Source organism: Balaenoptera ricei, chromosome 11 (genome assembly GCF_028023285.1).
Source record: "Balaenoptera ricei isolate mBalRic1 chromosome 11, mBalRic1.hap2, whole genome shotgun sequence".
Taxonomy (NCBI): domain Eukaryota; kingdom Metazoa; phylum Chordata; class Mammalia; order Artiodactyla; family Balaenopteridae; genus Balaenoptera; species Balaenoptera ricei.
Window position 1 is genome coordinate 5,270,212 of NC_082649.1, and position 60,948 is coordinate 5,331,159.

A 60,948-nucleotide genomic window follows, 5' to 3' on the forward strand; every position below is an offset into this window, starting at 1 on the left:
TGGCCTGGTCCCAAGAGAACAAGCGGCAACCCCATGACTTAATCGCACAACAGGTGAGCCGGGCCGTGCCAGCATTGACACCAACTTGCCTCTGACCTGCCGGAGTTATTTGCCTGCTAGAGTTTCCTGACCACAATCCCGACTGCCTGGGTTACTGTGCGGAATATCCAGACGTTTGCAGCATCTGTGGCCCCACAGCAGTGGGAAGCGTTCAGCGGCAAGGGCAGAGCTGCGTGTAGGAACAGGGGTTGGGGGTAAAATGTGTTCAAGTGAACATTCTTCATATCAAACCACTTAGCACTCCAGCAATGCGATTAATGGTTGCCATGGCAACTGATAAATAAGCCCAGGAGCCTCGGGAAGACTGCAGCCTTCTCGAAACTCCTCAGAACAAGGGGACCCTCTAAAATGCCATGATCTGCCACAGGCCAAAGTTCTCCCTTCAGCTTTGGCCAAAAATAAACTTTCTCTTGCACATTTTATGATTTTTGGTAAAACCTTCTCTCCTGAGGAAAATCCACTTTTTTCTCTTGGTGTTTTTCTGATTCTACACTATTCTCCTGTTCCTAAAGATAGGAAGTTCCTACAACATTTCTGGCATTTTTCTGTCAAATGTTGCAGTCTGGGGGGGGTATGGCTCTGTTTCATTTATTTCTGTTCCTTCGGTCTTTCTCTCCTTCTTGGCCCTCGCTCTCCTCCAGCCCTCACTCTCTTCCAGATAACACACTAGGCATCACATGGTTTGCAGATTTGAATGCATCCTTCTGGGAGCACCTCCAAATGAAAGCGACGCACTCTGGCAAGCATTCAGCCCTAACCAATGGCAGGTCCTTTTCCCCTGTGGACAACACGCAGCTCTGAGAACCACGGGTCACGAGACCAGGTGACCCCACGGCATGTCTCTCCCCACAGCCTGTTCTTCACGAGGCCCCTCTTTGAAATAAAGGCTGGTCGTCTACACGAGAAAGGGTACAGACGTGTTCTTTGTGCTCATTAGCTTCTTTTGCTTTGTTTTTCGGTTGATTCACAGAAGTGGTAGTGACTGCACATATAGACGTAACTTCTACAGCACTCGTTCCATTAAGGTGAATAAGAAATAAAGCGATAGGGCTTCCCTGGTGGCGCAGTGGTCAAGAATCTGCCTGCCAATGCAGGGGACACGGGTTCGAGCCCTGGTCTGGGAAGATCCCACATGCCGCAGAACATTTGGGCCCGTGAGCCACAGTGACTGAGCCTGCGCATCTGGAGCCTGTGCTCCGCAACAAGAGAGGCCGCGATAGTGAGAGGCCCGCACACCGCGATGAAGAGTGGCCCCCGCTTGCCACAACTGGAGAAAGCCCTTGCACAGAAACGAAGACCCAACACAGCCATAAATTAATTAATTAATTAATTAATTAATTTTTTAAAAAAAGAAATAAAGCGATAATTACGGGAACATGCTAGAATTACACCTGCCGTGCTTGATTACAACTTGATCACAACAGGCACTGGCACCAAGGAAGGAAGAGAAAAAGCTGAGTGGGGGGTCACAGGCACACTTGGCTTAAGGGGCCCACTGCCTGGGCACCATCTTGCTCCTCTCCTTACCATTGGCGGCCACGGGCTGGGCTGTGATTCATATTCCTGATGTATCAATACATGGATTTTATGTTCCATCTTGTATGCTGTAGAGGCTTTCCTCTATGATATTTAGAATTGATTTTGCCAGTTTTGATTACATAGTTCATAGTTTTAAGTTCTCAATAACAAAATGTATGTGTGAAATACCTTTATTATTGAAAATCCTGCAAGAAAAATAATTTAATTATGGTGAGAGTGAAAGTTTCTGGCTTTTGCTTTAACCATCAAAGCAATTCTTTTTTAATTTAGTTTTTGATAACCGGAGGTTTCTTAGAAATGCGACTATGTTCTTATTAGAAAATAGAGCGTACCATGAAACCTTAGTCAACCAGAAGGCCATTTTCTGGCAGAGCAAGCATTAGATGTACCAGGAGCACAGAGGCCTGGGCTATGGCTCAGGACACCTGACAGTCAACCAGGGCACCACTGCCTGATGGAAACGTTCCTTGCAGAGGCTCTGGTCCTGTTGTCCTAACTCTCTGTACCTCAGGTCACCAGCTGCCTTCTCTTTGGTGCAGCACCAGGATCAGCCCACCAGGAGGAAGGGCGCTGAGCGAATGACTGGTTCGGATGTTCAAACCATGTGACTTCAGTGAGAAGTCATTAATAATTTCACCAACATAGAAGGATGTTCCCCATATACTGTTAACTAAAATATCAGCTTGGGGAATTCTCTGGTGGTCCAGTGGTTAGGATTCGGCGCTCTCACTGCTGAGGCCCCGGTTTTGATCCCTGGTCGGGGAACTAAGATCCCGCAAACCACACGGCGCAGCCAAAAAAACAAAAAAAAACTGTTTTAAATTATCAGTTTGGAAAACAGTGAAAACACAGTTTTGTAAAGTGTACACCCCAGGATTGGGTTAGGCAAGAGGGTTGGGTGACAAAGGTAGACGTAAGGAGAAAGTACAAGGAGACAGCTGCAGTGACCCAGAGATGAAAGTGGCTTGGACCAGCACACTGAAGAGAGTGGTAAGTACACAAATTCGTTGAATTTTGATTCGTTGGATTACAGCTCATTGAGATTTTAATATAGATTACATTAAAAACCTTATGTGGGCTCAAGTACAGCTCTCATTCACGTGCTTGGAACCCGATTTTAACCACTGTTAAATAGGAGGGACTGGCCAATTTGTTGTATCGGTCAGGATAGGCTGGGTTATATACGTAACAAACAACACTGTCACCTCTGCTGATCAAATAGCAAGCTTATTTCCCTCTCACTCTACTGCCCAACACAGATCGGCTCAGCATCGCCTCTTGAATCCAGGCTGACGGAGGCTCTGTGCAACACATGCTTCCACAGTCACTACCATGGCAAGGAGGAAACTTGGTGAATTTTATCACTTCTGCTCACATGTAACTGGCAAAGCAATACTTGTTTCATTCATCAGTTTGGTTAGCAGGAGTCATTCCCCTAGATAACATTTAACTGATACAATCCATTTTCAGAACTTAAGAATTTGATGACTCCATTAAGAGAATGTCCACAGAAAGGTTCAGACAGTAGGTCTGTTCCTTTATTTATTCCACATATGTAGATGATAGATAGATGTATATATACGTATACATACACATAGGTGTACCTGTAAAAAACATAGACGATTGAGTTAAATTTTCATGGAGCCTGGATGGACACTGAAGGAGCGTTTCCTGAGTAAATACTTCACAGAGCCAGAGTTGAAAAAAAGAAGCATAGCTTTGAAACCAGATTGTCTTGCCTGTTACTTTCTCTAGAGACTTGCCAACATGAGTTCTCACCCTCTCAGCCGCAGGGTCCTCATATGTGAAGTGGATACAAAAGCTACCACGTGGCTCTTGTAAAATAAAGTACCTAAGAACATAATAGGTAGTCAGCAAATGGTAGCTGCTTCATCTTGTTTGCTAAAGAAAAGTTTTGTGATTATTTGCCTCCTATAAAAGGGCATAGATAAATATCCTTACTGAGACTTCCCTGGCAGTCCAGTGGTTAAGACTTCACTTTCCAATGCAGGGGTTGCAGGTTCGATCCCTGTTCAGTGAGCTAAGAACCCACATGCCTTGGGGCCAAAAAACCAAAACGTAAAACAGAAGCAATATTGTAACAAATTCAATAAAGACTTTAAAAATGGTCCACATCAAAAAAATCTTTTAAAAAAAATCCCTACTAATCGACATTTCTGATTAAATAGTGATTAATAAACATTTTGTTTAAAATGTATGTTTGCATTCAAGACACCTTCTCTGATTTTCTTATACTAGGACAACTCTGGCTATGTTCTCCCAGAAAAACTGATTCTGTCGAAATGTTGGAGATAGCAGTTCTACTTTCATCAACAAAGCCTTGGAATCATGAACGAATTTTGACTTCAAGAACTATTTATTTATACACCGAAATGTTTCACTTTGGAAACTAGTGTTGAATCTTAAGATCAGTCAGCAATGTGCTGATATTCTACTTTAAACTAAGGTGTTAAAAGACTGTGCATCGCGTTATACCTGAAACTAATATTTTTATTCCATTTCGGTTAGTAGTTTTGTACGTGTTAACACCCATTCGTTCTTTCGTGCAAGCTCAGCCTTCCATCCCTTATCACCGCTCCCCCTCAATTTGGTGAGCAATGTGTTTCAATTGCCCATTGCAGTTTCAACCAGTCCTCTGCCTTGTGGCTGGTTAAGTACTGAGATATGATACCCACCTGCAGTAAAACGGATCCCTTGATTCTCCCTTGATGATACACAAGGAGCAGGTCCAAATGAAAATATTTTCTGCTCTAAGTCTCTTATAGTGTGCTTGCTTCAGTTCCTGGAAATGCAAATCTAAATCTAGAATGAGCATCTATCTATCTCAGTCAAGGCCCATGGCTATCCACCTGGAGCCATGGATAACAGGCCACTACAGGCCTCCGTAAGTAGACCATGGCTGATTTTAGTCTCTGATGTTTTTGTTGACAAGCAGAACAAGCTTGTCACATTTTTAGTTTATGAGAGAGATAGCAGAAAACATCTCTTTTCTGCCCTCAAGTAGTAGAATTATGACTATGTTTTTATTTCTATCCAAAAATTCTTATTACATTAAATAGGAAATGTAACATAGTCATTGAAACAAACTGGAAATTGCTATGGCCCTAACATTTGTGAGTTCAAATTTCATCTGAGCACACAGAATTAGTGAACGTACACTGGCAACATCTAAATTACACCTAATAAAATGGCCAGAGAGAGAAAGGTAACATAAGATGACTTACTTATCCTACCTAATTCACTGTTTCATTTCAATCCCTCACTATTCCCAGTCAGCCAAATGCAGCCATTCTGTTCACCCTGAATTTTTGATACTGGCTGCCAGTGTCATCTGGTTGTTAGTAAAGTTTTCTTTGGCTGGTCAGAAATTTAGCAGGTGTGAAAGAGAGTCCTGTTCCCTTTGCATTCTTGTCGGTCATCTGGGCGGAGCTAAGAACCATTTGAAAGATAAAAAGCACCTGCACTCACTTAGCTGAGCAGTGCCCTGTGTCTATACCCCAGATTAAATCTGTGGGCTTGTCAGGGATGGGAGAAGGGTGCTTGGGTCAGCTGCTCTCTTAAAGAATGAAAGAAATGCCCTGGCTCACTGTGGTGTGGCAGGATCCCCTCTAGCAAGGGTGAGGATCATGACCTCCTCGACAGGCCCCCGGCTTCTCTGTCCCCAAGCTGCATCCACGTGAACCTGGGCTCATCACTGTTCTCTTTCTCTAAAACTAAATGTTGGAATCTCTGTGCTGGCACATACATCGAAATGTCCCACTACCTACCCCCTCACTACACAGACATCATATAATGAAAAAGAGTGAACTATCTGGGGGACCAGTGGCGCTCTGTAGGATTCTATCATGAAAAGAGATCTGAGCCTTTAATTCATCATCTCTAAACCGGGGTGAGTAATACCCACCCTGCCTACCACTTACAGGTGGTGTAAGGATCCAATCTCATGAGAACAGAGCAAATATGAACAGGTTTGGGAAACTGTCAGACCTTGCCCAAATGTTAGCCAGGATTACTCAGGCCTGAGACATGCAGTCAGCTTCAGATGACTTTTTAGCCAAATTTACTACAAACATAGAAAAGATCTACTTGGGGGTGTGATAATGCTTTTTTTTTTTTAAGATTTTTTTTTGATGTGGACCATTTTTTAAAGTTTTTATTGAATTTGTTACAATATTGCTTCTGGGTTTTTTTTATGTTTTGCTTTCTTGGCCACAAGGGATGTGGGATCCTAACTCCCCAAGCAGGAATCGAACCCGCACCCCCTGCATTAGAAGGCGAACTCTTAACCTCTGGACCGCCAGGGAAGTCCCTGTGATAACGCCTTGATAAAGCAAAGTAACAGCATTACAGGATGGGGGCCTCAAGTTACCTCCACTCGGGATCAGCCCGTGCAAAGCTGTGAAAGCTCACAGGGCAGTGCAGCGGGGACCCTGCCCACTCTTCCCTTCCTCCCCACCGCACTCCGCCCCCTCCCAGAACGCGTAGGGATACCATCAGGACCACGGCCTCTCCCCATCCTCTGCTTGGTCTGTAACCTCTTTCAACACTGAGACCTAAGTGGGGAGCCTGGGTCTCATCACACAGGCCTCTGACAGGTGGTCCACAATTGAGGGGGACAGCCAGCAGAGAGAAGAAAGGGGTTCATAAGCTCCCCCAAAATCACCAAGGCCGAGCTGGGGAAGATTCCCTGTATCTCCTTCCATCCACAGTCCCCAGATGGCCCTATGGGGACATCCCTGTCCCTAGAGCAGTCTGGATTCCTCATGAACCGTCCACCCACGAGTCAAGCGTGTCTGATACGTGGGCAGCTGCAGGGAGCACATGGCCTGGACAGCGTCCTCTCTCGTCCGTCCTGTGTTTAACCCCCAGCACGCAGAAGAAGCCAAAGCCATGGCCTCCGGGCCACGAGGAAGATCAACGCCTCTCAGCCCCACTGCTCCTCAGCCAAGAGGGGGACGGACTCTCGTTAATACAGACGTTCTCTCCTCCACCGCATTTTGTTTTCTTAGGGCGTGTAAGATAGCATTCAGACTCCTCTGCCCCACTGTAAAGTGCAAATGACTCACCACTAGCCAAGAACTGGTGTTAATTAACGTTGATCCCGGATGAAGTTATAGACCCAAATTTCTGAAACATCGGCCCTAAGAAGGAATGAAGCTTTATCCAGAGAAGATGACATATAAAATGGGTCCCTGCCCAGAAGAGCTTACACACTAATATGTACACAGGCAGGAGCAAAACATGTTTTTCCCATACGGCATGTTGCTGAGATCTTGCTCCTAATGGCATAAATCTTTGTAAATCCTCTAGACTGAAAGATGAATTGAGGGAAGCGAGCGTGTATAGCAGGAGGCATTTCCGGCTGCCTGTGGATAATGTGACGAGCCCGGAGACTCAGACGGGAGTGACCGCGTCGGGGGACCCCCAGGAGAGGCAGGTGTTGCTGCTGCTGAAGAAGGCCTGTCCCCTCTGGGTGCCACCAGGCGGCCCGGCCCGCGGTTCACCTCCTGGCGTCTCCCCTTCCCAAGAAGAGCATGCTGGTGCCAAGCAGCACCGTGACGAGCCCGGGCCTGAGTCAGCTCTGTGTTCCCAGCACCTAATGCCAACCCAGGCACACGCAGTCCACGGGCAATAAATACGCACTGCACGAACAGATAAATTAAGTAATGCACCTGCAGAAAACAGCCCTCCCCAAGGAGCTTCCGTTCCAGGACAAACATGAGATGGATCCTCGGTCACTTTTATAAATGAGTGTCTTAATTGTGTCACACACCCAAAATGTAATCACTGAGTTACAGTTTGTTCAAGCTGAAAAGAATCTTAGATACTGACTAGTGTGACCATTTCCTCTTCCCCATGAGAAATGTGATCGATTCCACCAAGTGGGGAATATCTCAATTACTTGCCAAAATAAAACCTCAGTAACCCGAAGGCAAATAATTTCCCCAGGGTAGCATAAGGACAACAAAAATCTGGCTAGACCTGTTGATGGTCTTCATTAAGAGGTTTTCTCCAGGTGTTTACATTGTAAATTTTACAAGGTCAGGGAGTATATTCATTGGTGAGAAAGAGATCAGCTTAGTTTGGTTTTGTTTGTTTGTTTGGTTTTTTGTTGGGTTTTTTTATTTTTTAGGTTATAAAGATATAACCTAGCACCAAGCAATTCTTTTAAATTCTTTTAAACTTAACATTTACTGAATAGCTGTTACCTGTCAGGTGCTCCAATAGGTGCCCTAGAGGGATTCAAAGGTGAATTCAGTATCCCTGCCCTCAGAGGCTCTTGATTTCATGAGAGGTCAGACAAATATGTGCAAATGATCCTGGTACAGCCCGATGCAGGGTAGACCGCGGCACCCACTATAGTGGAGGAACAAGGGTCAGAGAGAAAAGGAACTGGACGACTGGGCCCAACAGGTGGAGAGGAAGGAGTGACCCAGCCTTGAATGGTGGATGGAGATTCAACAGGCAGACGGAAGACAGCAAGCGTATTTCACATGAAGGAATCAGCGTGGGCTAAAGCAAGGGATGGAAGGCAATACTTTTTATCTTGCACCAAGGGTGTGCTGGGCACTTTAAAAGTAGAATCATTTGGAACTCACAGCAACCCAATGAATTAGGTGCTTCCGTTTTCCGGAGAAGGAAACCGAACCTTGGAAACATTAATAACGTGCCGAGTGAGAGTCAAGATTATATAACACACGTGGGGCAAAGCCAGGCTATAAACCCCCGAGGGGCGACTCCAGCGTCATGCTTTAGCCACCGCAAGAGGCTGCCTCTCTGGGGGAGGGCACATTTCAGGGACAGTGTGGCTGGTTCACGGGACCAGGGAGGAAAGTGGAACCAGACTGGAGAATGAGGAAGATGAGAGAGGAAGCAGGGGGAGAGGAGGAAGACGGAGTTAAGGGCTCTGTTTCTGCTTGTTTTTTAAGGTGGGGGAAATCAGAGTAAGTCTCAGGGCTCAGGGGAAGGGGGGACTGAAGATGAGGGGCAGCAACAACAGAGCAAGATCACAAGGCGAGGGGATACGGCAGAGTGACGGGCAAAGGCAGAGGCTCAACCTTGGGAAGAAAAGGAACATTTCTTGCCCAAAACAGGATGAGAGGAGAGGAGGATGAGAAAAAGAAAGAAGGAAGGAAGGAAGGAAGGAAGGAGGGAAGGGAGGGAGGGAGGAAGGAAGGAAGGAAGGAAGGGTGGAAGAGAGGGAGGGAGAAAAGCAGGGAGGCTGGAAGGGTCTCAGCAGTGCCGAGGGCTGGGTTTCTCAACCAGTCCAGTGAAGAGGTCTGTTTCAGGACAGGAGGCGAGCAGGGTCAGCTAGGGCTTGAGCAGAGTGGAAAAGATTTGGAGCAGCTGTCGTGGGAATCTGATAGGGAGCTAAAAATGGAGTTAAAGGAAGATGGCCATGGGCGTGGGGAGAGTCCGACGGCAGGAGCGGGCAGTGGGTCCGATTACTTTGGGAGCCCCGAGTCTCTTCAATAGAACTCAGCAGAGTGGGATCAGGAGAAGATGAGAGGGTCATCTGGGAAGACACAGAGGAAGGTCAAGAGGGAAAGGGAATCGGACACTTTTGAGAACTTTGCCAAAACGGCTTACCAGGGAACCCAAACACAACAGGGAGGGAGGGATCAGATGCAACCAGGATGGGTCCAAGATGCCCTAAGATAGGGAGGGCTCCAGGGGCCACAATGAAGGCAAAGAAGAGGTTTAGTGGGAACGAGTGAACGGGACAATGGAAGGACATGTGGTCGGGGCTGTAGAGGGCAATTCAGAGATGAAGATCTCAAAGGTGGCGCCCCCTGAGGGGCCATAAGGTCCAGGGTGTGGCAGAGGAGAGAGATGCGGGAGGTGAGGGAGAAGCCGAAGCCGACAGAGGATGGGAGGGGAGGAGGGCAGGGAGGAGGGCGGGGGTGGGGCACAAGGAGGACCAGGAGCCACTTGCTGACATCATCCACCAAACGCGCAGCAAGGAAAGAGGCTGAGCACGGGCTGGCCTGAGACGAGAAAGCAAGAGGAGCTGGCTTACTAACAGGGACATTCAGCTTCATTTCAGTGAAGCAGCATCACGACTAGCGCTGTTCCCCACCCACCCCACCCCTAGAAAGAAAAAGCCAGTAAAACAGGCTTCGTAGAGTTCTCCCCGAGAAGCTGAGATCCAGGAAAGTGCGCGGTGAGAAGGGAAGGCGGCTGAGGAAGGGTATAAAGCATCGTGGGTGGCAAACTGCCAAGGCTGAGAGCCTCAGGTTTAGAAAGTGTCTACTTCTTTGACCTTCTGCCTTAAACAAAGCCAACCCACCCATCTATCCTGTGTCCAGAGCGCAAGAAAAAGGGCCTCGGGGCATCCCACCCCTATTCACAGCAGAAGCTCCAGACCCACCCCCATGGCTGCCTTCTCCAGGCCTTCAGGGCCACATCCCGCCCAGCCCAAGTTCATCCTTTTGACCTGGAAACAGGTTTGACTCCACCTGGTTTGACCCTGGTCCTCTCCTGAACACAACTTCAGACTCACTATGGCAAGCACCTCCAGCCCTGCCATCCTTGCCTGCTTCAAGAGAACATTTAATAAAGGCTAACGTTTGGTGGTGCTTAGTTCCTGCATGGCATGGGCTGGAGAAGCCCGTGGAAGTCATTCCATTCCGTTGTGATTCCTCTCACAACATGTCCACCCAAAAATGCCCCACTGCTGCGTGAACACCCCAGAGCCTGGAAACTTCCTCTGCATGACAGTCCGCTGTGCTGCTGAACGGCTCTACTGGAAACTTGCCATTCCCAAATCTTTCTTTCCTTCACAGCCATTAAAACAAGCCACATTCCTTTCCCATCGGATAGGAATCCGAAGACAGCCATCACATCTCAACGGAGCCTCTTCCTTCCAGGAGAAATAGCACCAATTCTGTACACTTCTTCTCATAAGACACCAGCTCAGCTCCCTTCACCGTCCTGCCTGTTCCACCCGCCTGCGTGCTCCCCACATAACCGGTGGCAATGCTGCGAGACGTCTGCCGGTGGGCCAGGCAGCCCCCGAGCCCTTGCTGCACATTAACTCGCTGAATCCTCACTTCAGCGCTGTGTGCTATTGTTGGCACCGTTGTTGTTCCCTTTGTACACCTGAGAACACTGAGGCAGGGAGCAGTAAACAACTTGCCCAGTGCTATGACCAACCACAGAGCCAGGAGTCAAGTCCAGGCAACTGGATGTGCTCATACCCCCCGTGCCAGCGGCTCTCAAACTTGGCAGCCGTTGGAATCACCCTGGGAAGTTCTAAAAACTACCGAGCCCAGGATCAACCCCAGAGACTGATTTTACTGGGCTGTGGTGATCTGGGCATCCCAACGTTTCAAAGGTGTCTGGTGATGGCAGCGTGCAGGCAAGGCTGACGCCGACTCGGCCGTGAGACGACGGCAGCCCCGGAAGTCTGGCCGGTGCCGGCTGGGCTGGATGAGAGGGGAGCGATGGAAATTTCCAAGCTTCCCTGGAGGAGGAGAACTCAGGACAGTCCCAGACGTGGGTGACGAGAGCCAGCCTTGCAAGAAGGCTAAGTAAACAGTCACTCAGCTGGTGTGAGTTTAGAGGCACCGGGAGGCCCTCATTCTCACAAAAAAACAAAAAAAAAAAGATAAGAGCAAGAAGACACAAAGCCTCTCTGGACCGGACACTTGGCCTCAAGGGCTTCCTCTGGGAAGGACTCGTACGGATGACAAAGCCCACCTTGGGCCCAGAGCCACCGTCTCCTCAAAGGAGCAGCTTCCTTCCTTCCTGACCTCCCCTCAAAGCCAGAGATGGATGGAGCACTTACCCCCCTCTTCACTGACTTGTGAATTCACTCAAGAAAGCACTGGGGCTGCTGGCTCCACAGGCCAAGAAACGCCTGGACACCTTCTCCAGCCCCGCCTCCAAAGGGCCCTCAGGACACTTCCCATCCATCAGACGTCTGCAGTGGGCTCTCCCCCTGTGCCCCTCTTTCCCTCCCCTGGTATTGTCTGTGGCCCCTAAACTCAGGTTCGTTCTTTTTCTTTTTTTTTTTTTTGGCTGCACCATGCTGCTTGCAGGATCTCAGTTTCCCGACCAGGGGTCGACCGTGCACCCTCGGCAGTGAAAGCGCAGAGTCCTAACCACTGGACCGCCAAGGAATTCCCAGGTTATTTCTTTTTAAAGCATGAGCGTGTTTCATCGGTTAAAGACTGGCCATTGGATGTTCCCCGGTTGTTACTGGAAACTTCCACATCCCTCAGTTCCTTGAACTTGCTCCTGCCGGACTGCACCACAGTGCCAGGGCACAGGACAGCCGACCCTGAGCTGCCCGCTGGGGAACGGTGGCCCTCTTCCTCCATCTTGCCTCCCCCTCCTCCCTGCACACCCCAGACGGCAGGAGCAGGGCGCCCTGAGGGGGAACAAGAGAGAGACTCCCCTCACCCCCAAGCCCACTCATATTTAATGCAAACATCTGAATGCAAATTAACTCCACTTTTGTTTTACTCCCTTTCCTCCCTGTCCCTCTCTAATGTAAACCGCCTTTCATCCAAGACAGGTGCTTCCCTCAGCTAGAAACATGGAGAGAGGCACAAAGACGGCGCTGCATGCAACTGGAGCAGATCCTACAGCTCCAAACTCCGTATTTTTAGGATATTTCCAAATGGGAGTGTGTCTCAGGGGAATTTATTCTCTGTGGAGGTCACAGAGACTCGTGGGAGTCTCAACCTGGGAGAGGAATTTTGCAAACAGGGATAGAATATTAGTAGCCTGGACGCCCCTAAAAATAATCTGTTCCCAAACCTGTAAATCCTCTTTTTCTACAGCTGAGAAAAAGTGGATGGTTTGGCAGACAGCTCTGTTCCCATCTCTCCACAGTCTATGACCCTGTGGCTGTTTCCTGGTCCGTTGTCGCCAAGACTGAGATTATTTGGGTTTAAAGAAACGGAGGAGTGGGGAAAAAGGAGAGCAAGAAAGGCAAATATTGATATAAATATATCTATTTGTTTGGGATGGCAAAAGAATAGGCAGGTGCTTGAGAAATAAGAAAATTGGACAGCTGTGGGATATTTATTAATGAGCTATTTACATTTCTGGTAAGAACGTAGGGCTAGTGTAGAGTTCATTCACTATAAGGGGTATAGCCAATAGAGATACTGGCTAGGGCCATATTTTTGCAGAGAAGAGAGTAATGACAAAGAAGCAGTCCCAGGCAAGTGTCTGTTTACTGTTGATTGCATTTCATTTTCTGCCTCTCTGTAAGTGTGTGCACATGCACACACACACAAATTCAAGAGCTGTGAGCATTCTCTTGTGTGAATGGTGTGTTTGTGTATAAACAATGTCAGGAACTGGGGCCAGAGAACAAATCTGTTGACATAGTTCTTCCTAAATCCTCACAAAACATCTGCGAGGACAAAGACACCGTAATTCTTTAAGAAGTGCTTTTGAAACAAAAACACTAATTCAAAAAGATACATGCACCCTTATGTTTGCTGCAGCATTTACAATAGCCAAGATATGGAAACAACCTAAGTGCCCATCAACAGCTGAATGGATAAAGAAGGTGTGGCATATATCTACAGTGGAATACTACCCAGCCATTAAAAAGATGAAATCGTGCCATTTGCAGCAACATGGATGAACCTTCAGAGTATTATGCTAAGTGAAACAAGTCAGATGGAGAAAGACAAACACTGTATGATTTCACTATATGCGGAATCTAAAAAACTAATAAACAAACAAACAGAACCCCAAAACTAGTGAAGAACCATACAAAAACAAACAAATAGAAACAGAAAACAGAGTAGTGGTTACAGGAGGAGGAGGAGGAGGGGGGAGGGCAAAATGGGTAAAGGGGATCAACTGTATGGTGATGGACAGAAACTAAATATTTGGTGGTGAGTACGCTGTAGTGTATACACAAGTAGAAATATAAAGTTGTACACATGAAACTTATATACTGTCGCAAATCAACATTACCTCAAGTTTTAAAAATGCTTTCTAGATTTACGAGGGATAAATATCTTCCAGAACAAAGAGATAAAAACACCCAAACCAGCTAACTGGTATACCCAAGGTCACACAACAAGTCAGGGATGCAGCCATGGAGAGAAACCCTTCACCACCGACTCCTCACCCCAGCGTGTATACTCGGTGTGTTCACCCGTTCAGAGGAGGTGTGATGACCCACTGAGGTGAGTCTAGGATCACAGTGGGGGACGTTACTCTCCAGCTGTCCATCAGGACATTTCAACAGCAGCATCAGGCAAGGAGAAGAAAACGGAGCAAAGAGGGATAAGGGAAAACGGAGCAAAATAGGGCAGAATTACACGGGTTGTTCTCATTGTTGGATCTAGAAGTTAATTTTTAAACTCCCAGCTGGAAAGTAGACTCAGTAACAAAGGCTACTTATGCAAATAGAAACTTAATTTGCATTCTTGACACTTTTTAATGGGAAGTGAGGGAGAGAGAATAAAACCCAAAACACCTTGATCTATAGCCACAACAGAAATGTTTTCTTTGCAGACATGTGCAAAATAAGGGCATTTCAGTGGAAATGAAATGATGCCTGAAAGAAAGTTAAGTAATGGCATCAACGAGCATGGATGATACTTCCCTCCACCGGAGGTTCATTCTACAGCAAGACTTGGCTAAAATGGTACCTGAATCAGGCTTTGGGAGTCATGGAAACAAACAGCAAATACTAACCTTTTATAAGGGCCTTTTTTTGCTATGGTTTAGTGGAATCAACTAGGTCACTATGTTATTTGGAATCGAAATGAGCAAAGCCATGTATCACCTCCATAAGGTCATTGTGAAGAATTCATGAAGTTGTAAGGACTCATGGAGAATTTTAAGTCTCTCACACGAAGATAATGTGAGAAATACAAGATGATAATCATAAAAATAACTGTGGCTAGGAAGAGAAAGGGTGGCAATTGTACGCACTGTGAAAAATCCTCAACCTGATCATATTTATGTCAGGAACACTAAATATCATTTTGGGGATATTTACTCTAAAAAGTAAAATTCAGCCAGTTCTTTTTGGCTGCTGGAGAGGCCCAGAGCATACTGGGATTCTCAACTGGAGGGCACACACTCTATCAGAGGCCTGTCTGAATCTGGAGATGGGGTGACAAAGGATGTGTAATTTGTATATTTATCAACAGAGAATACACGTTTTAGAAGGTTAAAAAGCAAACCAGCGAACAGTCCCACCGATTTAAAGCCCTGCTACTCACTCAGTGGTCAGCAGCAGCACTTCTTGGGACCCTGTTTGAAATGGGGAATCTCAGGTCCCACGCAGACCTAAAGAATCAGAATCTGCATTTTTCAAGATCCTCAGGAGACTCATATGCACATTAAAGTCTGAGAAAGTTTCAAGTCCCTTTGCTGTGTGTCAGCCAACAAACGCACCGCACACCCACCACAGGGTATTGGAAAAGGAGCTTCAGTGCCAACAAGAATACTGGGGGCTGGATGAACAGTTGACAAAAGCCAAGTGGCTTTGCCATCTAGCCTCCTAAAATAAGCTGTCAGCCCCATTTCTTATTTTGTGCATGGTCCTAACTCTTCTTGCTACTTTGCACTAACTTTGGGATAAATTCTATCACAAGTTGGCTATTTTCTCTTAAATTACGGGATGGGACATTTGGCCAGTGTTTCTTAACTATTATGAACATATGTGCCTCTAAGCTCTTCCTATATAGGACACATCTACACTTTTTGAGAAATTTATACTCGGCAGGCTTTGCTTTTGCCATTTGTTATCTGCGCCCCATTGGCGTGTGTTAACAGAGCCACTGACAGTCCTTTCAGAGCTGGGTAACCACACATCCCATCTGGATGTACTCCTTCCCTATTTGGGGCTTTTCTAATCCTCACTACTATAAACAGGTGTTGTGGATATTTCTGTGCACAGGACTAATTTTCCCCTTTTGGGTTATTTCCTGGGGTTCTACTCCCCCAAAAAGATAAGGCACGGTTCCTGACTTTGAGGGTCTTTATGAGCTGTGGCGTGCAAGGGTGGCAACATCGAGGGTCCGAAAGGTGTGCAGGTGCTGGGCAGAGGTACCCCAATGTGCTGGATTCACGCTCCAGGTACACCGTCCCCTCCTCTCTGCCCTGCTCTCAGCTCGGTTGCTGGTCCTTATGAACTGTATCCAAGGTTCCCTTGCCTCCTGGCTTCCTCGAGGGCTGACCAGTGCAGGGCTCCAGGAGGAGGTGGGGAAATGGGAGGGGAGGAGGGGGACTCCATCCCTGGCAGGCCACAGGCTGTCAGTTTATGTGCTCCCCAACCAAAGCTCCTGTTAGGAGTCCTCTCTGGGCTCCGGGAACCCCTTCTTTGTCTCGGCCCTTCGGGCTTAGAGCTGGCCATGGTTCCCTTAGGCTAGCCTACGTGCTCCCCCTTCTCCTGGTGGCCTTCCGTCACCCTGCCTACACCTCTGTAAACAGTCTGTCATTAAGTTCTCCTCAATGACCTATTTAGACGACACCTTCTGTTTGCTGCCGGGAGCCTGAGTGATGCACCAGAGGCTGGGGGACAAGAGACAGGCGAGTCTAACCAATGGGGAACGGGGCACGGCAGTCTTGCCAGAAGGTGTCTGCTAAGCTGCGACCCATTAGGCAAGGACACGTTAGCCAGGCACAGTGGGCAGGGGAAGGAGGGAACATCAGGTACAAAACAGAGAGTGAGGAACATTCAAGAGCCTCAAGAACATTCAAGAGCATTCAAGAACCTCCTAGAGATTCAGGATGGCCGAGGCGTGGGAAGACCAATGGCTGGAGAGAAAGGACAGTTGTGGTCTCAAATGCTGCTGTAAATCAGGGCATGTCTACAAGAGGAATTTCATGTAGCTTTTTTGTTTGTTTGTTGTTGTTTTTTAATAATGTTTTAAAATTTATTTATTTATTTTTGGCCGCGTTGGGTCTTCATTGCTGCACGCGGGCTTTCTCTAGCTGCGGCGAGCGGGGGCTACTCTTCGCTGCGGTGCGCAAGCTTCTCATTGCGGTGGCTTCTCTTGTTGCAGAGCACAGGCTCTAGGTGCATGGGCTTCAGGAGTTGTGGCTCACGGGCTCTAGAGCACAGGCTCAGTAGTTGTGGTGCATGGGCTTAGTTGCTCCATGGCATGTGGGATCTTCCTGGACCAGGGATAGAACCCGTGTCCCCTGCACTGGCAGGCAGATTCTTAACCACTGCGCCGCCAGGGAAGTCCCTCATGTAGTTTTTAAAAGCCATGATCACAAAGACATTTGAATAACTTAATAGATTCACTCAACAAATAAGCTCCTTCTGTATATGCCAGGTACTGAGGATAAAGCTTGAACACAAATTCCCTGATCACATACCTCAATGGCACTAGAAAATGCTTGTGATGAAGAAGCAAAGTAATTGCTTATCTATATAGATGCTATATGATTGCAAATCATAAAGAAAAAAAATGGAAGAAAATACACTACCAGGTCAGTTGAAGTTACCTTTAAGGGATGAGAATTATTAGCTATTCTTATTTTTTCCTTATACTTTTCTATATTTTTCAAACTAGATTTTTTTGTCAATGTTTGGTTCTTATTTTTAAAAAAAGGATTATTTAAATATTTTGGCTTAAGATAATCCTTCCTTTGCAAAGGATGAAAGCATCCAATAGTAATTGGGGAAGACTGTTGTGTATCTTGTTCAATTTCACCCAGCATTTTATTCACAGAATGCTATCAAACTCTGTCTTCAAGACAACCAAAAAGAAGACAAGAAAGCAAGCTCTTGGGCCTTTAACAAGGAGCCCTAAGCCACAGGGATCGCACTGGACCACCCACACCTTCTACCTCATTCACCTGCGCTGGCCCATGACCTCAGCAGCAAGTCGCATCCAGACACGGGTTATCTCTCCACAGGTTCCTTGAGTTTTCTACCCAACACTCAGGGAGGGATCTTACTGACTTCCACTCTCAACCCCAGCCTTGCCTCCCAGGCTCACGTTGACATTTTGATTGATGACAGCTGGTAATCAGCACTCCTCACCCTGCCCTTGCTTCCTGGACTCTACTTGAGGGCTCCCCCAGCTCCTTCAGGAGTGACACACTCACCTCCACCCCTTATTGTCTTGCTGTGTCCTGCCCCACGTCTCTAAGCTGACACCCTCCAGGGCCTCCAGAGGATACACCAGGTTACCCAGGTTTGATACCCATTGCCAACAGTAACATTTTTATTATCAGCAGATAGCAACAATTTTTAAAGTTTTTAGGGGGAGAAGTTTATTTGGAAAAGAGAAAATAATATTAATATTGAAGAAAAACTGTCATTTGATAAAATCCAGGAGCCAATTCTAATTTTTTTAAATACGGTAGAAACCTATATATCAAAAGACGAACAACAAACATTATACTAAACAATGAAATACTAAAGCTAAACCATTAAAATCTGGACTATGATACAGGTGCCTCCCTCACCAAAATGATTCATTCTACTTTTACAAGTTCTCACTAATACAATAAGACGTGAAAATTAACTAAGGAGTACAAATAGTAGAAGATATAGATATGGATATAGATATATATGACTGTACACCTAGAAAACCAAGAGACTCTATTTTAAAAACCTATTATAAATATTTAGAGAATTTGATGAGGTAGCTACATGTAATAAATGTACAAAATACAAAAGTTCTTATTTATGCTAGCAATAACTAGTTTTAAGAGGAAATGGAGGGAATTCCCTGGTGGTCCAGTGGTTAGGACTCGATGCTTTCACTGCAGGGGCCTGGTTTCTATCCCTGGTTGGGGAACTAAGATCCCACAAGCCGCACGGTGCGGCAAAAAATTAATTAATTAAAAGGAAATGGAGTTGCAGGATACAAGGTTAATATACAAAAGTCAATAGCTTTCCTTTGTTTTCTTATTGGCCACACTGCAGGGCTTGCAGGATCTTAGTTCCCTGACCAGGGATCAAACCCACACCCACTGGAGTGGAAGCGTGGAGTCTTAACCACTGGACTGCCAGGGAATTCCCAGTAGTTTTCCTATATACCAGCAATGAACAAGTGGAATTTGACATTAAAAATGTAATGCCATTTACATTAGCACCCCCCAAAAATGATATACTTAGGTAAATCAAACGAAATAGGTACAAGATCTATATAGGGAAAACTACAAAACTCTGATGAAAAATATCAAAATAGAACTAAATAAATGGAAAGATATTCCAACTTCATGGATAAGAAGAATCAATATTGCTAAGATGTCAGTTCTTCCCAACTTGATCTATAGATTCAGTGCAACCCCAGGCAAAATCCCAGCAAGCTATTTTGCGGATATCAACAAACTGATTCTAAAGTTTATATAGAGAGGCAAAAGACCCAGAATAGCCAACACAATAATGAAGAAGAACAAAGTTGGAGGGCTGACACTACCTGACTTCAAGACTTACTACAAAGCTACAGTAATCAAGACAGTGTAGCACTGACCAAAGAATTGACAAATGGAACAAAGGGACAGTACAGAGAGCCCAGAAATAGACCCACATAAATATAGTCAAGTGATCTTTGACAAAGGAGCAAAGGCAATACAATGGAGCAAAGATAGTCTTTTCAACAAATGGTGCTGGAACAACTGGACATCCACATGCAAAAAAATGAATGTAGACATAGACATTATACCCCTCACAAAAATTAACTCAACATGGATCCCAGACTTAAATGTAAAATACAAAACTATGAAATTCCTAAAAGATAACATAGGAGAAAACCTAGATGGTCTTGGGTGTGGCAATGATTTTTTTAGATACAATGTCAAAGGCACGTCCATGAAAGAAGGAATTGATAAGCTGAACTTCGTTAAAATTAAAGTCTTTTGCTCTGCAAAAACAATGTCAGGAGAATGAGAAGAAAAGCCATAGACTGGGAGAAAAAATTTGCAAAAGACACATCTGATGAAGGACTGTTTCTAAAAATAAACAAAGAATTCTTACAACTCAACAATAAGAAAACAAACAACCTGATTTTAAAAGGGGCCACCTCACCAAGAGAAATATACAGACAAGCATATGAAATAAGCACATGAAAAAGTGCTCCAAATAATGCCATCAGGGAAATACAAATTAAAACAACGTTGAGATACCACTACGCACCTACTAGAATAGTCAAAATCCAGAACACTGACACCACCAAATGCTAATGAGGCCGTGGAGCAACAGGAACGCTCCTTCAGGCTGGTGGGAATGCAAAACGATACAGTGACTTTGGAGGACAGTTTGGCAGTTTCTTACAAACTTAAACATACTCTTACCACACGATCCAGCAATCACACTCCTTGGTGTTACCCAAAGGAGATGAAAACTTATGTGCACACAAAAGGCTATACAAGGATGTTTCTATCACCTTTATTCATAACTGCCAAAACTTGGAAGCAACCAAGACGTCCTTTGGTGTGTGAATGGATAAACTGTGATACATTCAGACAATGGAATATTATTCAGCACTAAAAAGAAATGAGCTATCAAGCCATGAAAAGATATTGAGGCAACTTAAATGCATATTGCCAAGTGAAAGAAAATCTGAAAAGGCTACATACTGCATGCTTCTAACTATACGACATTCTGGAAAAGGCAGAACTACGGAGACAATAAAAAGATTAGTAGTCGCCGAATAAGTGGAGCACAGATTTTTAGGGCAGTGAAAATACTCTCTATGATACCGTAATGACTGACACTTGTCATTATGTCACCAGCAAAGCCCCCACTAACAATTCCCAGGAAATAAAAATAGACTCTAGGTAATAAAATAAAGTCTAACCTTTTCTTTTCCTTTGTGCTTAGTGTAGCTTCACTTGCTCACAGGGGGCCGTGTGCAGAAGTCTCACACCCTTCAGACCAGAGTTCCCGACGCACAATGGCGGCACCAGCACCTCAGCTCGGGCTGCAGAGGACACCGCGATTCAAGACGGCAGCCGTGGGCTGTGCGCACAGACGCTGCACACAACACGCAATCCAAGACGCCGGCCGCACTGCGATCCGGAGCCTGAGCAGCGGTTGCGCCTGCGCCTGCGCCTGCGCCTGCGCCTACCGGCAAAACCCGGCCCCGCCCCCTGACGGCTCCACGTAAAGTAGCCCCGCCCACGGCCTGGCGGGACCGCGTGTGCTCTAGAGCCGGAGCTCACGCTTCCGCGTCCTCTGATCAGAGAGTAACGCTCTCCTTTGCTCTGAACCAAACTCTCTCTTGTCCTGTTGGCGGGAGCGCGGTACCAGGCAGGAGGCCCCTTGTTGGGGCCCAATTGGAAAGGGTAACAGTTGTAAATTTGTCTAAACCCATAGAACGTACAACACCAGGCACAGTGCACCGTAACGTAAAGAATGGGCTTTGGGTGAGTGTGATGTGTCAGTGTTTATTCATTGTTAACAAATGTACCACTCGGTTGGGGGGTGTTGACAATGGAGGACGTCATGCGTGTGTGGGGCAGGGAACATCCGGTAAATGTCTGTACCTTCCACTGAACGTTTCTGTGAAACTAGAACTGCCCTAAAAATATTGTCTTAACAAAAAAAGGAAAAATAGTCTTATTCATAACGGAGGAGAAAACAAAATATCTTTGAATAAATAGATACAAGAAACATAAAACTTTAAGTAAGCTATAGAATTTTATTAAATGACATAACGCAAAATGATCCTGGATGGGAAAACAATGAAATACTATGTATCCTCCAAAGATAATATAATGGTTTTTTAAGAGTTCCAATCAGAACACCAAGAAAATGTTTACATGCTGGATAAATAATCTTAATATTTCTATGGAAGAATAAATGTATGAAAATTGCCAAAAACGTTTTAAAAACAAAAATGGTGAGAGAGCTTGCCCTTCCATATATTAAAACTAATTTTTTAACCATTATAAACTCTATAGATTGGGCACAGGAACAGACAAATGGGTGAGTGACAGAGAATAGAGAGCCTGGAAGTAGATCCAAGGGTATACAGGAATCCACAATGTGATAAAGAAAGCACATCAATTCAAAGGGGGGGAGGATGAATTATTTCATAAATAATGTTGGCATAACTGGAAAGCATCTGGAAAAAAATTTAATTAAATGCCCTGTTCCCCATACCATATTAAAAAATAAATTCCAGGAAAGATTGAGTTTTACTGTCAAAAATAAGCAACAAAATTCTAGAAGAAAATATTGGGGAAAAAATATTTGCTTGAAATAGAGAAGGTCTTAAGCTAAACAAAAATCTCAGAAGCCAAAAAAGAAAGATTGAGAGATTTAACTACATGAAAACTTCGCTATGGTGTCAGGGTATTGGCATGACAAAATACACCACCAAGTCAAAAGGTAAACAACAGAATGGAAGAAAATACTTGTATCATTATGACAGCCTTAGGGTTAATATCCCTAATACTTTTTTAATCTTATAAATTAATAAAGGAGAAACAACCCAAAAAATATACAAAAAATAATATATAGACAGGCAATTCACACAAGAGGAAATGCAAATGACCAATAAGTTTATGGGAAAAATGCTCAAACTCGCTAGTGATTAGAGGGTCAGAAATTAAAACAACGAGATATGATTGGACAAAAAGTTGACAGCATCCAATCTTTGTGAGAAGGTGGAGAAATGGTCGCTCTCAGACATTGCTGGTGACGGTGTGATTTGCTCTATATTTTGCAAATTAAACCGTTTCGGTACAAATTAGCAATCCCACTTCATCTTTTCTATAGAAGTAAAAGCTTTAGTACTCATTTACATGGGATTTCAGTTGCAGTATTATTTATAATAGTAAAAAACTAGACACAATTGGAAAGTCTATCCATAGGACTGAATAAATTATAGCAAAGTTTTGTGTATAATATTATGCAACTCAAATGATTTAGGCCTCGATATATTGATCTGGGAAGATAGCCATGCTACATTGTTAAGTGAAAAACAGATTGCAGAATAATGGGTATAGTATGACTCCACTTCTTTAATATAAAACAATATGACATATGATTTGCATTTCTGTACAATAGGAAATCAAAAAAATCACATCCAATTCTGCGAAGATGGAGGAGAAACTGGAAGAAAGGAGGGGAGAGGATTAAATGGGTTTTTTTATGCCGTTCTTTATTGTTTAAAATTGTTTCAATCAACATGTGGTACTTTTATAATAAAAAAAAAAAACATAAAAGGCCAAGAGACTTGTGTACCAGGTAGAAAAAGGTCTGCCTGTTTTTTTATATCCACGATGAAAGAAGCAGCGCCAGGCAGAGGAAAGATCCAGCCCCAGCTGCCCGGGTGGGGAGGGGAAATGAAGGCCTATGGGCCGCTTCCAAGCTTCCGATTTAGAGGCCGTCCAAGCTTGCCATCCTGCAAAGTATCACAGGCAGTGTCCTGTGGCGTCCCATAGCCAGGCCACCAGTCCTAATACACCAAGGCAGAGACCTGTGACCAGCACCCGAGATCCTGTTCTTCATCCAGGGTCACTGTCTTCACTCACAAGGTCACACTGTGGTCCCCATGCCTTTGGCCTCCAGGTCTACCTTCACCGGGAGAAAAGAAAAATTAAATCTTCAGCTCTTATAAACGACTCCAATAAACTCAAACTCGTGTTATGAAATTCCTTTTAAGAAATAAATAATTGAAATGTTGACACTTGGTGACATTTGCTTACTCAAATCTGCGTGTTGGTGAATGGCCTTGACTTCCGTTTCTGAGGAATCGCAGGTTAACCTGCTACAAACGTGGCTCCTCGTAAACTAAGAAGGGAGGTCAGAACTCACAACTGCGCTGGCTTTTTTAAAAACTTCTTTTGGGGGGGTGTTGCAATTTACCTCATCCATGTGATTATTCATTTGTTAAAGGGAAATTTGAGACTCACGCAAAGAGAGGAACCTTTTATGGAGACTTCCATCTGGGGAACAGATTTATGAGGCTTTTTGGGACCCAGAATAACTTTACTGTAATGAAGCACAAGGCAGGGCCACCCCTCCCCCCGCCCCGCCCCACCCCGCCCCCCAAACTGAGCGCGTGGGGCTCGGAAAACCAAACGCAGAAAGATACCAGGATGGAAGGGTTCAGGGGGCATTAAGGTTGAGACCTGAATAAAGCCAACCTTTTTAGAGAGAGTTAAATAGAACTGAGCTATTCTTTAAGCGCTGATCTTTTTCTTTTTTTTTTTTTTTTTTTAATGACCTCAACCATGCGGCTGCTCTGGGCTTTAGAAGCTCAATTTGAAATCCAGGGAAGGAAGTGACAGAGCGATGTGGCAGGGCAGCTGCCAGTCTCAAGCGAACGTGTGCAGGATGTCACAAAGGCACGGGAGCGCCAGGAGCCCAGCATCGTGCCCGAGTGGGTCATTCCCCTGCAAATCACACGTTGGCGAGTAAACAGAAACTCAACCGCTTGACGTGAGCTGAAATGGAATTAAAAGTGGGCGATTTCATAGCAAATGGAAGCAAAGTAGGAAGCAAAGTAGCTTTGCCACAAGCAAAGTAGGAAGCAAAGTAGCTTTGCCACAAGTTTATTGTCAGAGACATCTTTCCAATCATTTTTTTGTTTGGCTTCACAATGCAATATTGAAAAGGGGACCCCAAAGTGCTCTGCTGGGAGACTAGAAAGCATACGAACCCTCAGTGCTAAAGATGACACAGCACAGGAAAACAAGCAGACAAAACTGAAGGCAGGGGCTCGAACAGAAACAACAGGAGCCTAGGAATTCCCTGGTGGTCCAGTGGTTAGGACTCCTCGTTCTCACTGCCGAGGGCCTGGGTTCAATCCCTGGTTGGGGAACTAGAATCCCAGAGGCCGCATGGTGCATCCAAAAAACAAAACAAACAAACAAAAAAAGAAAAAGAAATGACAGGAGCCTGATCCATAAGCTGGAAGTGATGATAGCCGAACTATTCACAGTAGCCAGAAAGCAGAAACAACCTGAGTGTCCATCCATTGATGAATCAATAGACCAAATGGGATGTATTCATACAGTGGAATATGATTCAGCCTGAAAAAAGGAAGGAACTTCTGACACACACTACACCATGGATGAACCTTAAGGACATTATGCTCAGTGAAATAAGCCATCACAAAAGGACAAACACTACCTTATTCCACCGATATGAGGTCCCTAGAGGTAATCAAATCCATAGAGACAGAAAGGAGAAGGGTGGTTGCCAGGGGCTGGGAGGATAGAGGAATGGGGAGTTAGTGTTTAATGGGGACAGAGGTTCAGTTTGGGAAGACGAAAAAGTTTTGGAGATGGATGGTAGTGATGATTGCACAACAAAGTGAATGTACTTAGTACCACTGAACTGTATACTTAAAAAAGGTTAAAATGGTAAATTTTATGTTATATATATTTTAGCAGAATAGAAAATTAAGCAAGCAAGGCTACGTTTTTCATCAATTCAACAAGCACTCTTTGTACATCTATTCCACGCTAAGGACGTGTGCAAACAAAGCCACACATTGAGAATACAGGATTAATAATCCAATTCAGGTTTGGCTCACGTACTGCCAAACGTCTCACTGAAATTGAAAGTAAGTCCACTCAATTCTTTAAATATTTCCACCCCAAAGTTCAGACTCCTAAAAATTACATGTTCCCAAAATCTGACTTGCTTCTGTGCCAGTTTAATTTCCCAACACTCCTCCTGTTTGCTTGTGGCCAGAAATATGTTTGCAAACTATCGATTCAAATGTTTTCAGGGTAGCGAGCTCACTCTGTATCAGATATAACCTTGACCCCAAGCTCCTTCCAAAGACCCCGAACTATGGCTCCTTTGAAGCTCCCACTTCAGTCTGAGGGACTGGCCTGGTGAAGACAGCCTTCCTTTGGGTGGGAGACAGGGAACGTAAAGACTCCTCGAGGGTGACGCACTAGGCAACAGTAAGTTAAAAATAAATCCAGTTCTCTTTAAGTTTCAGTTCATTAAACAGTATATGGCAGTGGGTGCTGGTGGGGAAATCTAGACAGGCGTGCATTTCAATCCTGACTCTGCCGTGAAATTCATTATGTGATCTTGGGCAACAGCAAGTTTCTGAACCTTGTACTCTCAGACTGCCAGTGGGGGAAGTAATTGTAATTTCAGAGGGCAGAGTTCTCAACAGGAGGGGCCTGGAGAGGAGAGAGAGTCCTGCTGCGGGTGGAAGGACAGATCACAGTTGATACCGTGACCAGTAATTAAAACACACTCTATATTCAAAGAGGGTCATTATAATCACAGCTTTGGGAGGATTTAATAAGGACAGATGCTGAAGGCATCTGGAAGAATACCTAATAAGTAGCCAATATTATTAATATCAGCTCCCTTCAGGCCTCTAAACAAAATGCTTTTGCAAAAGTCCCTTCTGGTCAGGGTCTACAATTCTTTTCTGCATCCCTTCAAATCTTCCCTTCAAAACGACATACAAGGTACATAAAATATGGGGCTTAGCCTTCATCACGCAGGTTTTCACTCGTAGGTGGTATTTCTTGAGCATCTTCTGTGTGCAGGGGACCTGGGTCTGGCTGAGGCGGCGGAAACCACACCAGGAACAGACGACTTGCTTCACAGGAGGTGGGTGGCCCCAGGCGTGCAGATGCAGCCCAGGCCGTGGAAGTCTGCTTACTCGCTAAGGGCAGAAATGACCACAGATCTCGGGGCAGGAAGGCCTTGGGAGCTTGTTCACTGACTCTCTTGTAGCCATAACTCATATTTCCTTTGCAGTCTTGCGTGGCTCACAAGCAAACCAGAGTGGCAAAGTTAGCCCAGGTCACTAGGGCAGACCCTAAACATCGTTCTTGCCTCCTTTTAAATCCAGAACTCAGCTCAGGCCCTAAGGAGAGGCAACTTAGCATAATGGCAACAAGCACAATCATAAACGTTAGCAAGACGTGGATTTAAATATTGGCTGTGTCACTTGACACTGGGGTGACCTCAGTTAAGAGCTTAACCTCTCTGGGGCTCCATTTCCTCATCTATAAAATAGAAAGGAAAAAAATATTTACAGTTCGTGAAGATTAACTAGGTCAGAGCACGTAACACAAGGCTTAGCACATAGTAACTGCTCAATAAATAATCATGAATTAGATCACACAGGAGCAAGACCCAAGACCCAACATTCATTAGCTTTTGCTATGTGATAGGTACTGTACTAAAAGTCTTACATACAGAACTACTATCTCAAGTTTCACCATAATTTTATCAGGTAAATATTATCTTTTCATAGATGAAAAAAACAAGGCTCGGAAAAATAAAACACCCTGAGTAAGACCACAGAGCCAGGATTCAAAGCTCACCTATAGTACTCAAAACCTCTCTTGCATCTCACCTCCCCGGAGGTGTGGTGATTAACCCTCACCAACCAAATGAGTGTGTCATGATAATGCCCACTCACCTCCCTCGAAAAGTATGAGGGTCCACTGGTGCCACGGATCTGGAAGACACAATCTGTGTGAAGAGATAGACAACGCAAAGTGAAGCCATTATGAAAAGGCATGGATCCTGCTTAGAGAACCATAGTCTAACAGGAAAAACAGGCAGGACACACAGAACTAACCCAGTGCAGGATAATCAGAGCAGGGCCAATGCAGGACAAAAGGACTTTGTTTTTCTTTTTCCTTTCCTTTTCTTTTCTCTGGGGGTGGATTAGGTGTTTATAGCCCAGACAGAGGGCCACATCGGTCATCACCCTCAAAGGGACTTTAAAAGAATACACTTGCTCTGACTTTATTTTTTTTAATGTACTGTTTCTTTTTTTAAAATATTTATATATTTATTATTTATTGATTATATTTATTTTGGCTGCACCGAGTCTTAGTTGCGGCACACGGGATCTTCGTTGCAGCATGCAGGATCTTTAGTTGCAGCATGCAGACTCTTAGTTGCAGCATGTGGGATCTAATTCCCCAACCAGAGATCGAACCTGGGCCCCCTGCACTGGGAGCACGGAGTCTTACCCGCTGGACCACTAGGGAGGTCCCACATTTGCTCTGACTTTAGTTCACTTTGGCTCGAGAAGCTTTATGAGAAATAGCTATAACATACACATATACCCTATTCACTTTGTATTTGCTTCAAATTATGTTTCATTCAGACAATTGTGCGTCCTGAATGAGTTGCCATTTACCTGTGGCACAGCAGGGAAGCCAACAGGACTGGCTTTGAAGGCCCCTCCTGCTCCTGGAAGGAGGAGATGGGGCGGCCCTTTGAACGGCAGACCTGGCAAAGACAGAACCCGGGGCCTCGAAGCCAAATGGCATCAGAGTGAGGAGGGTCCCCAAAGCCCATGGGTCCAACCCCTACCTCCACCCCAAGCCAATGCTTGCAGCCCCTGAGCAGGAGAGGGTCAGCGACCCTTTAGCCCCTGTGGAACGTTCTCAGGGGACTCACCACCCACTGCCTGCCGCCCCCTCCTAAGACCACTATCCTGTGCCTCTGTCCGTGACACCTAGTTTAACCCCTTGGGTAGGAATCTGCTTAGAAATATGTTCACAATATTACTCAGCCATCCAAAAGAATGAAATAATGCCATTTGCAGCAACATGGATGGACCTAGAGATTGTCATACTAAGCTAAGTCAAAAAGAGAAGACAAATACCATATGATATCACTTATATGTGGAATCTAAAATATGATACAAATCAACATATCTACGAACCAAAAAGAGACTCACAGACATAGAGAACAGACTTGTGGTTGCCAATGGGGAGGGCGTTGGGGGAGGGATGGAGTGGGAGTTTGGGATTAGCAGGTGTAAACTATTATATATAGAATGGATAAACAACAAGGTCCTAGTGTGTAGCACGGGGAACTATATTCAATATCCTGTAATAAACCATAATGGGAAAGAATGTGAAAAAGAATGCATATATATATATATATATATATATATATATATGTATGTATAACTGAATCACTTTGCTGTACAGAATTAACACAACCTTGTAAATCAACTATACTTCAATAAAATTTTTAAAAAATAAAAAATAAATGAAATTTTAAAAATATGTTGGGAATTCCCTGGAGATCCAGTGGTTAGAACTCAGTGCTTTCACTGCTGGGGGTCCAGGTGCGAACCCTGGTCAGGGAGCTAAGATCCTGCAAGCCTCATGGTTTGGCCAAAAAAAAAGGGAAAAAAATGTTCACAGATTAGGTGCTTTTGCTAGCACTTAGGAGTTTACAAATGAGAACAGAATTCTCTTCATTTGAGAACAGGTCCCGACAGCGTGTGTTACGTGTAAAGTCTCCCCTTTTCCACGTAGACATGGTGTTTTCGTGGTTTCCTGCATGTGGGCCCATCTGCGCTTGTCCACTGTGGCCTTGGTCAGTCCATCACTGACCCTAGCCGTCCTATTCCCACTGCTGTGCTCGTGAGCCCAGTCCGGCCTTAGTGTCCAGAACCAGGACCGACCCCAGGCAGGAGGGGTTTATGGACTGTTAACCCAGCCCTCTGATACTTATCATCATCTTCCTTGACCTCATCCAACTCTGTCCACTATTTCACCCACCTGTGGTCTCGGGGGTTTCTCCAGACACCACACCCCTGCCCAATATTTCAGTTCGAGAAAATGAAATCTTCTCTCATTCCCCTTGTCTGGAAATCCTGGAATTTCTGGAAATCTGCCTAGTGTCCCAGTTCTTCTCAAATTCCCCTAGAACAGGCTCTGCTTTGCTTTTGCAAGGTATGGGGCGTGCTGCTCTGAGGGCCTGCCCCGCCCACGGGCAGCTCCGGCACCTGCTCTGCGTCATCTCGCCCTGCCACCTTGGCCTCGGCTTACCGGACCAGGTGTCAGGCCTTACCCCAAAGTAGCCACCTAGAGACCAGCCTGAGAAGGCACTGTGACCCCATCCCCAGGCCCATCCCCAAACTAGGTCTTTATTGTTTAGGATCTCTGAATATAACACACATCGAGAGGATAAACAGGGAGTAGATGGTAACAGGAAATAGAGAGCCTGCAGAAAGCAGGAGTCACGAGACAGCAGAGAGAAGAGAGTTTGAAGCAGCAGGAGAGCAGCGGGGAGAGAGCGGAAGTACCACAATGGGGGGAAGTCACCATTTCTGAGCGGAGAACAGCTGGTCGCTAGGGTAACACTCAACCTTGAACAACCTTCCCGTTCCCCAAGAGGCCTACGGAAGCATCTCCCACCTCCCCCAAAACCCCGTCTCTGGGTGTCCCTCCACCAAACCCCCATCACCTGCAGCAACCGGCCTCAGTCTCCACTCTCCATCACCTGAAATAACCAAACTAACTCAGCAAGCATCCCTCCCAGGGACCGGGGTCCATCCCTGAGCCACGACTGGGCCTCGCTTCCCGCTGTGTCCACTGAGTCACGCCCAGGCCTGTGCTCAGAATACAGCAGCCTGTGGCCCTCACCAGCTCCCAGGACCACCACAGGCCCCAGAGCAGGAAGACCTGAGTTCTTGCTGTCTTAGCCTCTTCCGGCAAGTGACAGAAACTTCCCTGTGGTTATTTCCTCATCCATGAGCTGAGAGTGACCATACCTGCTCCACACACTGGCAGGGGTGCCAGGAGCATCCAGTGAGGTGATGGGAGGGCATGTTGGTTGGAAGACCAGCCACACCTGCCAGAGGAGGTAGCATCACCTGGGTGATGAATGACCATCCCGCCGTCAGCGCCCCTGGTCCGCCCCCCAGCCCCACCTTCTGTGGCTCCCATCCTGCCCCTCAGACCCACAAGGCGTGCCATCTGCGGCTGTTCCCTTTGACGGTAACTCCTGCTCCATCAGGGCAAACGCCCAAACCTTGTTTCTCAATGCCTCCCTCCTTTTCTTCACCTTTGCAGAAGCCGAACTCTCCTCTGAGAAGTCTGATTTCCCCCGGGTCACCACCATTACTCGGAGAGCCAGGAGTTTCCTCCACGCCCAATGGATGCCACAGGAGGGCATGAGGACGTGGCATGAAACTTGGCCAATGTATACCACGTTGAGTGGTATAAATCCAGCAAACCGTCAACTCTGCCCTCTTTTAAACTTTCCCAGCCTGGACTTCATCACTAAAAGGCACTTGGTTCAACAGCCCACTCTGGCTCTGACTGACCTCATTGTCCTTCGGGCATCTGTGGCCAGCGGTTCTCAGAGTGGAGTCCCCAGACCAGCAGCAGCAGCATTTGGGGACTTGTTACAGACGCACATTCTCAGGCCCTCCCAGGCCTCCTGAGTCAGAAACTCCCCGGCTGGGGCCCAGCTCTGTGTTTAACAAGCCCTCCAGGTGATTCTGATACAGGTTCAAGTTTAATGACACCTGTCCTAGGTTATAAGCCTTCTCATCACCCACGAGTGCACGAGTGCACCCATGTGCTTTCTTGGTCTCCATTCAGGGCACGGATGCAGACATCCCCTTAATGGAACGGAAGATTCTGATCCACTGCTGACTCATAAAGGCCAACAAGTTTGCTCTGACCCCTGCTCAGCCTCTCTCCACTGTCCGATTCCCATAACAGCAGCTCCATTTTGGGGGGTGCCGCACCGTGCAGCTTGCGGGATCTTAGTCCCTGACCAGGGATCGAACCCATGCCCTCGACAGCGAAAGTGCAGAATCCTAACCACTGGGCCGCCAGGGAAGTCCCTTGATTCCCACAACAGCATCTCCAGAGGTTCTTCTTTCTCCCTAAGCTCCCATCCCTACTCACTCTCCCTTTCAATAACAATGTCCTCTCGTGTCCTGGTGAAGGCTGCTGGGGTGCAGAACAAGGGGCTCCCCACCTGTAGTCGGAAGACCTCAGCTCCCCACTTCCTGTGTGTGATCTGAGGAGATGGGTTAAATGGGCAGCGGATGTAAGGCATCTGCTCACCAGACATTGCTGCCCGGGGCCACCCTCCGCTCCTCTTCCTGCCCTTCTCTGATCTCCTTTCCTCACCTGTATAATCAGGATGGTAAGACCTATGTCTTATAGGCCATAGCGTAAGTCATACGCAAAACAAGAGGGTCAACGCAAAACCCTCTGTCAACTTCAAGCCTTGCTAACCAAAGTGGGGTCCAGCAGCAGTGGTACCCCATGGGAGTGTGTGGGAAATGCAGAGTCTCAGGACCCACCCAGCCCTACCGAATCAGAATCTGCAGTTCAGCAAGACCCCCAGGGGATTCGTCTGTACTTAGAGACTGAGAAGTGTGATTGAAAGAACTAGGAAAATATATGATAAACATATTCCTATCCTCAAGTCCCCATCAGCTTTCTTCTCCTCCCCGCCTCCAGGAGAAGGACCACCCCCTTTCCAAAGTCTAAAGCAGTCATTCCTAACCAGCTGGCACCTTAGAATCATCTGGGCCAAACCCCAGGCCAATTACATTAAACTCTTTTGGAAAAGAGCCCAAATCAGTGTATTTTAAATTCCCCAGGTGACTCTAATGGGGGCCCAGGGGAGGCACACCCTACCCGCCAACCACACTGAGGCTCCGTAACGTGGATTCTATCATCTCACGGGGAAATTTGCTGTCACACCATGAGCCTTATCTCTCTCTCCAGAGCTGTGCCTCGTGCCTCTCTGCTCACTCCCTGCCCTCACTTTATCCACTGAGCCCCCCTTCACGTCCCCACCCCCTAGCTTGCTTTTCCCTTGGGATCCTATCATTGTGCCCTGTGGCTCTCCCTTGACCAGAGTCCAGTAAATATTCACGGACGTGGATTTTTAGATTTGCACACGCACAACGCCGTCTTCTGGATGCGAAATCTCCCCTTGATCTTGTCCTCCTTCCAACCATCACCCTGCCCTGCTTTCCTCCCGAGCCAATCACGAACCAGTGGTCCCCACCGCCAGCCTCTGCATCCTCAGCAGGGGGACACCTGCCCACACTAAGCCAGATAACCTCTCCCACCACCTCTGCGGCCGTCACCACAGCCTTCAGACTCTCGGCTCAAGCTGGAGGACTCTGGAAAATGTGGTTTGTTGTTACGGGTTCATTGCTAGTGGGTAAACAAGGGAGGATTCTTCAAGGGACCTCCAGTTTCCATGAAACAATAGATCAAAGAGGAGCCCAAAGAAAGAAGAAAGGTTTGGTTGGGTCCCACCTGGGAAACGCCTGCCCTGGACTGAGGCTCTAAAGGGCTCTTTTTCCTTCTGCGGCAAATGAGCTGGAAGGGAGTTCCACCTGGACCCAAAGCAGAAGCCAGACAGGACCAGAAGAACACACATACCGGCAGACCTCGGCGATACCAGGGGCTGGGTTCCACACCACATAACAAAGCAAGGATCCCAACAAAGCAAGTCACACGAGTGTTTTCATTTCCCAGCGCATGTAAGTTATGTCTATGCTCTACTGTAGTCTATTAAGTGCCCAATAGCATTAGGTCTAGAAAAACAATGTACATACCTTAATTTAATATACTTTTGTGCTTTAAAAAAAAAAAAAAAAGCTAAGCAACATCTGACAACACAGGGTTGCCACAAACCTTCAATTTGTTTAAAACGCAACAGCTGTAAAGCGCGGTAAAACCCAGTATGCCTGTACTTCTTAAGGAAACACGGAGAAAAGTCCTATGGGCTACACCCTGTAGCTGAACAAAGGAACCGGAAACTTGTTGTTCTAGGAGTCATCAGGACACTGGTAAAGCTGTGTGACAATCGCCTCCCTGCCCTGTACACTCACACACACACACCTGTCGCCTGCAGGTGCTGCTGAGTTCTGGAAGCCAGTCTTGAAGATAAGCCATTGCTCACGACTTAACCTTCAGTCACTCACTCACCAAGTACGTGATCTATGCCTTCTCCGTGCGAGGCGAGAGGGACACACAAGGTCATTAGAGAAACACACAAAGTCATGACACAGCCCCTGACCCGAGGACTCCAAAGTCTAGAGGGGAAGAACAAAACATAAACAGATCACAAAGTGACGCCAGTGGTTTAAAAAAAAAGTAAGTAACCAGTGCTATGGGACACAGGGTAGAGACCCACCCCAGGGGGCCAGGAGATGAGATGAGGTTTATGGTCCTGAGGCCACCAGAGCTCCAAGGACGAAAGCAGGGACTCACAGGGACTCCCGCTGATCCCTTTCATCTTTTTTTTCCACTCCCCACACGTTAATTTACTGAAATGAGGAAATCAAACACCACTGTTTTTAAGGTTTTTTGTCAGAACTCTGAAATGGTTGCACTGTTCCCACTGGAGACTGTAAGAACATCTATTTCCACAAACCCTAAAACACCTCGGGGTACTCTCATGGAGACACCGAGAACGCCACGCTGATAGGTGAAAACGGGATCTGCTGGCTGTGTTGATCTCTTCCATTACTCGTATAATTAAACACATTTCCAAGTTCAATGGCAGGAATCCATCTTTAACTTGCTTCTTCCTTCTTCACCCCCTCCCCCAGCCATGTTGTTTTTCCTTTGATGGTGTCTCTTTGCTTTGTCCCTGTCTCTGCATCTCCGATGTCCCTAAGCCCACGTCACCACTCCCCTATTTCCCTGGCCTCACTTGTCTCCCTGGCCCCAGTCTTCCCCTCCTCCAGCCCACCCCCTGCATCACGTTTATCTTGCTGAAGCATCACTCTTATCAGATTACACCCCCCATAAGAAGCTCAGAGATTCCCAGTTGCACAACACTTGAGTCCTCTGCTCACTTTCCAGACTCTCCATGGGGCCCCTCCCTGCCCTCCTCATGTCCACCCACCCCTGGTCTCAGCCCGGCCCTCTTCCCACCCCTGCTGCCCCAGCCAACACCGTGCTTCTCGAAGGCATCACACTTCTGACCCCTCCATGAACCTTTTCCTGGTTGCTGGACAGGAAATCGACAACTTGTCTTTCTAAGTTGCAATGTAGTTCACCATCTGTGACTAAGAATCCAGTTTCCTATAGAAACACGTGACACGTTGATAGGCTGCCTCACCGAAACAGCCGAAACTCAAAACAGAGCTGAACCACAGTGCCGATGGTCCTGCCCCGAATTCAGGGCTCTGGGAGGTGTGTGGTACTTCTAGAAATGGCGCATCCCATCAGAGAGACCACAGCTCTGTAAAATCCCTCCTCTACCAGCACTGCTCTGTGACCTTGGGAAGGTTAGCTCACTCTCTGAGCTTTGGTTTCCTTGGTGTCACAAGTTGGGGTTTCCAGGATGTAGATGCTGAGATGGAGTTTGGTTTGCAGGGTATTTATTAAGAATGGACACCTGCAGAGAGGGAAATGGAGCAGTCAAGTTTGGGCAGAGAGAGATGCTGAACTTCAGCAAAGCCTCAGCCCGCCCCGTGGGGACATCGGGAGCATATGTGGTCCATCAGAGCCGTCCCTTGGTGGCCAGGCTTTTGTACTCCTGCTGGGATCCATTATCACTGTGGACGGCCCAGGGTACACATGACATTGAACTAGAAGCTGACGGCTGGAGGCTCTCTGCTGACTGCATTCCCCACTGCTGGAGCTACCAGCCTTTCCTTGGAGGACCTGGGCAGCACATCTTCGTGCCCACCGCACTTGGTTGTAGAAGGAGGATGATAATGATAGGCCCTACCTTATGTTGTTGTGACATTGAAATAAGCTCTGCATTCAGTACACAGCATACCTGGTACAGAGTGGGCCCTCAGTACACGTTTGCTGTGATTGCCATTGGCATCCTGGGTAGAGTAAGACTGGAGGAAGAGTTGCCCCCTTTCTTTAATTCATCTGGTGCATACGTATGGACCACACCACGTGTCAGGCACTGTTCTTTGACCGGAAGTGCTGGTCTGAGGATACGAGCGGTCCATCGGTGGCCAGGGCAGTGCTCATCAAGAAGAGAACATTTGAGCCAAGACTCAAAGGAGACGAGAAGCAAGTGATGCAGCCATGCAACAGCCCTGCGGAGGAAGAGCGCCTAGAATGTTCGAGGCCAAGGGCGAGGGCAGAAACAGAATGAGCAAGAGGAGAGCGGTAGGTGAGGTCAGAGAGGGAACGAGACCACTTCCCAGGTGGGGTTTTGTGCCAAAACAAATCACGCTCGGATGTGGTCAGATCTCACCGCCAACCGGAGGTTCAGAAATGTAGGTGACATAGCAAAATGATAAACAACACCCTCGGCGTTAGTCAGCAAAATGAAGACTGTGGGAAACTCCACAGGAAAAATGACCTGGTTTCTTCACAAACAAGCAAAAATTGAAAAATGGCAAGGGAAAAAAGGTAAAGGGGAACCTATAGATTAAAAAAGACAAGCATATCGGGACTTCTATGGCGGCCCAGTGGTTAAGACCACACGTTTCCACTGCAGTGGGTGCAGGTTTGATCGCTGGTCGGGGAGCTAAGATCCCGCATGCCCCACAGCGCAGCCAAAAAGAAAAAGACAAACATATCAACAGACCCCACAATATAAACCTGATTTGGATCCCGATTCAATCAAGCAAGCTGTCTTACCATCAGCAGCAGCAGCATCCCTATCTTATAATTGAGAAGACATAAGCGCTGAGTAGAAATTTACTGATAATAAGGAATTACTCAGGAATGGTTCAAGTGGCCACATGATTTAGGAAAGGGAGATGATCATCTGGAATCTGCTGTGAATTCAGGGCGGCCCCCAATCCCAGAGCTGCAGACAAGTATTCAGATAATAACTGTGTTTCACTTTCCCAAATTCCTGTCCAATATGAGCAGGGAAGAGTGGCCCCAGGCCATCCCGGTCAATACAGCCAACAGGCCCGGGAACATTCCTGCTTGCCCATCTCACCTCTCTTCCTTGTAATGCTGTATGAGGACCAAGAAAATTCATCCACCTCAAATTCCAGCCATGTGCAGGGCATGACACGTTGCCGTCAGTCCCTGCATTTTTCCCCCAGCTCTGAGGAAACTCTTCGTCATCCTGCTCACATCCTGAACTGGGAAGTCCCAGCTTTGGCCTCTAACTTGACTTGAAGGCTGACTCTTTTTCTTTCCTTAAAAGAAGATTCACACTCCGTCCATCTCCACTACAAGCCAAATGTACTGCATATCAGAAAGCGCACCCCTAGATCACATGCAGTATTTTCTTAAATGTCGTAGGAAGGCGGTTTCTGAATTAGATGATTTCTACTGACACTTTACCGTGGATTCTGGAAGGATTGGAAAACGAAAATGCACAGCCACTGGAAACTTCATATGTGGGCAGCGGGTCTATTAGCACCCCCTCCCCCTTTTTAAAAATGAGAATACCTTTTCATCATCAACATACAATGCCCCTTTCCCCCACAAAACCTACTCATTTCATCCACTTGAAATATCTAAGAAACTGTGCTTTAGCTTTATGCCTGGAAACAGGGATCTTGCGGGCCATTCCCATGTGACTAATAAAGCTTACACTCCCCGCCAACAGACAGATTTGCATGTGCTTTCTGTTAAATTAACGAAGATTTGCTTAGAAGACACGATACCCAGAAAAGAATAACCCATGATAGTCTTCATAAGCACTGTTTCATGAAGAGACGACAAACAGGAAAAAAAGATACTTGAACGAGAAACAATTTTCAGACTTGCCACTATCCAGCTATGACACATCTTTTGCCTCTTGAGATACTAATTTTCTCATCTGTAAAATAAGGCATTTGGACAACATAATCTCCACCATCCCTTTCTGCTCCAAAATGCTGTGATCTCTCTAACTGACTGCATTCTTTCTCACTCACCTTTCATCATTTATTTCCAGGGCAGTTAACAGGAACTGAGTGTATGTTGAAAACAAAATAATGTAATAAATGATTACAAAGCAATACATAGTAAAGATTAAACAAGTCAATTTGAAAAATACAAAGGATAGGGCTTCCCTGATGGCGCAGTGGTTAAGAATCCTCCAGCCAATGCAGGGAACACGGGTTTGATCCCTGGTCCAGGAAGATCCCACATGCCATGGAGGAACTAAGCCCTTGCACCATAACTACTGAGCCCACGTGCCACAACTACTGAACCCGCGCACCTAGAGCCCGTGCTCTGCAACAAGAGAAGCCACCGCAATGAGAAGCCTGCACACCACGACGAAGAGTAGCCCCCACTCGCCGCAACTAGAGAAAGCCCGCGCGCAGCAACAAAGACCCTGTATTTGTATGGAAATATGTATGGAAATATGTTAATATAAATGTTTCAGACATTACATGAAATTTCTAAAAATCTTATATTTGTACTTGTATGGAAATATGTATGGAAATATGTTAATATAAATGTTTCAGACATTACATGAAATTTCTAAAAATCTTATATGTTCTGGTATAATGTTATAAGTAATAATCCTATTTATTACTTTAAAATGTATATCTCAGAAATAACTAATTTTCTTGTCAACTGCATTATTATGAACTGTCATCAAATCTTTAACCGTGGTCATTTTTAAGTCTTTTGTCATTTACAGACAGTTCTGGGTGTACTCTGATGATTTTGCAAATATGTTCCTATAAAAGGGTTTCATCTTCAAGAAATACATGGAAAAGACTCTGACAAGTACAGGTTTCTGGTAACGGACTGTACTGCTGAACTGAATGAATAAGCATTTTCAGAACTCTAATGAAAAACTGATGAACTCATAAAAGTGCTAACAAAAGATCAAGATGAAAAAAAAAAATTAATTACATGGGACTGAGTGAACTGATGAGGATGAGTATAATTTTTGTGACTTTCTGTCTGAATTAAAAAAAAAAAAAAAAAATTCCAAAAAAAAAAAAAAAAAAAAACAAAGACCCAACGCAGCCAAAAATTAATTAATTAATTAATTAATTAATTTAAAAATAAATAAATAATACAAAGGATAAATATATGCATTTCAGAAAAGAAACACAAATAGCTGATAAATACATGAAAAGATGCTCAACCTCACTAGTAATCAGGAACAGTAAAATTGCAATGAGATGCCATTTTTCCTCCATCAAGCTGGTAAAAATATAAAAGATCGATAATAAGTGTTGGCAGGGAGGTGGAGAAATGGCAGTAGACCTGGATTTATAAATGCATACTTCTGATATTCACATACGTTACATCATTGTGTGTAACAAAAAAAAAACTGGATGCAAACCAAGTGTCTTTTACGGGGAAATGGCTAAATATAGTACAGCCATGCTCTGGAATACCATGCAGCCACTAGAAAGAAAGAGGCAGATTTATATAAATTGATAGTAAATTATATTCAGGATACATTGTCAAGGGAAAAAAGCAAGTGACCAAGCAGCATGTAGAATATGGTCCTGTTTCTATAAACCTCTTCTTTCTCCTGTCTCTCTCTCTATATATATGAGTTGTGTGTCTACGTATAAATATGTTTATATATGCACGTGTACATACATGTATGTGAGTACATGGCTAGATAAAGACCTGGCCACCTCGGAAGAGGGGAGTGGGCTGCAGGAGGCCTGCAGAGACAAGGTGGCCACACATGGTGGCATGGACCGAGCACGGGACATTCATACAGCAGACGTCATGGATTTGCATATTTATTGTTATACAATTTTCTGGCAGCCAGCAGGAGTGCCTTTTTCTTTCTTTCTTTTTCTTTTTTTTTTTTTTTTTTAAGAAATGTCTTTTATTGTCATCTACAGTACTTCTTTCCCCCTGAGAGACAACCCTACTGCCTCCTTTAACTTTTATTTATTTATTTATTTATTTATTTATTGCCACTTCGCACTGCTTGCAGGATCTTAGTTTCCCAACCAGGGACCGAACCTGGGCCCCGGCAGTGAAAGTGACTTGTCCTAACCACTGGACCATCAGGGAATTCCCAGGAATGCCTTTTTCTAAATTCACACAAGTATACCACCTAGGCTAGTAGCAGTCCTATGAGGGGGGACTTTCATCTTTTTTCTGTATACCTGTGCATTATTTTTACCACAAGTATGCATCACTCTTACAATTAAAATAATTGGAAAATCTGAACATTGACCTTGACTTCAACTGGCTAACAATCTAATAGAAAACTGAAAAAGAAAGGGACCAAAATCAGACTCTAGTCTTCTAGCCCGATCACTCTCAGATATCTTTTGCTTTCTGAAAATCCTCTCTTCTAATTCTGGCAAATCGTGTGATTTTTAAAATCACAAAAATCAAACAGCTCCATCTTGAAACATCACATATTCCCTCAGTTTTCCAAAATCTCCCAACATCTCCAGACACCCTTTTCATAATGCCTCAAACTCTGCCACTGCCCTCCCCACCCACTCTCCCCACTGAGGGGTCTCCCACCCACAGTCACCCATTTTCCTTGAAAGGACTCTGGTCCAGGGACACACAGGGTCAGGCACCAGCCAACCTGAATAAGTACTCTTCTTAAAGTTTCGGCGGTCCCACCTGAGGGCCCCCCATTCTAATGAGATGCTTTCATATTTCATTCATGAATTCTCCCTCAGCCCATTCCATTCATTGCCTTATTGATTCGACACAAATACTGACCACCACCTGCTCTGAGCCAGACCCTCAGCTGGCTGACTCACTCACATCCTCACCCTCAAATCTCCCACAAGGCAGTGATGCTGCAGTTCAGCCCTGGGGCTGCAGAAGCCCAGAGGAGTGACATCCTGTTTGGAAGATGCAGAGGGCTTCCAAGAGGAAAGGCCACTAGGACTGAATGCTGAAGGACAGAGGAAGGCAAGAGAGGGGACTCTTGGCAGGCGTGGTAAAGGTACACCACAGCCAGAGCAATAGAAGCTGGGGAAGAGAGCTGGAAACTGACGGCACGTGAGGGCGTCTGGAGAGGATGCGACAGGCCCTGGGGAGCCATCGAGCCACTGAAGGAGATTAAGAGGAAACAACACAATCAGCTCCGGTTTTTGGAAATATAGTCACGGTAGTGGTTTGAAGGCTGCCCTAGAGGAAGCAGAATTAACGTCGAGAAGTCCAGCTAGGAGGCTGGTGCTCTAGTCTGGACCCTTGGCCTTTCAATATTGGCTCAGACAGGAAATGATGCTCCAAGATGAGCCAACCTCATACACTCCGAAATAAACTGCATGACATTGAACTTGCAACGCTCTTCCATTTGAAGCCAAGTTTGGATTTTAAGAGAATACAGAAATGTACCAACTGTTACTTTCTACTTGAATTTTGTAACTTACATTTTTCCGTTTTAAATTAATTTCATTTTACTTTATGTTATTTAAGCCTAAATTCAAACTGAATGAAAACTATATCCAGGGCTTCCCTGGTGGTGCAGTGGTTGAGAATCTGCCTGCCAATGCAGGGGACACGGGTTCGAGCCCTGGTCTGGGAAGATCCCACATGCCGCGGAGCAACTGGGCCCGTGAGCCACAACTACCGAGCCTGCGCGTCTGGAGCCTGTGCTCCGCAACAAGAGAGGCCGCGATAGTGAGAGGCCCGCGCACCGCGATGAAGAGTGGCCCCCGCTTGCCACAACTAGAGAAAGCCCTCGCACAGAAACGAAGACCCAACACAGCCATAAAATTTTTTTAAAAATTAATTAATTAATTTAAAAAAAAAAAAAAAAACTATATCCAATAATGTGGATGTTCACTATTATTCCTGGAGTTTACCTTCAATGAAATCTTTCTGTCTCAGAAGACGTTGGAATATCACTCTGCTTTCTTTACTTTTTTTTTTAAGACCAGATTCTTTTTTATAATTTTTTTAAATTAATTAATTAATTTATTTATTTTTGGCTGCATTGGGTCTTTGTTGCTGTACGCAGGCTTTCTTTAGTTACAGTGAGCGAGGGGGGCTACTCTTCGTTGCCGTGCATGGGCTTCTCATTGCGGTGGCTTCTCTTGTGGTGGAGCACGGGCTCTAGGCGCGCAGGCTTCAGTAGTTGTGGAGTGCGGGCTCAGTGGGCTCAGTAGTTGTGGCTCGCGGGCTCTAGAGTGCAGGCACAGTAGTTGTCGTGCACGGGCTTAGTTGCTCCACGGCACGTGGGATCTTCCCGGACCAGGGCTCAAACCCGTGTCCCCTGCACTGGCAGGCGGGTTCTTAACCACTGCGCCACCAGGGAAGCCCTCTTTACATTTTAAGGTAACTAATCTGTAACTATACTTATATTTAACCTAGATTATACCTACCCTTGCTCTGCTGTTGCACAGGTAGTCACAGATGACTGGTGGCTATTGAGTACATGAAATACAGATGGTCAAAACTGCGAAGTGCTGTAACTGCGAAACACACACTGGGTCTCTAACATTTTGCATGAAAAAAGAATATAAATTATCTCATTAATAATTTTATACTTATTACATGTTAAGATGATAATGTTTTATATATACAGTTGGTTTAAAAAACTGTCATTAAAAAACAAAAAAACACACCATAGATAACTGATATATATATATATTTTTAAAGGCTCTGGTTTTTTTTTTTTTGTCTGTTTGTTTTGTTTTTTAATTTATTTATTTATTTTTTTTGGCTGCACTGGGTCTCTGTTGTTGCACCCGGGCTTTTCTCTAGTTGAGGCAAGCGGGGGCTACTCTTTGCTGCGGTGCACTGGCTTCTCATTGCGGTGGCCTCCCTTGTGGAGCTCCGGCTCTAGAGCGCAGGCTCAGTAGTTGTGGCACACGGACTTAGTTGCTCCGTGGCATGTAGGATCTTCCCAGACCAGGGCTCGAACCCATATCCCCTGCATTGGCAGGCGGATTCTTAACCACTGCGCCACCAGGGAAGCCCGATAACTGACATTGAATAAACTCTAATTTTCATCCATCGGGGGGAAAAGAAAGAGAATACAGAAATTTAACTCTGGTTCCAATTACACTTCCTTAAGACATCTACAGAAAACAGGAGTTGGCGTGAATATGTTTCCTCCGAAGATTGATCAAAGGCACTTAGCTTCCCTTTAGGAATCTGCAGTTTGGACATCAGGGTTTTTGGAAAAAAAAAAAAAAAAAAAGGTGAGTTTATTTTCTCAGCCACAAACTGTAATTTGCATTTGGCATCAGCCTCTTAGAATTAGTAATGTCCCTCTTTCTTGCACCAAGCACATAGCTCACACTTTTACATAGAAGTTCTTTTCTCCACCTTCCATACCATTCTTCAAAATGGTAGAGAGAAATGGGAAGGAAATCAGGCATGAAAAAAAGAGAAACCCCATGAAAAGGATCTCTCATGTCCGGAGTTGAGAGTTTCTTTCATGTCTGCTAAACAAACCTGGGAGCCAGCCTGAGAAATAGAACATCCTGAACAGCTAGAAAATCCTGCATGCGTCCCCTCCAGGTAACGCCAGTCTGATCCTCAGTATTTCTTAGGGTCAAAAAAGCCCAAATGGAAGGAAGAAAATCCAGGTCAGCTGTATCAGGAGGAAGCCTGGCCAGAAAACAAGTCCATCAGGACAGAGGGAGTTATTCAATCTTCAAGTTTGAACAAGACCCGAGTTCTTCAAAGGGGGCGCAGCCTGGTGCAGAGAGCGGCGGGGTGCGCCGGGGAATCTCAATCACTACAAGAAGGACCACTTCTGAAAGGAAAATAAGGGATTCAAAGAGTTGTTGAGACGGTACACATTTCTCACACAAAACACAAACTTTTACCTAAAACTCTGCTGCTTTTCCAAGTACATTGAGAATTAACTGGAAAAGTTGTGTTTGGCCCATTCTCTTTCTGTTGGGGATGTTTTAATAACCTAAAGTTTCTGAACATACTATTCTCTCTATAAATAAAAAAGAAGAAAGTCTATATAAAAGCAAGTAGAAAGTATTTGTATAGAAATAAACTAGATACAGATTCTGGGCTGAACAGTTAACCATTAAGTACACACACACACACACACACACACACACACACACACACAGCATATACAGTGACCATTGCCATACCAACTAAACGTCTTTAACAATCCACGTCCTGGACGTTTGAACTTTTCCTCCAGAAGCCCAGTGTCTTTGCAAACACCATCCCATTTCTATACACAGCATCCCCCGACTTTCACAGAGGCTGAGACTATCCCCATTTTGTAATGAGAAAGAAGTCAGGTGCCTAAAGGCTAACTGACTTGCCCCAAGTCACAGAGTCATCAGCCAGGACCTACATGCCAGGCAGGCAGACAGCAGAGCTCACAGGAAACCAGCTATGCCTCGCCAGGCACTAAAATTATATTTCAGTATTTCAACAACCATTTTGGACACGATCTTTCCCCCAAAACCACACTGTAACAGAGCTGTCACTTGTGTCCCAAGAAGGCTCTTCGATGGTGCAGAGTTCAACAGACCTCTTCCTTCATCCAAACTGGTTTGCCCAGCCCTCCCTACTCAACAGGTGAGAGGAGATGAAATCTGGGAACCAGGACCTGCAAACAGAGCCAACTCAAAACAGAGTCGTCACCACCACTGCAAGTTTCCCCAACCTGGGTATTTGACTAATTCCCATTCAGGACATAAGTCAGAGCCTTTACGCTTAGGGTAAATAGCAACCAGCCATTTAGGACAACCAGCCCTAAGACACTTTCTCAATGTGCCCTAACGCTGACCACTCCCTATAATGCCCTTCAGGGTCGAGTCTCAGTTCTTGACCCCAACTGTCCTGAACTGATGCCAGTCAGGGGATGTGCCTCCTACCTCTGGGCCTACGCAGACGCACACTCCTGCTCTCCACCCCACTCACCCACATGCTATCTGCCACTTCTTCCAGGAAGCCTTCCTGATCTCCCTAGGCCATATGTTTCCATAGTACCCTGTCCCACTCCTAGCATAGAATTTCAGGCAGCACCCCACAGGGTAACAACCTGTCCATCTGTCCTCATCCCCGACCTACACCATAAACTCCATGAGAGCAAGGGCTCGTCTGACGTTGCCTTTTACACCCCAGCAAACAGCAGAGTGCCTAGTTGTGAATAAATAACTGAATGAAGGTTTGCAGTCGACGAGCATGCATGGCTTACCATTAGGGCAGGCATGCTGCTAGACCCTGAGGATAGAAAGGTGAAGTTCTATCTTCTGCCCTCAGGTCAATTCTGATCTATTAATCCATGATGCTTTCTATCTTTATTTTACAAAAACACAACTACACAATGGGTGACTGGTAGGAAGGGGCCCAGGGAGCCCTAGAGCTGGTTACAACCAGAACAAAGATCTCCTTCCCACTGGTATCAGTGATGTTCCTGAAATGTTGAGACTCAGATCTGCTTTCAATTGCTGCTTCGTGAGAACTAACAAATAGATGAAAATATTCTAGGCCACAAGGTAGCATCATGCCTTGAGGCCAGCCGGATGGCCAACTCCCCAGAACAATGAGATTCCAAATGTTCATCTGAACAGGGACAAAAGTAGAGGGAGGGCTTCCCTGGTGGCGCAGTGGTTGAGAGTCTGCTCTGCCAATGCAGGGGACACGGGTTCGAGCCCTGGTCTGGGAAGATCCCACATGCCGCGGAGCGGCTGGGCCCGTGAGCCACAATTGCTGAGCCTGCGCGTCTGGAGCCTGTGCTCCACAACAAGAGAGGCCGCGACAGTGAGAGGCCCGCGCACTGCGATGAAGAGTGGCCCCCGCTTGCCGCAACTAGAGAAAGCCCTCGCACAGAAACAAAGACCCAACACAGCCATAAATAAATAAATTAATTAATTAATTTTTTAAAAAAAAGTAAAGGGAGATATGAGAGAGACTCTGTTTTCCTTTCCTTGCGGCTGTCCATTCCAAAAAGAACTGCAAATAACATACAGCCTCCACCCCTACCCCCTACCCCCTCTACCCACCCACCCCACCCCCAGCCAACTGAAAGGGAACAATCCTGACATCCTTGACCCTTCCTGAGCTGTTTCTAAACTAGCCCCCGCTCCACCGCTTTAAACGGAGACTCTAGTCAGTGGTTCTCAAAGTGTGGTCCAGGGACCAGCAGCATCACCGTCACCTGAGAACTTGTTAGAAAGGCAAATTATCCGGCCCCTCCCTGGACACACTGAGCCAGAAACACTGGGGTAGGGCCGGGCCACCTGTGTTTTAACGGGCGCTCCACGTGAGCCTGATACATGCTCAAATTTGAGAACCACTGCCTAGTTCTCTATCTTCAGGGCGCTGACCGCTTGCAGAGTTCTCTTGTTTATTTACTTGCACGCCTAATTTATTTATTGTCCTCTCTCACTGGAATGAACACTGCATGACAACTGGGAACTTGCCGGTCTTGCTCAGGGCTCTGCATCTTCTGTGGTTTAGAACAGGCTGTCACATCCTGGTGCTCGGCAAATATTTGTCGAGCAAACAAACAAATCTTCCTCTTTTTGCTTGTTTTCCCCCAATTTCCCCGGAGCTGGCCATGAACAGTCCCGAAAGGAGTTAAGCCACCCTCGTGAGTCATCTGGCCAAGCCTGGTTATCTGTCGGTGGGTGATAAGCCTCCAAGGACAGGAGCTGTGACACGACACGGCCGCACTTCATCAACCCTTTCGCCCAAATCCCCAGGACTGCAGTACTGGCTCACAACTGTCAGAATTCACTTTTCCAAACGTCAGAGGCCTGATGATTTCCCATAATCTAGACATCTCAGGCCCACCAGTGTGTGCGGGATCGCTTAGGAAAGCCCCTCCACAGGAGAATCAACCCTGTGCGGCGCTCCCACCTCTGTTTACACAGCCACCCTCCCCTCTCACGCCACCCTCCCCTCTCACCGCCACCCTCCCCTCTCACCGCCACCCTCCCCTCTCACGCCACCCTCCCCTCTCACACCACCCCGGGAAGGGAAACCAGCCACCCGTTACCGTGCTGAAAACCCCATCTACAAGTTTCATGGCAGAACTGTTGAGAAGTTCCCCTATCAGGTCAAAGTGGCAGGAAAGCCACATCTTGGGGGAAGAGGCAAGGGAAACAGTCATTCATAAAAAGAAAGATAATAGCTGCTACCTACCCTGTGCTGTACTATTATACATACTGTGAAGTTGGTTTTCCTCATCGGAGGCTCAGAAAAGAGCCCTCCCAAGGCCATCAACCATGGACCTTGACCTCTAACCCAGCTCTGACCCCAAAACCCTTCTTAACCTCTGAAAAATCACAAACACACTGTGACCCTCGGGTCCCTCCCTAACATGGGCCAAGCCAGAGGCAGCGTTTCACTTAAATACCTGGGCAGCAGGGAAAGAGAAAACGAATTTCAGGAGGGATAAGCTGGACCGTTTGAAGGGCCCTGGTTAAGGGCACTCCGGGCTTCCGGGTTCTTCCCACCCGCCCACCCTGGGGTGCCACGCCCCCTCCCTGGGTTTGCCTTGGGCCTGCCTGGACGGTTAATATTAACCCCAGGGGATGAGCACCCTTGTGGGTTCGCCGGGCCTCCAAGGGCGGGCGGACGCTGACTCACTGCCTCTGTGGCAACCACGTGTCTCCACAGCTCCCGGCGGGCCGGCGGGCTCCTGCGCTGAGCCGAGGGGGCCCCTTCACCGGGGCGAGGAAGGGGAAACGCGGCTGGTTTTGTGTCTCCATCAGAGGGCGAAGGGAACAAGAAGGAAGTTCCCAGAAGCTTAGCCCAAAGCATCCCTTGATCGGCTCCCCGCGGCCGGCCCCCTCTGCCTTCTGCATCTCCAAAGGTTTATCCACTTTCCCCCAATCGTGCCAGCTCCCACGCGAGGGAGGGTGGGGCTGTGGAAGGACGATTTGTAAAAAGCTCGCTGGCACAAACAAGAAAGGGTTAAAGGCCCCTTAGCCCCTCCGCGTGGCTCCTGCGGGTTCCAGAAGCCAAGATCCAGTCTCCTCTTCTCTGCCCTGCCCCCATCCTCAGTCCAGGTCCTCCCTGCCCCGAAGACAGGAGCCCAAGGCTGGCTTCACCCCAAGCGCCTCAGCAAATCTCTGAGCCAGGATGGAGAAGCTGGGCATGGGGCACCTTTCTTTCTGTCCGCATGTGCCTCCCACCAAAAATCGAATTAAGTAAAAGGAAAAAGCTACGTGCACTTGAGGTTATGGAGACTGACAGCTTTATAAACTTGGCACACACATGGAAATAACAGGAGAGCGCGTAGGACCTACAGATTTTAAATTACAGTATTCTGAATGGAAGCGCTCACGCCCAGAGGAAGTTTGCCCTCCTGCTTCTCCAGATGCCTTTAAACCCCAAAATATCATGGCCGGGTTGAGACAGCTTTGGGGACGCTGGGAAGAATACACCCACCCTCTCCGCTCTGATGCCTCCACCCCAAGGAGGTTTGAAACCTCAGTACATTCCAAGAAAGCCACTCTCCCCCCAGCTGGGCAGTTGGTAGTGCGGAGTGGCATGTGGCAGAGGTAAGGGGAGGGAGGAGGGCCCGGCACGCAGATAGAGCTAACCCAGCCCCGGCGCAGCCCTGAAACAGAGGCCTGGGCTCGGGAGGCTGGAAGTCCCGCTCTTTCTGTCGCGCTGAAACACGCCTGGGTGCTGCATGCTTGTGGGTGCAGGCTTCTCCCGCCTTCTGAGCAGAGGGGGCCCTTCATGGGGCAAAGAAGGGGAAACACGGCTGGTTTTGTGTCTCCATCACAGGGCGAAGGGAGCAAGAAGCAAAATCAGCCAGGGCCCAGCACCCGGGTAAAAACTGAAGAGCGCAGACTCAGGACACGTGGACAGATTGGAAGGGGAGGTAAAAGGTGTGACCAGCCTGGGCCACGCTGCAGCTCCCTCCGGCGCCCGGGAAAGCCTTGAGGACAGAAGCCTCGCTCCCTCTGGACCACATTCGCCTCTCCAGGGGGCCCCCGCTTCCCGCTGCGTCTCACGCAGCCCGCGGGGGGCTGACACCCCTCCCCAGGCTGCAGGTCGGAGCACGGGGCTGACGCCAGTTCCACAGTCGGGTGAGCTGCACGGGGACCTGGGTCCTGTCCCTCCTGCCGTGACCCCAGTTGCAACAGTGGGTTAAAGTTCAGAAGCAGCCCGGTGAACACATCCACGGTGATAAGCCGCACCTTTGCTGGCAGATAAGCCCAGCAGGAGAGAAAACACTGGACAGCACCTCCGAGCTGCCCCTCCAGCTGGCCTCACTACGGAAGGCCTCGGACCAGACTTTCTGGTGCTGACAACCAACTACAGCAGGATTAACGGAATTTTAATATTTTTTCCAAACTAAACAATGAGTCCAGTGCTTTATTTTTCAACACGCTGCTTAAACATCCAGCTTGTTTTTTTTTCACTGACGTATAGTTGATTTACAATGTTGTGTTAATTACTGCTGTACAGCGAAGTGATTCAGTTACATATATATATATATATATATATATATATATATATATATATATACATTCTTTTTTTTATATTCTTTTCCATTATTGTTTATCACAGGATATTGAATATAGTTCTCTGTGCTAGACAGTAGGACCTTGTTGTTTATCCATTTCCAGCTTATTTTTATTTGTTTGGTTTTTATTCAATTTATTTAAACAACAACCCCCCAAAAAAGTGTTCACCCATTCCTTATTTTTAGTAAAATAGACCACAAGTCCGCCAAGCGGTGTTTTCAGAGATAAGGCCACGGAGGTTCTCCTTTCAGGCTGCTCATGGCATCAGGCTTAGGGGTCACCACACAGACCCACGGAATGTTGGTTCAGTGAGTCAGCCCCGAGCCCCAGGTGCTGACAGGAAGGACATGGGTGTCAGGCTCTTCTGAGGGGACCTGAACTTTGTCCCCTAGTCAAAATGTTCACCTGGACCCAGAATTTTCAACTCAGCATCCCACAGCCCTCAGAGGGGACCTGAACTTTGTCCTCTAGTCAAAATGTTCACCTGGGCCCAGAATTTTCAACTCAGCATCCCACAGCCCTCAGAGGGGACCTGAACTTTGTCCTCTAGTCAAAATGTTCACCTCAGCCCAGAATATTCAACTCAGCATCCCACAGCCCTCAGAGGGGGAGTTGTTACTGGGTTTAACTGATTTAGAGAAAGTGGGGAGAGATACAAAAATGGAGTCCCAGGGGCTTCCCTGGTGACGCAGTGGTTGAGAATCTGCCTGCCAATGCAGGGCACACGGGTTCGAGCCCTGCTCTGGGAAGATCCCACATGCCGTGGAGCAACTGGGCCCGTGAGCCACAGCTACTGAGCCTGCGCGTCTGGAGCCTGTGCTTCGCAACGAGAGGCCGCGATAGTGCGAGGCCCGCGCACCACGATGAAGAGTGGCCCCCACTTGCCGCAACTAGAGAAAGCCCTCGCACAGAAACGAAGACCCAACGCAGCCATAAATAAATAAATAAAAATTAAAAAAAAAAAAAATGGAGTCCCAGCCTTAACGAGCTTACAGAGGAGTTATACAGAAAAGTTAACAGAAATACAGAGTGGTCCGACCCAAAAGGTCTGCAGAATTGCCATTGTTTAGGTGGAACACGTGTGGATTAGACTTTAAAAGAAGGGAATAGTTAGGAGAAAATCCCAGTGGCCTGTGGGTCTGGAAAGGGAGCATGGGAGACAGGACTTGACAGCAGGATTCCATAGTAATGGAAAACAGCTGCTGTTCTCTGATCCATCCACCCTCCTCATGCTTTCTCTTTCCACACACCCCCCTGGGCAATCTCACCCTCAGCTTCCACTACCGACACTCACAAATCTTTCTCTTCAGCCCAGCCCTTTTCCCTCAACTCCAGATTCCAGGGGTCTGTGAGGGGACCTCCCCGCTGTCCTGACGAGTGACTCTCACTCACCATCTTTGTCTTCCCTTCCTACCTGCTCTGGCTCTTCTCCGCCTCCCAGCTCTGTGCACCTGCCCAGGGAGATGTCCAAGCCAGAAAATCCAGGCTCACCTGCGACTGTGCCTTCCCCGCCGGGGCCGCCATCCCAGCCTGGCCAATTATACCTTCTGAAGGGCTCACAAGCCAGCCCCGCCTCCCCCCACCAGGGACACTGTGTCTTTGTTTCAGGCCCTCATTATTTCTGTTGCCTTCTACCTGGTCTCCCAGACTCTAGTCTTGGTGCCTCTGATGTTTCCTAGCGGGTGGTCTTCCACTGGACCCTCCTGGCCGGCTCCCCCTGAGGCCACGTGAAGCCCTCTCTCCAGAGCATGGCCAGAAACAAAGAGCCCTGGGCTTTCCCGAACCACCTACCTTTTCTGTGCAGCTTTTTGAAGTGATGATTTTTAAAGCTTAGCGCGTACTTAGCGAGACTAATTCATGACAATGGGAAGCTGCCAGGCGGTGCATATTGCTAATGGCACCCATCAGTAGGCCACCCAGAACGGCTTAGTTGGTTGTGTGGCGCTGTTCCCTGTTGCCTGCCCTGCACCTCGGTGGTTAGTTTGCACTCTTCATGTGGGACGGTCAAGACCTGGCCCATTTACCTTCCAGTCTCCAGATGTACTGAGCTCCACCCGGTTTTGAACCACCTGAGGGTGTCCTACTGGGCAGGGCCCTCTCCAAGCTTGGGCATGGAAGGCCCTTTTCCTCTCTGATTTCCCTGGGGACTCAGTGATTCTCAACCAGGGGCAATTTTGTCCCCCAGCAGACATCTGTCTACATCTGGAAGCATCTTTATTACTATAACCTGGAGAGGAGTGTTGCTACCCTGTCATCTAGGCCAGCGGTCCCCAACCTTTTTGGCACCAGGGACCGGTTTCGTGGAAGACAATTTTTCCACGGACTGGGGGTGAGGGGCGTGGTTCAGGCAGTAATTCGAGCGATGGGGAGCAGCTGATGAAGCTTTGCTCGCTTGCCCGCCGCTCACCTCCTGCTGTGCGGCCCGGTTCCTAACAGGCCGCGGACCAGTACTGGTCCATGGCCCAGGAGTTGGGGACCCCTGCTCTAGTGGGCAGAGGCCAAGGATCTGCTCCACATCCTACAAAGCACAGCACAGTCCCCGCGATGAAGAATGATCTGGTCCAAAATGCCAACAGGTCCAAGAATGAGAAACCCTGTCTAGATCCAGCTCAGCTCTCACTCACTCTGCTCTCTCAAAGCCCTCCTTTTCTCTATGAAACAGAGAAGCGGCCTTTCCACATCAGGTCCAAACGTCTACAGTAGCAATTATCACCGTTTACCCCTCCGTGTCTTCCCCAAACTTCTTGAGGGCAAGGAATTTGTCTTCTTCTTCTCCTTATGCCACTGGAACAAGGTACATAGTAAGGTCTCAGGGACTGACATGCAAAGAGAAAAGAGAAAGTGAGTCCGATCCTAGCCAGAAAGCATTATTACATTGAGAATAATGCCGCCATTCCACCACCCGCCAAGATTCACATCATCTCTTATTTACGCTTCCATTGGTGGCATTTCACATATAAAGAGCGCAATGTGCTCAGTATCGCGGAGACCATAGATTTTTACATGGATTGTTTTTTGCTTCAGCTTACACAATAAAAATTGCTGCTGAGCCAGCACATCAAGGTCAAAGGAGTATTTCAAATACCAACAATTGCTCTTAACCAATCAACAAAAAAAAATCTACCCACTCTCAGAACATGTTCTGCCTTTGCAAAAAGTGAGGAAATAGAGGAAGGAACATCAGCCAGAAGAGCAAATTCTTGGAGAAATTGTAAAAAAGAAAGAGCCCTCAGAACCCTAGCAGTTATTACCCTCCCTCTTGGCCACAAAAGCAGTGAAAACTTAAGTATAAAACGTGTGGAAAGAAAAAGGCAAAACCTCCCCAAAAGCAAAGCTTCCTCCACGCAGCTCACTTACTCACCCAGATTCCAGAAGGCTAATGAAAGCCAGTGGTAGAAAAACAAATATGTGAAAAAGTGAGGAAAACATTTTTAATCTCTGCTTTGGTCCCACCCAGCTCAACCAAGTGGTTCCCTGACACCTCCCAAAAGATGCTCAAGATGCAGGTACCCGGACACCCTCACGACAGACCTGTCCTGCCAGAACATTCTTTATCCAGGAGCCTGACAACCACCCAGCCAGCCAGAGAAATAAGACCCACAATGAGGAAGAAGAGACGTTAAGACCAAAAGAAGAAGTCAACGTGGGAAAAAGAAAAACAGATTCAACACCAAAGAAGCTAGTACAGATCATGAACCTCCCCCTTTGCCACGTGTGGATTTCCTGTTCTGTTTGCAAAGGGATCAGGAGGTTCATGCCAAAGCCATGTGTGTTGAGAACCTCAAGGTCACTGCTGACCCCCAGCAACCCACTCAGGAGCCACGTAGAAGGGCCACAAGTGGGACCACCTGCTCTCCCCCTCACCACCCCCGAGGAATGCAGCTCTATCGCAGGACTCTGCCCAGGTGCTAAGGCCACAAGTATGTCCCTTGAGTTTATTTATTAGAAGAGAAGGTCACCTTCAGTAGAGCATGAGGCATTTGGTTTGTCCTTGATCAAATATTCCTATGTATTAAAACTCCCAACCCAAGGCTACTGCCCTTCCCATCTGATTGGATGGGAAAACATGAAGAAAATACGCCTTTATATGGCACATCATGGCTCATGTGCCATTGTGCTTTGTAGAATGTGTTTCTGTCATTTACTTATAGCTTTAACTGATCATCGGAAGGTGCCCCGTAAATCACTACACCCATTACAAAGATGCCTGCCATTGCTGGTAAGAGTGTAAAATGGTGCAGCCACTGTGGAAAACAGATTGGCAGTTCCTCAAAAAGTTAAACACAGAATTACCATACGATCCAGCAATTCCACTTCTGGGTATGTGCCCAAAGCAGTCAGCTATCAATGAGAGCTATGGTTTTAACGGTCTGGGCGGGGAGGATCAGGGCCATTAAGGGTTTGGTGGGTTGGTCTCAATGGGAAGAGCACTCTCAGGCAGGCACCACTTTTCCTTTCTTATTTTTTTTATTTTGGCAAAATATGCATACGTAAAATTTACCATTTTAACCATTTTTAAGCATCTGTTTCAGTGGCTTTAGATACATTCACATTGTTGTGCTACCATCACCACCATGTGTCCCCAGAGCTTTTGCATCTTCCCCAACTGACCCATTAAATATTAACTCCCCGTCCCCTTCCCCTTACTTCCTGGCAACCACCATTCTACTTTCCACCTCTGTGAATCTGACTATTCTAGCTACTTCACAGGCGTGCAAAAAGGGCAGTATTTGTCCTTTTGTATCTGTCTTATTTCACAGAGCATAATGTCTTTAAGGTTCAGCCATGGTGTAGCGTGTGTCAGAATTTCCTTCCTTTTTCAGGCCAAATGATTTTCCATTGAACGTATAGACCACACTTTGTGTATCCATTCATCTGTGGATGGACACTTGGGTTGTTTCCACCTTTTGGCTACTGTGAATAATGCTGCTGTGAATGTTGGTGTACAAATATCTATTTGAATATATTTCATAAAGGAAAGAGAAAAGACCAGAAGAGGCCTTATTTTTCATCAATGAGTTAGTAACCCCAAGAGGGTCAATATAAGCCAAAGTGCTTGAGTAGCTGGCCCACATTACTGATGGGACCAAGGTGATGCTTTCTTTCTGTACTCCAAGGCTCTCCTGGATGAAGGTAGGAGATGGTCCCTCTGATCTCCAACTGTCTACAGTTCTTACTATAATTAAGAGGGAGACGCAGGTGTTGTTGTTGGGTGGGAGAGGATAGGAGTTAGTAGGGAACAAACAGGCAGAGAGGAAAGGCAGAAAAACTCACATAAACCACTGGGAACAGCAAACCAGAGTGTAGCAATTGTGTCCGTGACTTACCAGTCCAAGACGTCAGGGTTGCAGGCAGGAAGGAGGGAATTCGTGTTTCTGAAAATTCTTTCCACCAAACTGTAGACTCTTATCTTAAACCAGCATTGCACACCATTTATCACAACTGCAAAAAAAAAAAGAAAATTATATCAGTCCCAGAAACTCTAATAACATGCAGGAGGATGGAGAAGGGGGGATTTAGGGTAAAAAGCTTAAGGAGTTTCTTCTAAAGAATAGCAATTGTTCTGCACTTTTAGCTGCTCTGTTTATGGTCAGACATTTCCACCAGCTTCAAAGATGGCAAAGCACCAGGAAGACAAGACGCAAACTCACTCTTAACACTTCATGATGCAAAAAATGTAGGCACTTAAATAAAACAGATTTCTACACGCTACTTGATAGTATTTTATTACCCTTTCAACAAAAAATAAAATTAAAAAGATATACAGGAAAACATTCTGTAGGATTTAAATGGCTGTGTAAACATTGGTTTTCTTCCGTGCCAGTCAGCTTGGACTGCCATTACAAAAGACCACAGACTGGGGGGCTTAAACAACAGATGTTTATATTCTCACAGTTCTGGAAGGCCAAGTCAAGATGCCAGCAGGGTTAGTTTCTAGTGAGGCCTGCCTTCCCGGCTTGCAGACTCCACCTTCTTGCTCTGTCCTCACATCGCCCTTCTGTGCTCACCCAGAGGGGAAGAGAGAGCTCTGGGGTCTCCTTCTCTTCTTACAAGGACGCTAGCCCTATCATATTAGGGTCCCACCTTTACAACCTCATTTAACCTTAGTTACTTCCTTAAAGGCCCCATCTCCAAATACAGCCCTATTGGGGGTTCGGGCTTCAACATACGAATGGGGGGCGGGGAACACAATTCAGACCATACTGATTTGCTACCCTGTTTGCACAGAAGTCTACCGTTTTCAAAGCACTTTCACGTACATTCTCATTTTTAATCCTCCCAACAAATCTGGAGATAGACTAGGTAGGCGTTACCCCATTGTACAGAGGAGGAACCTGAGGGTTGGGCATTTCATAACTCACCCAGGGACACGAAACTGACAAGTGGCAGCGCTAGGATTCAAATCCAGGTCTGTGGGACTCTGGGGTCCTTAACAAAAATAAATAATTTCACTGGTTCAGTTGAAAGAATATATATATTTAGTGCTTGCTATGACAGTTCGTGGGGGAAGTCCAAAAAACGAGAGGTCCCGCATAGGGTAAAAAGCATGTGACCTTGGGAGTCAGATACATGCCTGTGTGTGCACATGTGTCTAGGGCGTGCCTCAGTTCCCGGGCACTCATCTTCATCCCTTCTGGACCTGGTTTAGGTAACCCCTTGTCCCCCAGAGCCTTGTAGCCCACGAAGAACTTGCCCTCCTCTGGGATGTTGGTTTTCATCACTCTTTGGAAAACAAATCCCTTTATGCCTGGAAAGTAATTCCACACCCTGTTTCCCCAGCCTGAGCCACTCCCGCCTGTATACAAGTCCAATTTAGCCCTGCAGCTAACCCTACTACAGCAGTTTCAGATTTGTTTTTTAAAGTTTTCCCTGAATCTCAGATATCTGCTGAGAAAGAATTATTTCACTGATAACATCTTACATCTCAGTGACATTTCAATGTTCTTCTCCCAAGGATGAAAAAGCAAGAAACAAAATGCTATGAATCTCCTCGTCCGTGAGTCGGATGCCACGTTCTCCATCATCCAGGGTGCACACGTCTGCAGGAGAAGTGCTAAGAGAGTTCCTTGTCTTGGTTTTTGATTTCTTCTAAGAGATTTTCCAGAATAAAGAGTTCCTGCTAGCTGGTACTTCCTGAGTATGGGGAGGTGGAGAAAATGTCCCTCCTATAGTGCAGTAGTGTGTGGTATACATTCTAGAAACAAAGGGCTGAAGCCTTAGTTATCTGACAATGTGTTAAATTCCAGATGTGAACCCGTGAACACCTGGGCTCTCCAGGGAGGTAAGCCCTGTGTGCTTGGCCTCAATCCAGCCTATACCAAATCCTGAAGCATTGAAAAAACAGACACGCAGCTAGCTAATACCAGAGGTGGGCATGCTCTATAAAGGCTGGACTCTAAAAGTTATTCTCCTTTGGGTTGATAAACACACATTGAGATTTACAATATCATTGCTTCATCAGGTAAACTAAATAGAAGAATCACTTCTGATTAAAACAAATTGTGTTTTCAAAGTTGCTTTTCAGTTTTAGGTGAACCAACTACCCTGGTGTGCCTGTAGCCATGGGGTCTCCCAGGATGCAGGACTTTCCATGTTTAAACTGAGACTGTCCTGGGCAAACCACGTAATTGATCACCCTATTAGATTTCGTGGAATGGGAACTCATTGTGGACGGCATGACCTTTGAGGTGGGAGATTTCTTTCTGCTTATTTCATTTTTCTGTACTCTTTCCTGCATTTGTCCTATGCAGGGACACTCTGACTAGCTTCACAGTTCTGCTGTAGGAGGGAAACAGAATGCCCGTGTGTGGCGTCAATACTTGGCTGTGTTACGAGTGGTAGCCGGCAGGTGTGATGCACAAGGATGCTGTCGGCTGCCCCCGTGTTCATGCCCAGCACCTGTGTAGTTTCACTTTGAAAGATGTCTATGCTGAGAGGGGTGTCATGTGATGAGTCATGAGGGCAAAGCTGAGGTCAGGGTCTGGGACACAAAGTTGGGCTCAGAGACACACAGACAAGTTTCAACACTGCCCTAGGAGATGGGGGTCGGTGCTGAGAATCCTAAGCAAGACGGTCCTAAGCAGTGCACGGGCCGGGGGGAGGGGGGGCATACGGATGGGGCCATAGACAGAGATGCAAGCCAGGCGGCAGTGGGCACAGAACCCCCGCAGTCAGAGTAGAGAGGAATGCGGAGCTCAGAGACCTGAACTGCACCAGAAGGTACAATCCAGGAGCGATTCCAACCACCCGGAACATCGCTGAGAAACTAGAAACGTGAAGGAAAAAGACCTCAGAGGAGCCAAAATCAAATGAAACACCTGGGCTCTCCAGGGAGGTAAGCCCTGAAAGAGCCAGTCGCAAGACCATCCTCAGAGCATGATTCTAAGTTGTTTGGTTATCTGAGTTCCATTGCAACACAGAAGCCAAAAACCAGCAAGAGGCACCATGTGAGAGGACAGAAGAACTGGTGAAATTGGACATAGGACAACTGGGTGGTTCGGGGATAAATTTCAATGCAGAAGGAGTAACTCAGTTTCTGCTTTTATGGGGGCAGTGGGGAGAGAGAGACAACGGGGAGTGTTGGGGAGAAGGAGGTCATATAAAACACGTTCAGTATTAGCACAGTCAATGTCATAGCCAAGGTGCCGTGGTCAGGAAGAGAAGTATCAGCTCTCCCTCGTGAGCTCAGAGAAGCCGGCAGAGTCAGGGAGGAAGGGAAGACCTTATGCGGCAGCTCCTTCCGCCTCCCCCTTCCACCCGGAGACACTGCCTCTGGAAGCAAGAAACACCCCTGGTCACATGGCAGAGCTGCCCAGCCTCCCTCTTGAGGTCTAGGAAGCTGGCCGCCCTAGAAAGGGACATGGGCCTTCCATGTGTGCAAGTATTCACGCTGGAGGACAAGATCAGCTGCATAGTTTCTAGGATCCACAAAATGAAAAGGCAGGGCCTCCTGTTTAAAAAAATCATTAAGAATTTCAAGACGGTCATAATAGAGCATCAAACCAAACACAGGGCTGTTCTAAGCTTGGGGACCAGCACAAAGGCACAGATTGCATGCCCATGAGTCGGGACCCTTTCGTCTCTCTGAATTGTAAAACTCTCCTCCGTAAAGTGAAGATGATGGTACTTACTTCGTGATGTTCCTGGGAGGATGAAATGATAAACAAGTGAGTGATGAGCCTCACCCACAGAAGAGCTCGGGGTCTGCTAGGGTTTTTCCTGTCGCTGCTCACCTCCTTTTGCTCTCAGAATCCACAGTGGTCGCCACACAGCAAGCTCCACCTCAGTCAACCAACCTGTCCTTAGAAGAAGTCAGGGGTAGGGACTTCCCTGGTGGCGCAGTGGTTAAGAATCCGCCTGCCAATGCAGGGGACACGGGTTCCAGCCCTGGGCCAGGAAGATCCCACATGCTGCGGAGCAACTGAGCCCGTGCGCCACAACTACTGAGCCTGCGCTCTAGAGCCCACGTACCACAACTACTGAGCCTGCGAGCCACAACTACTGAAGCCCACACGCCTAGAGCCCGTGCTCCGCAACAAGAGAAGCCACCGCAATGAGAATTCTGCACACTGCAAAGAAGAGTAGCCCCCACTCTACGCAACTAGAGAAAGCCCGCGCGCAGCAAGGAAGACCCAATGCAGCCAAAAATAAATAAATACATTAAAAAAAAAAAAAAAAAAGCCAGGGGTAGTCCTGGTTTGTCTGGTAAAAAAAAGGTTTCAGACTAGGCACTCATTAAATGACATGCTTCAGACACTCTTAGCAAATATAGCAGCAAAAACAGGAAACAAGGCAATGTTAAAGGCAGCTTCCCTCCCCTAGAAGTCAACTTCCATGTGTCATGTTTGCCCACACTCTATTGCCTGCACTCATATGTCGTGCTATAAATAACATATTCTACCAGGAACCCTTGGCTGGTACAGAAATGAAGAGTCTGAAAAGATTAGACAGATGTTGCATGTCGCAAATTTGTCGACTTTGTCTGCTGCGTGCTTATTTAATCCTTATGCAACTAGGGCCATTGTGATGAAAGAATTAAAGAAAACTGTGTGCTTTTTTTCCCTTTCTTTAAAAAAAAAAAAAAATGTTTACCACGTAGAAGCTTTACATATTCTTTTTAACATTTGGGATAACTGGAACCAATTTTTGCATGTGATGAAGCAGGGGTCTAAATTACTTATTTTCCATAAAGGTACCCTGCAGACCCAGCACCATTTTTTAAAAAGACAGTCCTTTTCCCCTGCACTGCAGGAGTCCTGGTTTTTAAATTTGAGTATCATTTGAATCCTGGTTTTGATGTGCTAATTACTTTTCTCTTATATTATCTTCTAGGAGCGTTACAGTTTTTTCTTTCACATTTAGATCTATGATCCATTTTGAGTTAATTTGGGGGAAAGGTTAGGATCCGTGTCTAGATTCTCTTTTTTTTTTTTTTTTTTTGGTATATGGGTGTCCAACTGTTTCAGCACCCTTTGTTGAAACTAATTTATTTTTTAATATATGTTACCATTTTTTGTAATATATTTTTGTAATATATTATGAAAATAAGAAATGCTTAATCTGCATCAAACCACCTAAAATCATCTTATATATATTCCATGCTTTAGGAAACCCCACAGTGGGATGTTGAGCTCACAGCAGTGGATAAAGGAAGGTTTTCTGTAGAAGTTTTCTCAAAAGTCTTTAAGAATTTATTATATAAGAAGTTTGTACTTGTTTCAGAAACAATAGAAAATACAGATAAATATAAAGAAGTAAATAAAAGTCATCTGTAATCCTCTTACCGAGAGGTAAGCACCACCACCATGTTGGTGTGTTGTTTTCCAGCAGCTTTCCCCGTACACACATATATATTGCATCTTATAAAAGGGAGGTAATGAAATAATACTGTTTTGTGTTCTTACATTTTACTTAATATGTTCTTAACAGGGACTTCCCTCATGGTCCAGTGGTTAAGAATCCGCCTTCCAATGCAAGGGACGCAGAAGGAAGGAAGGAAGGAAGAGGGAAGGAGGGAGGAAGGAAAGAAAAAAGAAAAAGATAAAGCAAAGCCAAATTACCATGGACAACATCGACAACAAAACTAGATGACATTTTCCCCACAAACACCAAAATACAAGGTCACCAACTGTCACGCAGTCTGCAGGGTCTCAGCAGCTGTGTAGGAGAAAGCACAGAGAAGCAAAAGGGTGTCTCCTGGACCTGAGAACAGGAGAAGTCCCAGTCAGCCAGCAGGCATGTAAAGGAGAGCTCTGTGGGACCATTTGAGAACAGCAGCTAAAACTGCCAGGGCTTTGCCCAACCTAATAGTGGTTGAGAGTAGAAGGAGATTTCACAAAGGACTAATGGGTCTGGAGAAGTCAAGCTCCCGGGAATTCTTGAAACTGTTAAGGCAGGTTCCACAATGAGGAGAAACTGCTGAGAGTGAAGTCAGACTTGAGGTGGATAGAGACAAAGGATAGAGATGCTCCAGCTAAAAGTGAAAGGGAAGGACAGAGGCAGGAAAGTTACATGAAAACAACAGAAGATAAAAATTAGAAAGATAAAAATAAAACAGAAGATAAAAATTAGAAAGACTCTCTCAACTGTGCCACCCTCTAAAAGTTTAGGAGAATTAATTTTTTAAAAGAGCAACATAAAAATATCAAGACCAAATCCTATATGAAATTATCATAAGAAAAAAGAGATTAAGAAGCTGAAAAACATCTCTATAGATCATGAAAACCCACCAGAAAGACATGTCTAAAAAACATATCAAAACTGTAACCTCCTATTAAAAATTTTTAAAAACTAAAATAAGTTTTAAAGGATACAAGACATAAAAGAACAGCAAAAATCAGAACTAAGAAAAACTCAGAAATGAGATGACAGAACTCAGGAAAAATTGTATTTAGAAGAAGATATCATTTCAAAAATGAAGAGAAAATTAGAATGAAGAAACACAATAGATAATGCCTTAAGACAAACAGGAAAAAAATGTAAGGAAATTTTAAAATAAAAAAGAAACAAAGAAAAATTAAAAAGATCTGAAAGAACGTAACAAATGTTGACAGCAGGCAGAGAAGACCTAACACACAAGATAATAGGAGACACTGAAGAAGAAAACCAAAGCAAGGGAGCAGAATAAGAAAAAAACTAATTGAAACTACATAGTGAAAGAGCACACAGGGTAGCTGAAAATACCAACCCAGAATGACTAACACCAAAATATATTCTAGAAAAAATTACTGGAGATGAAAAAACCCTCTGGGGCATCTAGGCAAAAACAGGTAGTGACATTTAAGACAAGAAAATTAAATTTTCATCAAACTTTTTGACAGCAAGGCTTGATGCCAGAAGAAAATAAAATAATGTATTAAGATTCTCAAGGGAAAAAAATGTGATCCAA

The 60,948-nt window shown here is 46.2% G+C and overlaps 1 long non-coding RNA gene across 2 annotated transcripts; it reads right to left on the bottom strand.

Annotated features, from left to right (window-relative positions):
* Positions 1–22,643: 22,643 nt before the first annotated feature.
* LOC132375386 (uncharacterized) lies at positions 22,644–46,687 on the bottom strand. 2 transcript variants are annotated; one of them, XR_009505993.1, is made up of 3 exons: positions 46,666–46,687; positions 26,934–26,986; positions 22,644–23,098 (listed from the first exon to the last, which is right to left on the bottom strand). It is a non-coding gene; the product is annotated as an uncharacterized LOC132375386 (long non-coding RNA). The 2 variants fall into 2 exon arrangements; XR_009505994.1 differs by lacking the exon at positions 46,666–46,687 and adding an exon at positions 46,433–46,511.
* Positions 46,688–60,948: the final 14,261 nt, after the last annotated feature.